Here is a 60,948-nt window from a genome sequence, read left to right on the forward strand (position 1 = left end):
AGGTGGGTCTAATTTTAAGTGTAGACCAGGCCTTAGAGCCAATTATTTGGTGTTTACCACCTCCAGCCAGTAAGACGTGGACACCTAGCATACTCCCGGGCCTGACTACACAGGGGTTCCTGGATCTCGGCACACAGCCTAAGATCACGGGAATCTCGGAGGGTGGGGCGGCAGTGAGGCTGGAATCCCCTGGCCTCACTTCAGTGCCCCAGCACAGTACGTTTTGCTGGAGCACTGAAAGCAGCGACCCCCTCTGGCTAAGCTTGGCTGAGGCTTTGGCTGGTGTCACCTGTTCTTGTGCAAGGACAAGAATTATGCACGCACTGGAAATCACAATAGAGCAGGAAGAAATACCATGTGCCAGATCCCTGTGCCTTTCTCTCCAAAGAAGGAAGCAGTCTGTTGCTCAAGTCTCAAACTGGCCAAATTGCAGCCCATTGTAATAGTACATGTGGGGGGAGGGGGGAGAGAGAGCTGTTTGTGTTAGTTAACCGGGGAGTTTCTGAATGAGGCCAGCAGGGAAAGGTGATTCCTGCCTCACACCATACATGGAGCTAGAGGGGAGCAGCCCGGAGGTGACTCACAATGGTATGACGGCAGGAGGCCCACAGGAAGGACATGCCAGCTGGGCACACCTGATATGTTGTGAGTGACTCTCTGCAGCATCATCCTCAGCGCAGGTTCCTGTGGGGTGACATTTACATGCACACGCAGTATCCGTCCAACTCAAAAGTCAGCCCAGGGGTTTTGGCATAAGTAACCCTCTGAGATGCCAGGTGCATCTGTGTGTAGCTAGCCTCACCCACTGCATGCACCACAACAACAATGCTGCTATTTATAGCATGCTCAGTGCTCACTCAATCAAAGCTAGCACAGGCATGGCTCCTTGAACAGGGATTCACGCCTCCAGCTGCAAGGGCCACAGCCACACAGGGCAGGGTCCATCCCCTCCATCCAGGGCCGGCTCCAGGATTTTCACCACCCCAAGAGGCAGAAAAAAAACCAACCAAACAACAAAGCCACGATCATGATCAGCGGCAGCTCCACCGCGCCGCTTTCTTCTTTGGCGGCACTATGGCAGCAGGTCCTTCCCTCCAAGAGGGACCGAGGGACCCGCCGCTGAATTGCTGCCAAAGAGCCCAACATGCTGCCCCTTCCCCTTGGCCACCACAAGCACCTGCTTGCTGAGCTGGTGCCTGGAGCCAGCCCTGCCTCCGTCAGCTCTGGCCCCCACCCCCTGCACCCAAAGTTGCTGTGGATGCCGTGTTTTATTGCTGCGCTGGGATCCAGCATGGCACACGGGGCCATGTGGTAACAATGATGTGGACCCCACCCCCGTCTCCTAGTCCCACCTCAGAACCCTGGACCGTGGCTGTTTCAGGCTCTTGCCAGAGGGAAAAAGGCTCAGGGCTAAATCCTGGCATCGATCTGCATAAGTCACAAATCAAACACTCATGCAGGCTTTTCCCAGTGCGTGCCCTCACGTCCATTTGCAGGGTGAAAGGATGCTGTCACTTAGCACAGAGTGAGCACTTGTCAGCCATCGCACTACCAGTGCTTTGGAAAGATGGGCCTTTTTCATTGTCAGGGAAACTGAGGCACTTAGAGGTGAAGTGAATTGCCCAGCACCTTGGGAGAGATCACACAACCTGCTTAAAAGAGGAAGAAACATATCCCAGGCTATGGGAGGTCTCTTGGGAGAGGCAGAGTGCTTTAGCAGATAGTGCACTGGACTGACTCTTGGGTGAATCATGGCACCTCTCTGTGCCTCAGTTTCCCATCTAACCCTTTGTCTGTCTTGTCTCTCCAGATTTTAAGCTCTTCGGGGATTACACGATATCTCTCACTGTCTGTTTGTTCAGCACCTAGCACAATGGGGCCCTGATTTCAGTTGGGGGCCTCTCCGTGTTACCACAATGCACATAACAACTAAGCCTTGAGTTGCGTTTGGTTTCAGAAGCCCCTGCTGCACATCAAGGACCCTGGGGAAGACGTCTCTGACAATGTTAGATGTCAAACCACCTGTAAATGCACTGAGGGGGCAGATTCTACCCTCAGCTGCATGCACCCATTGACAGCGGCGGAGGGCTCAGTGTGAGTTGATCACTGAGGTCATGCCCAAGAGCAGAATGTTGACCACAAACAAACTTGTTTTGCCAGCTGTGCCCCCTCCAATTACTGCCTTTATTTAAAGAGACGGAGCCAAGATTTCAGGCTGCGATTGGCTGGTTTTGGTTTTTGCTGCATTGTCTGACACGTGCGGAAGCTTAACTCACATTCCACCCCCATCTCGCCCCCTCACCCTGCTGGTTTTAATTTCCATTTGACTAACAACAACTTCTTTTTCCCATTTCTCATTTAGCACAAGTTTTTTGTTTCATTTACAGAGACATTGTCCCAATTACTGCAGGTCAGCCGGGGTACAGGAGTTTCGTTTTGCTTAAAAACTACAGTTCTTTGCTAAAATGAATACACATGGCATATCAGAGTGGTTACTGCTACAGCCAACACACAGAAGCCCCTAGCCTGCAATCGAATCCATGCAAGGCCCCATGGGTGGCCAGTGAACCTTGCCTTCAAGGAGGTTAGCCCCCAGCTCCATTCCTTCCATCCAAGGTCCTGTCCTCACCACCAGAGGAGCTCCGGCTGGCCCGCCCCAGCCACATCAGCCCGAGCACTGGCACTAGCCACCCCTGGCCCCGCAAGCCTCTGACCGCCAGCCTCAGCCCCAGGCTCCAGGCCACCAGCCCCCACTGGCTTCAGGGAAGAGGGTGAGTGAGGGCAGGGCTTGGGGTGGAGCATGGGCAGGACCCTGACCTCAGTTAGGGGGTGACTTAGCCTCCCCTGGCCTTTGATACCCACTGCCCATGCAAGGCCCCCACACCCCCACTCTGAACTCCTAGAGCTTCACATAGGTTTTCATAGATTCTAAGGCAAGAACCACCATTGTGATAATCCAGTCCAGTGGTTCTCAAACTTTTGTACTGGTGACTCCTTTCACACAGCAAGCCTCTGAGTGCGACCCCCCCCTTATAAATTAAAACCACTCTTTTATATATTGAACACCATTATAAATGCTGGAGGCAAAGCGGGGTTTGGGGTGGAGGCTGACAGCTCACAACCCCCCATGTAATAACCTCACAGCCCCCTGAGGGGGCCTGACCCCCAGTCTGAGAACCCCTGATCTAGTCTGACCTCCTGCACAACACAGGCCAGAGAAGTTCCCTACAATAATCCCTGCCCAGAGTGTATCTTTTAGGAAAACATCCAATCTTGATTTAAAAAATTGCAGTGCTGGAGAATCCACCATGACTTTTAGTAAACTGTTCCAATGGTTATTGACTCACTGTTAAAAATGTACACCTTATTGCGAGCCTGAATTTGTCTAGCTTCAACTTCCAGCCATCAGCTCATGTTAGACCTTTCTCTGCTAGACAGGGTGACCAGACGTCCCATTTTTAAAGGTACAGTCCCATATTTAAATCCTCCTGCAGCTGTCCCAAGTTTTTCTTCAAAATGAGCAAATTGTCCCCTATTGTCTATCTCCTCTCCCCCACATCAGTACTGGCAGGTCCTGCTGCTGGCCAGATCCCTGCTCGCCAGCCACCCGCCCACCAGTGGTCAGTGGGGGATCCAGTGGCAGATGATGGGGGTGGGTGTGCAAGGCTAGTAGCAGGGTGAAGCTGCAGCATGTGGGGCTGACCGCTTCCCCAGCTGGTCTGCCAGCACAGCCCCTGCTGGGTGCCAGCTCGGCTTTGCCCCTGTCCCATTTCCAGCCGGTACTGGCTGTGCACTGCGAGATGCGGTGGCTGGTGAGTGCAGGCAGGCACCAGGTGGCAGCTGGTTACATGTCACCTCTGCTGGTCACCCATCAGCCCTTTATGTGCTCCCCCCTCACTGTCCTTTCCCTGCTTTGCCCCTTCACCCCCTGCATATCTCCCTATCTCCTCCGTACCCCCCCGGCGGGCATGTCCCACTCCCAGTGCTGTGCAGAGAACCAGCCCCCACTGGAAGCACTCAGCTCACTGAACAGCCTGGCCTGCAGGCTCCTTCCTTCCCCCACTGCCTCTGGCTGGGCCAGTGCCCCAGGAAAGCCCAAGGTCCTCCGGCCTGGGGTGCTGGATAGGAGGAGCCGAGGCCTGCACGTGCCAAAGTCCTGCACAGCGCTGGCATGGGGAAGCATCTCTACCCCTCAGCTAAGCTCTGAAGTGGTGAGGGGGAAGCGATTTCCAGCCTGTTTGTCCCCCAACCCCACAGGCTCCATAGCAGGCCCCAGGTAGGGGCTCAGCACCCTCTTCACCTGGCCCCTAGGGCACAGGGCTGCTCTGTCCTCTAGGCACCCTCCCCTGCTGATCCACCTCTGTGGCCCCATTCTCTGAAGCCTCTGGTGCACAATGCATTCTTAGGGCTTAACCCCTTCCTATCCACACTGGAGGTAGGGAACAGGAGACAGCTGGGTTATGTCAGTGACCAGCAGCAGCCTAGAGGTGTTAGCTGCCTTTCGACACTATGCAGGCAGGAAGGGACAAGCTGCTTTCAGTCATGTGGGGAGGGGCGGAAAAGAGAGTTGAGCTCAGCAAACCCACAGGCCAGATCATCCCTCTCCTCCTCCACCCAGCTGGAAATAGCTCCCATCCCACACAGTGCCAAAAGGCTGCTGCTGGCCACATTCTGGTATGAACCCAGTGAAAACGTGACACCAGGAGTGGTGGGACCAGCCCAGGGGCCCAGCCAGACATGGAGGACGGAGAGTGCCAGGCAGGGAGGGTTAGGACTGTCAGTTATCCCCCACCCCATCTGAGAGAGGTGTACAAGACTGCATGTGCGTGTCACCTCTCCCCCTGTGGAGGGGGTGGAGTAGGGGAGTGTGTGTAACCTCTCCCTCCTGTGAATCCTGAAGCATTGAGAATAAGAAAGCAAATAAAAAGAATCCAACTACACATTTATTTTTAACAAGGGCTCAGTCAACTTAATGTTCATTTGAACATTTGTACTGCATAGTTTGGATTGATTACCATTGAACCTGCTTGAAGACGAGTCATTTTAGCAGATGTCCTGTACTCTGCACAGGGAAATATGGTCACCTTATCTGCTAGATGGAAGAGCCAATTATAAAATATTTGTTCCTCAAATAGATACTTATAGACTGTATCAAGTCACTCCTTAACCTTCTCCTTGTTAAGCTAAATAGACCAAGCTTCCTGAGTCTATCACTATAAGGCAGGTTTCCTAATCCTTTAACCAGTGTCATGGCTCTTCTCCAACCCCTCTCCAATTTATTAACATCCTTCCCAAATTGTGGGCCCCAGACCTGGACACAGGATTCCAGGAGCGGTTGCACCAGTGCCAACTACAGAGATGAAACTAATCTCTCTGCTCCAACTCCTCTTCAGGTATCCAAGGATCACGTTCGTTGTTGATTATCCACCACGGCTCCCAAACCTTTTTCTGAGTCCTTGCTTCCCAGGATAGAGCCCCTCCCCACACGTCCTGTAGGCACAGCTGACATTCTGTGTTCCTAGATGCATCTATTTACATTGAGCTGCATCAAAAACACACATGGTTTGCCTGTGTCCAGCTTGCCAAGCATGCCAGCTCGCTCCGTATCAGTGACCTGGCCTCTTCATTATTTACAAGGCTAAATTTTTGTCTTCAGATCCACTTCAGCACTTCCTAGGAGCACGGATAACCTAGCGTTCGCCTCCACCAGTTACCACATGTTCATGTACAACTCACCCTGTCTACATGCAGGAGTTAAAACAGGTTAGCTAACAGGTTTTCAACTGTGACTTTTATCCTAGTGTGGACAGGTCCCCCACACAGGCTCTGTTGAACACATTTATAATCATGTTTCTGGTGGACGTGTAAGGTAGGGCAGGGAGTGGGCAGCTATAATTAGATATGGCAGCAGTGTATGGATAGGTGGCATGTCATGCTCCAGCTGCTGCCGAGGGGCTCATTCCTGCAGAGCACTGAGCCCTCTGCCCCATCTCCAGCACAATACCATGTGTATATCTTTCAGCACAGGCAGTTATTTAGGTTTGCCTGTGTGCATAAAGTTCTGTCTAGGAACCTTGCTGGCTTGGGGTCTAAACGAGCAACGAATTAAGCAGTGAGGTTCTGGCTGGCTCAGGATAGGCTCTGGGGTATAGAGCTTTTCACCTGTGCATCACCTCTTCAGATCCAGGTCAGTGGTCCAAAGGCTATTCCTTGCTGGCGGCTATTTGGTGACGCACATGACAAAGTGCTGTTCTCAGCACTGCCCCTAGTGGACAGGTCTCCATCTTGCAACCTGAATTAACGGTGTCCTAACTTGCCCCTTGTTGGCAGTCCCAGCAATGGGGTGAGATCAGAGGAGCTCCTAGCCGCTCCAAAGGCACAGGTGGAGTGAGCTGGTGGGAAAAACATGCTCTGTGGATAGCAGCACACTTCACTCTGTGGGGCTGGCACCTTGTCCCAGCTCAGAATTCACTTTTGAACAAACGCTTCCCCTTTTCCATCACTGCCCCTGAATTCCAGTCGTGGATCTGCAGTGAGATAAACATCTCCCCCAGCTCCCAGCCCCTCTCTGTTCCTGGCTGCCCCCCTTGCAACGTAGTGTGACGGGGCGACTTCGTGGCTGTGCTCTGACTCAGGCAGGGCGCTGGTGTTTCGATTCCTTGGCTTTCTGGCTTCCCAGCAAAGCCATCTTAGCCACACTAACCAACAGCCAGGAAGAAATGTCGTATTGCTGAGAAGTAGAATTTACCCAGAATACCTATCATCTCCACCCCATTCCCCAATGCCCCTCCCCGGCTGTTTCTGCTAGGTCCAATGATGGTTAAGACTTCCCACATGTAGAATTGCAACCCAAGGACACCTCAATACACATAGCCACATGCCTGGATGATCTGCTGACTGCTTTGCTGAATCGGGGCCTCAGTTTCCTGCCCAGCAGCTCTCTTTCCACATGGCAGGACCCCTCCAGCTAAGAGGGGCTGTAATCATGACCACACTCATGCTTTGGTTAATGAAAAGTCACAGTTTTATTGAGATGCTTTTTTTGGGGGGGAAGGGAGGTTAAAAAAAATCACCCTCTACAACATGATGCAAAATTAACTTAGAAACATAATAAATAGGCCTTTTAATAGTCACATTATTATGATACTAAAGTGCTTTGAGAAAGAATTTAACAGGACCAGTGTATACGACGCAAGAAAGGGTTTACAAATATCAGAAAATGTAGTGCAGCAAAATATGCTCCATGGCTGAGTGGCCAACACCCAGCAAAATGACCAAGCATGTGACACCCACAACCTAAGGAGAATTCTCCTTATTTCACAGTTTATCCTTATCTCACTAGTTGAGCTGAAATGATCAGACACAATCAACTGTGGGGGGAGGGGGGGACCTCCAGTCTTCTCCTTTCATTAGGAGACTGGTCTCCGCCCATCCATCATGCACACATCATGGAGAGAGGAAGCCACAGAGCAGATTCTCTGCTAGGGTAAATCACAAGTCAGTGGAGTTACACCAGCTGAGGACCCAGCCCTTGTTTTCCTTCTAGCATCACTGAGAAGGCAAGACACTTTTGAATAATTTTGATGAGACAGACTTGGGTATCAAGGTCTACATTTTGTCCTCACCACAGCAGCTCCCAGCAACTTTAGAGGGACATGTGTGCATGTCAACAAGGCCAGAATTTGACACCAGAACTGGATTATTTCCAGGAAAGTCTCCTCATCCATCCATCACCACACTCATCCCCATGGTATCCAAGTACCTCTTGCACATCTTTCTCCTTTGCACGCAGCCCTGCTTAAAGCCAGCTCACGCTCATGAGAGCTACATGTGGGTATTGCTGTCTAATCTGTCCACAGGCAGGGTCACTAGTGCTGGTTCCTGATCCTTTTTTCTAGTGTATCAACTCAATACAAAAAGGTTAAGCAAGTAGAAGTCAATATAAGGTATAAAAAAATTTTTGTAACCAAACCTCTGAATAGAGATAGATGCAAAACCACCCCCAGTTTGGAGGCTATTTTCTATGCTGGGACTGTTCAGACATAGCTTTCAGCTTTGTGGCTAGCTCCTCTCATGTGCAAGGCTCAACAAGATGCCAGAGCAATTTGCCCCCTGACCTCGAGAGAAGTGCAGATCCAGAACTTAATAGGACTCAGGTCTAGCACTAGCGTACCTGCTCACACTAAGAACAATCACAAATGATTGTAACATCCAGGTGACCAGCCACTTATATACCCAGATGATCAACTAACACACTCACATAGAGGTGCTCAGCTACTGGATTTTACACACACAAGTGATCTGCTTTCACACTCAGAGATATTTACATGCACACACACGTACTTGACGGAAATGCATTTCTCCCACACTCCTGGGAGGGGTCAGAGAAACGTCTCCTTTTTTGGTGAGCAATACTCCAGCACCCTGGAGTTCCATAGTGCTTTAGAGTAACTGTGGTGTAGATATTTGGGCTCTGGATGGAGCCTGGGCTCCAGGATCCTGCGAAGGGGGACAGTCAAAGATCTCAAGGTCTACACCACAAACAAACAGCCCCTTAGCCCAAGCCCCGCAAGCGGTAGTCAGCTGGCACCAGCCAGCGGCCGGTGTCTGATGGCAGTGTGTAGCTATACCCTTAAAGAGGAGAGGAATCTGCTGGAGACAAGCCAGGAGACTTGCCTGGGCAGGTTGGGAGTGGACTAGATAACGGTTTCCAAAAATGGAACAACAAGAATATTAGACAAGACCAACAAGCCATCAAGATGTGCGGTTCCGGGATCCCCTCAGCCTTGATCCTCACCACATGCCCAGAGTCTACGGGCACCCAGGACAACTGCATGAATAAATACAGCTCATCCTCTGTATGTGTGCACCTCTCCTGACTCATCCCCTCTGGTGCAGCCCGACTGAATCTTGTCCCTGCTTAGTTGCACTCTCCCTGCCTCACAGGCCGCTGCTGTCCATAGGCGCTGATGCCTTCTGGCGCTGGTGGGTGCTCAACCCTGCTCTGCTCCCAGCCCTGCCCCAACTCCACCCCTATTCCACCCCCATTCCAAATCAGCCCCATGTTACTCTTTGGTGGCATTAGCTTCAGTCTCATCCTGCCCCATCTCTTTGGTGGCCTCAGCTCCTGTGCTGCATGGAATCAGGAGAGGGATCTGGGCTGATTTCATCCTCTCCATTCAGTGTCCCTAAAACACAATCTGGCATGAAGCTGCCATGATGGAATCGATGGGCACGGACATGTGGGGGATGGAATCGGTCTGCTTCAAGTGGAAGGGATGCCACTTACGAAGCTGAGAGGGGGCCAAGGTGCACAGAGATGAATGTCCAGAGAGCAGCCACTGGGATGGGGCAATCCCTTCCTTGCTCAAGTGCTGGTAAGAAGCTGAAGAAGATCAACAGTAGTCCGAATGGTGAGTCATGGCCCACTCCTTTCACTGGAACAGCCGGGCAAGAGCTATCATCTGCAGGAAGCCCAACCAGAAGGAGGGGGAGGTGGCCACAGCCTGGCTTCTCTGCATCAAAGTCTGGGAGGGCGCAGGCTGCTTCAGCAGCCATTCCTTCACGAGGGTTTGGGAGAAGCCGTTCTCCTCTGAGATGCAGGTGTAACGCCCGTAGTGGTCGTGGGTCATGTTCTTGATGAAGTGGATGCAGGGCCTGTGGGTGGAGCTGCAGTTCTGGATGCGGCTGCCATTGTGGTGCCACATGTAGGTGGCAGCGTGGGATTCGGTGGGGCAGTGCAGGAAGTAGCGGGAGAAGAGCGCCACAGTGACGTTCCGGTAGCTCTCCGGGCTGTCCACTGGCAAGAGAAGGGAAAAGAGATGGTTGTCCCCAAAACATGGTCCAACATGAAACCAACATTTCCCCCTTACTCATGAGGGGAGGGGGGAAAGAAGGTCTCAGCCCACCCACCTATTCTGCATGTCCACCCAACCTGAATACACAAGACTGATCTGAGGGGAACATTCCATGGACTTCAAGGGGCTTTGCAAGGCCAGTGTTTGGAGGCCCCCTCTTGCCTTTTTAAAAGGCCCCAGACCACACCCAGGCAGATTTTAGAGGAGAAAAAGACCCCCCTCTGTCCAACCCCAGCATCCCCCTGAAATAAGTCAGGGCCAGTTGGGTGCCTGCAGAGTTCCCATCGCTATCAGTGGAGCAGGAGACATGCACGCAGGAAGGGAATGTGGAACCTGGGTTTACAGCAGCTGTGAGGAACCATTGCTGAGAACAGCGGGATGAAGGGTTACTATGGATGGTGGGGGCTGTACATAGGGTGGTCTGACTCCAGCTTCCTTTGACTTCAGGTATTTTATAGTGGTTAGTTTGGCTGTGCCCCACTTTCCTGGGCAGGAGTGCATCAGACCTGTGTGTCATAGATTCTATACTGCTAATAGCGATTTTCTAGTTCAAGTGGCAAGGGCCCGTGCTTTCAGAACAGGAGGAGCTGAGCTCTAGTCCTGAGGAAGTTGAGTGGCCTCACTTGGCACTGTGCTTCGTGCCATGAAATGCTAGGGGCTTTGAATCCATTACTTATTTAACTACAAAGCGGTATTAACACAACCCTGCACATAACAGGAGTGAGAGATTCAGTCCTTCTCACCTGACTACAGGTACTAGCTGCTTAGTAGCTTCAGCTCCCTTCCCACAGAGGGGAGAGCAGTTTGCGCATAACAGCGCTTACTCTTAGCCACTAAGGGTCTGTCTTCACTCCAATGTTAGCCGGGCGGGGGGCGGGAATCAGTACTCCTGGGTTAACCTAACACCAGATGTGAGCAGCCACTGCAAAGCCTTGCCCATGTTAATGCATCCTCACTGGTGCTGTGCTCCCCCATGGGTTGCTAGGACTTCTGGGGTCCATTCCAGGATTCCTAGCATTGCAGTGAGCTAAGCCTCTCTGATTCTTCCCCGTGAGTTGTGGGAGTCTGTCTTGCTGGGCACAAGGTGGATGTGGGGAAGGCAGTGAAGAACTACCAACTCGCAGGTGCATCCTCGCTGCAAAGCGGGCAGGTTACCAACGCCAGTGAAAGCAGCACCCAAGCACTAGCCTGCACCCCCTGCCGAGCCAGCTAGCCTGGGTGCAAAGCACTGCTAAACCCAGAAAGAGGGTTTTGCATGTGGATGGGAGGGAGGTTGGGGCAACACCCAGGAAAGAGCCTGAGTCAACTCTGCAGTGAAGGCAGATCCTACAAGGTACAATCCTCCCAAGGGAGGTAAAAGAGTGCATTAGAAACCTTTTCCTAAGACATTAATTACCTACCCTACCCGTGCCCCAACTGCCCGACTTTTCCCAAGAGCAAGTGGCTCTAGAAATCAAAGAGCAGCGCTGATCGTTAAAAGTACCTTCCTGCTGTTTGAAGACCGAACGGGGACATATTTCCAGTGAGGACTCCAGGGTCACATTCTGTAGCATTGTCCTGAATAGAAGGGAAATTGGAACAACCATTAACAGAGAAATAAGGGTCACTAAGTTGTTTATATTGGATTTCTTTCCTGGCCTTTGAAGATTTCTCTCCTGGGGATCAGAGTTGGTCCTATTCCTTCCTGGCCCACCAAGTGACTGGGTGAAGGGAGAGAGAGACATTGTACCATGCCCAGTAATCTCCTCCACACACATTCACTCTGCACCAGTCTTTTAGGGCCTGTCTACATTACAAAAACAACACTAATCCCTGGCTCTTATCTAGTGCATTTTATCAGTAGATCTCAAAATGCTTTATCAATGGAGATCAGGATCATTATCCCCATTCTGCAGATGGGGAAACTGAGGTAGAGCAGGGAAGTGACTTGTCCCAGGTCACCCCACAAGCCAGAGGCAGAGCCAGGAATAGAACCCTTGTTTCCAAAGTCTCAATCCAGTGCTGTGGCTGCTAGGCCATGCTGACTCCACTGTGTACACAGGACTGTGACTAAATCACCTTCTTGTCTGCGAGGACAGGTAAAGCAGGTTATAACCATGTTGGAGAGCCAGGTGCCAGCCTGGGTAAAGCCATTAGTAATACTTAGTTCTGTTTGCATTGGTAGATCTCAACAGATCAGGCTGTGATACTTTTCCACTCCCCTTGCACTCTTCCATGGGAGAAACTACACCCAGTAACACCTGGGCAGGTAAGTGCTCTCCATGTACACAAGGATCTCAACTGCTTGTGGAGCAATGGCCCAGAGCATGAGCTGGGGTCAGTTGGTGCAGCTCCATTAACTTAGATATTGCTATATTGTTTTATGTCGGTGGAGGGTCTGGGCCCATGTGAACACGGGTCTCACAGGCTGACGCAGAGGTAGGTAGGTATTATCCCGTTCTCATTGCTGGGCACTGCTGCATTCCACCCCAGAAGTGGGTGCATTTAAAACAAGGAGTGAAAGCTCCATCTAGGCTCAGGATTAGCCAGGATCGTGGCCAATGGATAGAGTGCTTTCCAGAGGAAAAGCTAGCATGGCTAGGTCAGCTTCCATGCTGCAGTCACAGGGTGTGATTGCAGCTCATGCAGATACACCCAAGCTAGCATTAATCCAGAGCAGGGAAGCTGCAGCAGGGCGAGCTCTCTCATAGCCTGTCCAAACCCACCCAGTACCCTGGGGAGCTCCTCGTGGAGCAAGCCAGAGCTCAAGCTTGCACTGCTGCAGCCTTGCTGTTCTGGGACCCAAGCTAGCTGGATTGTAATTCGAGGTTGGCTGTTTGAGCGGCAATCCTACCAGGTGATTGCAGTCTGGATAGGCTTAATGCCTGTGCTGGGCAAAGCAAGGGGGTGTTCAGGGTCAAGGTGTGATTATTGTCACCAGCACTGACACCAGAAACAAGCAATAAAACAGTGAGCAAAGGGAGACGTACAGGTTAGTTTTAACGGAGACACATTTCCCATCTGCCCATCCGCAATAAGGATCCTTTGCCATGACGCAGCTCTCGCAGCTCCCGTGATACACTTCGCACATGTCCATGGGCACCTGGACCACCTCGGTCGGCGAGCTCACATAGAGCTTTGCCTGCATGGGGAAAACAAGGCAGAGCTATTACTGCAGCAGCAGTTCCTCACACCAGGCGCCTTCCCAAACCCCTTCTAGTCACAGAATACTCTTCATTCCAAAGGCTCTCAAAGCTCTCAGTGGGCTAATATGTGCACAACCAAGGAGCACTACCATTGCAATGCAGCCATCTCTGGGGTGGAACAGCAGACAGCACGGCGATGCTACGCAACAAGCAGGGAAGTGAAGAAGAACGTAACATCCCACCAGAACTGCAAGAGGAAGCTGAAATTGCAGCTACCCAGGTTGGGATTTGGAAACTGGGCCCTGGGATTAACACCCAGCTTGGAAGGCAGCGCCGCCACCAGCAGCAGCGCAGAAGGAATGGTGGTATGGTATGGGAGTGTGTTGTCAATTCTGTGGGGGGGGGGGGGAGGGAGGGGAGTTGTCAGCAGGGGTCCCAACAAAAAAAGCCTGAGAACCCCTGACTTCGAGAAATGTCCTTCAGTCCTATGGGAAGCTGGTGGCAGCTTCAAGATACAGACAACCAAGCCCTGATAGGAAAACCAGGCTGTTTCCAAGTCTGGTGCCCAGATTCTGCTGCTTGTATCACTGCAAGTGGACTGCAGCCTCCCAGAGATCTCCTCTCCGCTGTGGGGGGATGGGAGGAGGCCAATGCAGAGCAACAGAGGAAGGAACTCACCCTTCTATGATCCAGGGTCATGGCCAGGATGGGAGCTGGCTGTTGGAAGGGCTGGATCTCTAGGACGTTCAGGACGCCATGTGGCATCTCCACCATTTTGTGGATATACCCTTTGTCTGCAAGGGACAGGAGAACACAGGTCAGCCCACAAAGCAGGGAGACTTGGAAAAATAGGAGGATGGTGCCAGGGCTACGCAGGGAGTGGGGGAGAGAAAAAGCAGGGTGAAGATCAATGGCCCTGGGTCTAAAAGCAGAACCTGCCCTTTTCTGCAGCGCCTCAGGCTGCATGGGAAGACAATGCCCTCTTTGCGAAGTTTGGCATGAATTAGTCACAGGAACCAGCAGCCCACTGGAGCTTCCCGCAAGGGGCTGATTCCAGGGCCCTGACCGCTGCTGCTACAGATGGCAAAACAATGGCGGCCTTTTCGGAAAGGGCTCGGCAGGGCAAAAGCACCATCGGGAATAGGGCCAACAAAGGCTGGTCCTGTCACTGAGTGTGCTCAGCTCCATACCCTGCAGCCCCTGGGAGCTGTGAGACGTGGCAACGGGGAGCCAGACTGGGAGAGGAGGCCCTGCTGCTAAGAGCAGGAAGGTGTGACTGTCCCTGTAACACCACGGAAAGGAAAATAAACCCAACCCAGATCTTTCTCCATCTCGAGGAATGTGACTAGACCACAAGTCTGGCCTCTCTTCCTCCTGCTCATGAATCACATCATACTGGGGGGAAAAGGAGGAGTACACACCCTCCTGTCCTTTTCTGCGTGGATGCAGACCTCCCTGTTCAACGTCGCAGGTGGCCGGAGAGTTGCATGCCCTCGGATCCTGCCACTACAGCACCTGCATGACCCTGGAGAGTACAGCCCACTGAAACTGAGGGTATGGCTACATTTACAGCTGTACAGCGCTGGGAGTTACAGCTGTCTTAGTACAGCTGTGTAGGGAAAGCGCTGCAGTGTGGCCACACTGACAGCTACCAGCGCTGCAGTGTGGCCACATTTGCAGCTCTGTTGGGAGTGGTGCATTATGGGCAGCTATCCCAGCGTTCAAGTGGCTGCAATGTGCTTTTCAAAAGAGGGGGGTGGGGTAGAGTGTGACAGGGAGTGTGGGGGAGACATAGAGAGTGGATTTTTGGAGCTGACACTGTGCCAGCTCCCCGCCTTGCAAGTTCTAAGGACTGGAAGATACACAGCACCAACCTTCAATCATTTTAAAAGTTTCGATCCCTTCCCCCAGCCCTCTCTTATTCACTAAATGCAAATAGCCTTCAGACCAGATAAGCAGCTGCTTCAAAACGGACTCTCCCCTCCCCCGCCCGCCGTGTTGCTTCTCTCCTCAAACAAACACTAACATTCCAAAGGAATCCCCCTGCCTGCCTCTGCTCGAGCAAACGAGCTATTTGTTTTTTAGGGTATGGCTACACTTGGAGATGTGCAGCGCTGGGAGTTACAGCTGTGTTCGTACAGCTGTGTAGGGAAAGCGCTGCAGTGTGGCCACACTGACAGCTACCAGCGCTGCAGTGTGGCCACATTTGCAGCATTTGCAGCACTGTTGGGAGTGGTGCATTGTGCGCAGCTATCCCAGTGTGCAAGTGATTGCAACGTGCTTTTCAAAAGAGGGGGGTGGGGTGGAGTGTGACAGGGAGCGTGGGAGGGAGAGAGAGAGAGAGAGAGAGAGAGAGAGAGAGAGAGAGAGAGAGTGGATATTTGGAGCTGACACTGTTCTCAGCTCCCTGACTTGCAAGTTCTAAGGACTGGAAGATACACAGTGCCTACCTTCAATCATTTTAAAAGTTTTGACCTTTCCCCCACCTGTCTCTTATTCACTAAATGCAAATTATGCACTCCTAAATAGTCTTTAGACTATATAAGCAGCTGCTCAATACTACCCCTCCTCTCTCTCCTCAAGCAAACAGCTGTGAACATTCCAAAGCAATAGCCCTGCCTCCGCTCGCTCGCTGGAGCAATGAGCAGTTGTGTTTGTTTTTTAGCTAAGTAGCTACGGGGAGATCGGAGTTCAGCCATTCTTCTGGTTTGTTGTGGACAGGAATTCTGGGATACCTCGTAATACCCTGGAGGCCAATAACAGCGCTTTTGGTGGCTACACTTGATGACCAGCGCTGCATCACCAGCGCTGGAATCACTACACCCCAAGCAAACCAGGTGTACAGCCAGCACTGCAACCAGGGAGTTGCAGAGCTGGTCGTGCTTTGCAAGTGTGGACACAGAGTCAGTTGCAGCGTTGTAACCCCATCACCAGCGCTGCAACTCTCCAGTATAGCCATGCCCTTAGATAAGCAGCTCCGGGAGCCCGGAGTTCACAACAAAACAGCAGAGTGGCTGAGAAGGCATTCTGGGATACCTCCGAATACCTCGGAGGCCAATTACAGCGCTTTTGGTGGCCACTCTTGCGGAGCAGCGCTGCATCACCAGCGCTGCAATCCTTATACCGCAGGCAGAGCAGGAGTACAGCCAGCACTGCAGCCAGGGAGATGCAGCGCTGTATGTGCCTTGCAAGTGTGGATGGTGAGTAAGTTACAGCGCTGTAAACCCACCACCAGCGCTGCAACTCTCCAGTGTAGCCATGGCCTGACAGTGCTGCAGTGGGGCCTGGCAGGGCTCACAAACGCTGCCAGCAACCAGTCCGCCTGGGAGGGCACTGTTGTCAGAGGGAGGAATACCAGGCTCTATGGGGTCACTGTGCAATTGGGGAGGGGTGCTGGGAAGGGAGCGCCACCTCCAAAGCTAGTGATCTTCCAGCCCTGCTTCTGTCTCTTGTCCTCATGCCCGAGCCCATTGATGCTTCTAGGCAGGGACAGAGGGGTTGGGGCAGATAGCACAAAGGCACTGCCAACACCACCATTTAAAATCAAGAGTCAGGGGAGCCCCGAAAATAAACAGACAAAACTGTGGGTTCTTCAATGGGCCTTCTGCTGCTGGGTCCCCTTTCGAGCTCTTCTCTGCAATCAGGAGGGCTAGAAACTTTACATGTGCATTTCAGCTTTTCTTTTTAAAACAATGATCACTGGACTCCAGGAGCTGGGGCTTTAAAGAAAACCCCAAGCATTAAGACTAGCAAGAGCAGGCAATGATGCAGAGAGGATTCAGGAGAAGCAGTGATACTGGAAGCATGGGGAGGAGACAGCTCAGTCCTGAGCGCATGATGATGCAGAATCAGACATTCTATCTATTCACCTAGTTTCGGTACTGTGATATTGGGGGCCGCACAAGTATCTGAATGACTCACATTCCTTTATGTATTATCCTCACAGCACCCCATGAGGCAGGGATCTGCTATCATCCCCACTGTACAGATGGGTAACCGAGGCACAGAGACACTAAGGCCCAGATTTCAAAAGTAGCTAGGCACCATCCTTCCTATCCTGCTGGGCACTGATCTATCAAGTACAACAGTTTGCAGCAAACCCCTCTAATAGGGAACTGGGAGGACTCTGGAGTCAGACATAGTTCTCTGCATTCAGCTCAGGGCACTGGCTAGATCAGAAAGTCGGGTCTGTGGTGAGCAAAGATCCAGCCACGTCTGCCAACGTGCATCTGATCAGGGCACTTACAAAGTGAAACTAAACCACCAACCAATAACTTTTCAAAGGGTTTGGGGTGGTTTTTTGTGGCTGGAAAGTTCCCATGGTGCTCAAATGATAGAACAGCAGGTGGAAACTGGGGAGAGGGAGTGAGTGCTGGCTAGAGGTTTCTATGGAAATCCTGAGGGAACGGAAAGCACGAGAGGGAAATACGGGGATACGAGTGTTCATAGAAATGGCCATATGTTTCAGAGTTAGGAAGCCAAAGCTCATGTTCTGTGTCCTGAGACTTTTCTCAACCCTTGAGATTCTGATGAATCTAGACGTGTTTTACATCCTCCCGACTGGAAAGTGGTTGGAAGCCACTAAACTGAGCTGCGTGGAAAACCGTTTTCTCATCCCTCCAGTATTTTCAAGGCTTTGAACATTTTTCCCCATCTCAGGAGAGGGACAAAAAGTTGAAATCTCAAAAACATTTGCAAACCAAAACCAACATTGAGCCCATGTCAACCTTGGCCTTAAACCTTTTTTTTTTTTTGCTCCACTAAGCTTAAACTTCTAAATCAAACAGGACCACAGGAAATGGGTGAATGGGGTTTTGGTATCGCAAACGTCAAAATGAAACATCTCAACACTTGTGAAAGTTTTTTTTCTTCCCCCAAAGATTAGTCAAAGGGGAGATTCATCAAAACCAACCCTGTTTCGCAAACATTTTCCATTTGGAAGCATTGGCGGGTTTTGACAGAAAAAAAAAGTTCCCAATCAGCCCTGCGGGTGGATGCTCTGCTGGTGGGCAGGGCAGGGCAGGGAGACAGCCTTGCCTAGCCCACCTTCCCTGCTGGGAACCTCCGCTCCTCCCCCCACTGGCCTCTGGGAAGTGCCCACCTCTCCCCTCTGCCATGCCCTGTCCCCAGGGAGGAAGCAGACCAGATTGTGACAGCAAGAGGGCAGGAGCTCAGAAGTGGCTCAGTGGGGGGAAGGCAGGCCAGCACTTGGAGGACATGGACATGGATACACACACACAGAGGAGATGGGTATTCTGAGCTGCTGCACCTCGGTATAGTCACCTTTGCACAGCCCCAGTATTCAAAGGGCGGGGGATGGGAGAGGGTTTGGATCTGGGCCTTTGCTTGGGGAAAAGGTTCTTAGGTCACCCTATGCCAGGCTGCCCAACCCTAGCTCTGTACCGAAAGCCCCAAACAATAAGCAGCAGGAAGGGTCTATGCCTGCCACCCACTGCCAGCTTCCCCAGAACCAGAAGATGGGCATTTGCAGTGCTTCATTTGTAATGAAAGAGGTGCCGGGGCTCAAGCAATTTTTTTTTTCTAAACTTTCATAGCTGATGTGGCAAGCCCAGAAGTACCGGGGCTCTGAACTGCCAAGTCTAGAGGAACCGGGGCTCAGCCCTGGCTGCCCTTTGACAAGTCAGCACCTACCACAAAGCAATGTTACAGCTACCACAGAGCACCAGAGCAGTGGGTATTAAATAGATCACTCACTCTCACACACACACCCCTTTTCCAGCCTGTGCTAATCACGGAAAGAGGCTCCACTAGGGCCTGATCTTCAGCTGGTATAAAGTGAGTCTAGTTCCACTGAAGCCAATGATGGAAGGAATCAAATGGAGCTACATCCCTTTACACCGGCTGAGCACGTGGCATGTGATTGCTATTTAGTAAAGGGCCATGTTTCAACAAGTAAAACCCAAGGCGCTGCACTTAGTCACGACAAACTATGAAATACAGATGCTTCCAGCTCAGGGCCTTCTATATCAGGGTGTGCTGTAAAGAACAGCCTAGAGGTAGGGATGTGTATGTGTGTACACCCATACCGATTCCACCCTGTAGATGGAATCGGAACTGTTTACCTGTGTGTCAATGCCCTATACTGCTAACAGCTCAGAGATTCTCCTTAATGCTTTAGGAGCAAACTGCTATGCGTTCTATTCCTGCAGTTACTGGAAATTTCCCAGTGGCCATGGGGTGTAGTGCAGGGACAAATATAGAGTCCCTAGATGGCCATGGATTAGCTCCAGTCCAGTGCTCCAGAAGGGGCTGCCCTGCCTGGGTCCTGAGGGTAAAAGGCGGAGAAAAATGGTCAGTACCTGTCACCAAATAGAGGACGTTGTAGGTGTGCCCGTCTCTCGCCTGGATGTGGTGCACCCCGATTTCCTGGTAGCGATTCTTGTTGTGGAATAGGGGTCTATTCCTTGGGGCAACAGGCTGCACTCTTTCCTCCACCTCCGGGTGGAGGTCAGCTATTTTGAAAGTCTCAGGAGGGGTATGATTTCCGTCCCAAGGGCACTGAGCCAAGAGAAAAAAAACCACCACCACATTATCAGGGCCATCCAGATCCACAGGGACACAAAGACATGGGGAATTAGCAGGGGAGATGGCTCATCCAAGGGAGCCCCGGGACAAGGAAGCTGGTTACCAGGGGTGTGCTCAGGCACCTGTGCTCTGCTGTGTCAGCAGAAAAGCCTCTGGGGAGAATCCCGCAGCACAACTGTGGCATAAAGCAGCCACAGGCCACCCTTGATGCCTGGTGCATGCCTGGGGGGCAGGCTCTGGAGGAAGTGGGGCTATAGCACAAAGTGCTAAGGCAATTCTAGGCAGCACTGCAGCCTGCTCAGGGTGGGGTGCCTAAATTTTGGCCCCCGGCACAGCTCAGACACAGGAAGGGCTTAAACCACCATGCCACCTGCTGGGCTGGAAGGTTTGTCTCCAAGAGGCACAAGCAGCCCATATTTCAGAGGTTGTCCCTGGTTCCCACCAGGGAGGCATTAGCTAACTGAGGAGAGGGAACGTGGTTTCTGCAGTGGCTGCAATCCCAAATGCTCCAGAGATGTCAGTCACACACACTCAGTGTCTCCCCGACCCCTGTGCGGACATGCTAACAGCCTGAGGCATAGGAGAGCCAATCAGCCCTATCTTCTCATGCATTGGTCATAATCTTATCCAGCCCTGTTATATCACAGAATATCAGGGTTGGAAGGGACCTCAAGAGGTCACTTACACCAATCCCCTGCTCAAAGCAAGACCAATCCCCAGATTTTTACCCCAGTTCCCTAAATGGCCCCCTCAAGGATTGAACTCACAACCCTGGGTTTAGCAGGCCAATGCTCAAACCACTGAACTATTCCTCCCCCCCATACGTTAAGGACTAAAATGTGCCACTGTCACCTGGCCAGGAATTTAGATTGTAAACTTGTTGGGGCAGGGACATCTCAGCGGACGCACCCTAAAAGTGTGGGGGGCCCCACAGGTATCCAAGCACCCCCCTGAGGTGCTTTCCCTTCACTACTCATTTCCCCTCTTCCCCGCCCCTCCCCCCAGAGGCCCTGCCTCCCGCTTACTCCTCTCTGCCCCCTTCTCCTTCTGTTGCTCGCCCTTAGTCAGAAGTGAGAGGGCCTAGCCCTCCTACTTTTAAAAGTGGGGGCGGGAGCATGGCCTCCTGGCCCTCCCTGTTCTGGTACCCCTGGTACAGCACCTAGCATCATGGGCTCCTGGGCCCACACTGGCACCCCAGGCACCATGTGACTAGAACTCATCAGTTACCTCCATTTTACAGGGGGAGAAGCAGGAGCGGCACAGAGAGATGAGGGGACTTGCCCAAGGAAAAGTTGGGAATACAAGTCAGATCTTCCGCCTCCCGGGGCTTTAAGCATCAGACCACCCACCCAGAAGGCTGGCTGTCGCTCACCTGTCCAGGACGGATGTGGGGCATGTCCTTAGTGTAGCCTTTGAGTTTCGATGTTCGGAACACAGTGTCAATGTCACCGATGGTGTAGATGCAAACGGCAGAGTACCCCCTACAAGCAACGGAACAGAGGATCAGGGCCTGGCCACCATTCTGCTACTGCTCAAATTCTTAGCCATTGTTTCTCCCAAGTGGGGGAGGGGAGGGAGCGGGAACGTTTATTACATAACCATCGATAGGGACACTTCTAACTATATCCCAGACATGTCTCAGCCAATGAGAATGGAGGGATAAAGCAGCAGATCAAAGTCATGTGACAGTGGAATAGGAGTCATATGGGCCAGGATATACTAGCCAGGACATCCTAAATCTGAAAATGTGACTCAGGCAAAACTCCCACTGAAATTAACAGGGAGGGTGCCAGGGCTGTGCTTAATACAGAGATGCTGAAGTCTCTTTCTTCCCCAAGGGAAGATTGTCTATCTTAGGTACTTCTATGGCCCCGTTCCTGGAACCTCACCATCTTTAATGGATTTATCCTCACAACCCCCCTGGGAAGCAGGGCAGTGCTTTATCTTCATTGTACAGTTGGGAAACTGAGGTACAGAGAAACTAAGTATCTTGTGCAAGATCACATGCGAAGTCGGCACAAAGCAAGTGAGTCTGCATTGAGGAGGAGGGAGGTCAGGGCTCCTGCAGGGGGAGAACTGCAGAGTGAAGCTGCAAGGAAAGGTGGTCTCCTGCAATGGTCCCCCAGGACAGGACATGTCCTCAGGAAGGAGGGGCTGAGCCCAGCTTAAGCCTGGGTGAACGATTGTGTTTGAAAAACGCTTAATAAAAACCCAGGCCCTTGCAAGGGTTGTGACTGAAAGAGACTGAGGAGTTTGTTGAAGGAGCCCTGGTGAAGAGGGAAACAGGGACAGGGCACAGCAGAGGTGTCCCTAGCCCTGAAGGGGCACTTGGGGGGCAGCCAACTCCGTTACACAATGGGATCACATTGTGATGTGGCAGCAAATGCAATACCACTGGCATCTTCTCAGCATGCTGCTACCTCAGCATCCAATGATACTGCTGTCAATACAACAGCCTCTCCTGACGGACCAGCAGGTTTGGAAAATAAATGCTTTAATTGCCTTGTGCGCTCAAAAATTGGGAGAGTGCTGCCAATTTCAGGACATGCAAACACAAGCATCGCCAGGGTCACTCTCCTGGATCTCACAGAGAAACCAGATTTTCAAGAAGTGTTTGCTCAGCACCTAGCCCAGTGGGACCTTGATCTCTGAGAAGAGCCTTTAGCCACCCCCATAATACTTTTCTCTTTCTCGCCCCCTCGCCCTCCCATCTCTGCTCCAATGTTCTGGACATCTCAGTGGGGTCTCAAATCAGCAGCATTAAGCACCATAATGAGAAACAGCAGGGGGAGAGTGCAAAGCAAGATTCCTTGAGCAGGGATTGATGGAGGAAGCGCCATACAGGAGCACGTTAACCCTGGAGCTAATAGTTTGTCACAGAGCTGACACTTGGCCTCCTCACCTCTGTACCCCTGGGAAGATGTGCCCCTGAAAGTCTTGACTCATGCTGGGAGAAAGCAAGAGAAACAGACAGGATGGAAAGGAGCATCAGACACCCAAGGGCTAGGCATCTCACTGAGAGGGCTCACCTCAGGATTACAGAAAAACAAAATAGCCCACAACATAAATACTACAGGGAGTGAAGGGAAACACTATCAAGGTTAGGACCCAGAGTGGGTCAAGTTACTTGGGTTAGGTTAAGACATGGAGACCGTCCTCGCTTCACTCAGAACTGGCCCTAGTAGGGGCAGCCAGCCCTTTTTATCTGGCTTGCTGGGCCCTGATTGGCCTTTGCCTGCTCCCACCCCTTCTAGGCACCAGTGGATCATCTCTCTCTGGTTCTGCCTGCAGCTGATCATAGGAGGCCTCTCTAGGCAGCCCCTAGCTGTCCGAACTCACTGCTCTTCCCTCCCAGCAAAGCACCTTTTGAAGGCGGAGTGCACCAAGGTGTTGGGGTCGCCAACAGGGAGCAGTGAATGCCTGGTACACCGCATCACAGGGCCCCAATCCTGCAAGGCATTGGGGCCTTGATGGGGATGAAGGTGCTCAGCACCTCCCAGGGTTGGGCCCACAAGCTGCCTTCTCTGATGGTGTGAGGAATAAAGCCACTGGTGGCAAACAGGAGCAGAGGAGCTTGTGCTTTCTGTCTCATGCCTTTCCCTCTCAACTATGAGGGAGCTGAGGTGAGTGGACCAGCTATCTAGCAGTCAGCTCCTGAGGTGCCTTTGAACACCCCTCCCCTTGGCTCTGAGGCGGTGACCTGTGTGGGCAGAGATACTCACCAGCTGTTGGAGAAGAGTCCATACACTCTGGTTTCCCTCCAGTTCTTGTCTGACGGGACAAAGAAGACATCTTGCAGCAAGTTGAAGTTGCTCTTGGTGGCTGGGTCGACGCAGACCAGTGTGGCCTTCAGGAAGGTGGTCCACTTGGAAGCAGAGAGGGAGCTGGTGCCCCCTTTGTCTCCCTGGGGGACACAGCAGAGCCTCAGAGCCCATCCCAGAGGAGGTGGATGCAGAAGGGAATCTCTGGCACACTCCCAGCCCCTTGAATGGCTCTCCATTATCTATCGTACTTACATGGCCCCCCCAATCACCACAGCATGTGAGCACTTCACTATCTTTAATGTGTTTATCCTCACAATACCCCTGTGGGGTAGGGCAGAGCTGCTATCCCCATTGTGCAGAGGGAGAAAACAAAGGCACTGAGAGACTTGCCCAAGATCACACAGGAAGTCTGTGGCAGAGCCATGTCCTGATCCCTGGTTTGCATCTGGGACCACCAGACCATCCTTTCAGCTTGCTCCCTTCCAGGACTTCACTTCTAGGCGGGTCAGAAATCAGGGGGTGGTAACAAGCAAAAAAAATGACCTATGGCAACCAGGTTCTCTCTTCACCTCCAGCACTGCTTTGTAATGCCCACAGCAATCTCCTCACCACATGGCCACACCAGCTCCCCGGAGCAGGGGAACTCATGGAAGCAATGTATTGGCTCCCATGCTCTCTCTAACCCACCCTGCCTGCTCTGTACCTTGCACAGCTGTGCCACTCTGGAGACTTTTAACGGGGCCTCGGGACTCCTGTCCGGATTGTCTTCTCGAAAGAAATAGTAGATCTTGTCATCATGGCGCTCATCTTGCTTGATGACAGTGGCTTTCACAAACTCTGGGTCTGGAATGGAGGAGGAAGAGCCGTGAGAATGGGACAGACAAGCAGACATGTCCTAAGAATCTCTCCTAATACATGGGCACCTGTGACAACCATTGCCAGGGATTGAACCAGGGACCTCTAGGACTTAAACAAGTGAACGTCTGCAGCTGGAGCTGAAGAGCCATGCTTCAAAGCCAGGAACTGAAACCAGTTCAGCTCAAAGAGAGACCACCCCTGACACACTCATCAGTGGCTTTCCCCTGTTCCAATACCCTGGTTTTAGGCTCTGGATCTTGCCTTTTGCAGCTTCCTTGAAATGTCAAGGCTTTGGAGTCCAGCTCAGTCGAGTCCCTAGGCTGGTTAGCATGGAAGGAAACCCGTTCCATGGAGACAACGGAGTGCATAGGGGAAATGCCACGGCATGGAAAAGGAGGCCCAGCGGGCTTTGCAGTTGTTTGTGTTTAATTAGGGAAGACCGGAAGGCTGGTAATGATGCAAGAGCCCTATAAATACACCTCCCTGGCTCCATGATGTCAGCTGGAGGGGAGCGCTGAGGCTCATTACTTCATGTCCCCCAGCATGGAAGAGCCTGATTACGTGATGCCTTGGGAGCATCTGCTTTGTTTGCTTCTGCTGGCTCTGTGTCTGCACTTGACTTGCTGCCATTTCTGGCCCTCATCTGTGAGGGGGATAAAATCCCCTTGCCAGGTGGAAACCCCTGACTCTTCCCTCTGCCAATCCACCAGCCGGGGATGAGGGGGCGGGGGAGGGGATGCTTTCCAGGTTTGGATTCGTTACCAGGCCCCTGGCTGGAGCTATAGGAGGAGCAGCTTTTGGGCTCCACCAGGTGCCCATTTATGGCCAGATGGGCAACTGAAGCTCTCTGCTCTGTTGCCATGGACAGGCAGTGACTGCAGCTGGCAGGCCAATTAAACAGCTGCATTTCCTTCCGGCTTCAGACATGGGAGGCTGCCTCCGCTTTTTCAGTTCTTTTTACACAGCTACTTCTGTTTCCCCCCCCACCTGCCCCCTACTCACGCTGGAGGAACGGTTCCTCTGCAGCCACTGCCCAAAGCATTTTGCACAGCACTGGCATTTAGTCCCCATCATTACAGGGATAACTTCCCCAGTCCAGCTAGAGCAGGGGTGCTGGGAGTTGCTGTTTCCCTGTTTGCCAGCAATGGCCAGGATCGAACAACAGGTGGAAGTTGTTTATCACTCTAAGGACACCTTATTGTTCAGGGCTGCAAAGAGCAGGCCAGGAAATGCTTTGATTTCCTCTGCTCCAGTGTACAGCAGCCTCCCCACAGCTACCTAAGGAGACTGCCTTGCCTGCCACAGTCCCACCCCTGGCATGCTGCTGCTGCACTGAAGGACTTGTCCCCAAGCCACTTCCTGACCCTAGGCAACTCCAGAGCAGCAGATAGGACTACAGCAGGGGGCAGAGGATGCAGGATGGCTTGTGGAGAGAACTAGGTGGAGACACCCTTACATCCCAAGATCATTGTCCTGCTGGGCTTCGCCTGGCAGGTACCGCTAGTCCCAGGGGCTCTCTGCCATACTCACTCTGCATCACTGTGTCGCTGGTGTAGAGCTCCCCAGTCCCTCGGACCTGGCGAAAGCGGGGTATCTTCCCATTGTGCTGGTGCAAGCTGATGGTAGAATAGATGGCTTCACCTGCAAGATGGGAAGGATCGTTTGCAGCTGACTGGTTTTCAGTTCTGCCAGTACTCGCCTGGGGAGTATTTTTCCCTCAAGGGATCTAGTACAGGTGAAAGGAGCCGGGGTGATGACCCTGGAGGGCGGAGTCCCCTCAGATCTGATGAGCAGGCCTGGCCTAGGTCATGGTAGTGCCAGCTTAGCCTGCATCAGCCCTGGACTAGCAAAGAGCTCATTCTCCAAAGCCCACTCATGCCGTGGCTTCTGCGCCAGGCCAAGCCCTGCCAGTTGGGGTGGGGGGCTGGCTTTGGATATAGACACTTGTCCCCTGCGGGCCAGAATCAGCAGCATTACTGCTTAGCTAAGGAAATAAATAATTCAACAAAGCCATGTGAGCAGCTCTGGTTTCCCAGGGGCAGAAGAGCAGGGGAAGGTTTCAGGGGAGAATGGCATTCACAGCAGCCTTGGACCGGGCATGAGGATGAGCTCCCCACTCCACTGCCTTCTCCCCTAGGCATAGGGCTCAGTGCTGAGAGGTAGATGTGGGGGATGGGAGAAAATCAAGGGCCCCAAGATGAAGTGGAATTTAATCTGGTGCCTGGAAGCCAATCACAAGGGCTAAGCCTCTGTACGCCTGCCTGGGTGAGGAGGATGAGGCCGGGTCTCCTGCAAGAGGGCAAGAGAACTCACCGGCCTCCCTTCTTTGGGCAAGTGGATGAGGCGTTGGCAATGCCAAACTGCCCAGCAGCTTGGGCACTGGAGTGACAGGGGAGGGTTTGCAGGGTTACTGCCCATCACCATGGACTCTGACCAACCCTGGCAGGACAGTCCCAGGTTCCCTCCTCACCCTGCTCCAGAGATAGGCTCTAGCCCAGCCCTGAGGTGGCTCACCATCTCCTGAGGGGATCCCACCTCCCTCACTGCTGGGCTTCTTCAGCTGCTCTGATGCTAGAATTAATGGGACTGACCCTGCACTGGAGGCCCAGGACATCACCCAGTTCCTGGTTGGAAAGCAGTGCTCACTTCATGCTCATTCCACCTTGAGCTTCTCTCCAGCACGGAGATCTAAGGCCTGTCCTCTGACCAGCACCAGGCCAATTTACAGACCAGCGATGGTACGGCATGAAGACAGCACCGTTCCCCCAAAGCCTCTTCCCCAGGATCACAATCACTTAAACAAGGCAAAGCCGAAGACCCTGGGCAAGCCGCCCAACTGGTGGAAATCAGCGTGGCTCTACTGACTTCAGTGTTACACCACTGGGGACCTGGCCCTGTGGTGCTACGGGCTGAAGAACAGACACAAGCATTTGGACTTACCATCAACAAGGACTAGGGAGTTCTGGTTACGCACAAAAGGAGCCAAGCCCTGTGCAGCCACTTCAGATTTATTCCGATCGGCCTGGAGAGGGCAGAGGGAACAATTAAGAGTCATTGTTGGTAGGAGGGGTTCTGGCACCTTGTTGATTGCGTTACTCTGCTGGGAGAATACAACATCTGTTCCAAGTCCCCTCTGGGGCAAGAGATTACCTACCCCCCAGCATCTGGACTTGGCATGTGCTCTGGCTGCAAGGTGTCTCATGCAGAGCTAGACTGGGTTGATGCACCAGGAAGTTCAGGAAAGATGTTTCCTGTGAGTTAAGGCTGAGGGTGAGGGGGGTCAGGTCACATGCTCCAAGAACAACTCTGGCATCAAAAGCTAACCTGGAGGAACATTTACAGACAAGCGCATTGACTTGGCTGGTGTTCTCCTGCATTCCCCTTTGCTGTTACTCACTCGAGATGCATGATCCTGCCTGTCCTCTGCCACAGACTGGGTTTCCCAAGCAGGAGCAGAGAATGGGTTCTGTCATGGACTATTAAACTCAGCTTCCACATAGGCTTTCCCCACATAGGCTTCAAAGCACTTTGCAAAGGAAGGGGAGTGTGATCATCATCTGCATTTGACAGATAGGGAAACCGAGGTACAGACAGGCAGAGCAATTTACTCTGGTCACAGTGCAGGTGCGTGGGGACAGAACCCCAGGTCCGATGGAGAAAACACTGAACTAAGCATCAGGTGACCCAGGTTCTAGACCTGCTCACCTGCAGGCTGAGCGACCAACTCCCTGGCTTACCAAGTTCCAGCAGGTCGGCTTGCAGGCATTTGTCCCACAGATCAACAGCGCGTCGTGGTACTTGCCAATGAAAGTCAGGTAGTTCTTCTCCTCCTCCTGGAAAAGAAAAAGGGGTGCAAGAGCCACAGTAGATGGTTTAGTGACTCCCAGCTGCTCCAAGCCCAACCTTAGAAGCCCTGATAGCACCACTAAGCTGGAGGAGATACCAGGATTTTTCTGGGTATTAAAGCCAGGAGGGACCGTTCCCCGCTGTATCAGGAGGACAGCCTAGATGATCACAACACAGGCCAGAGAATTTTACTCATGAAGGGGACAGTAGGATTGGCAAGCCCTCCAGAGCTCCAGTGTGGGACCCTAGCCACCCCCACCCTGTAGCACAGAACTGACTCCATCTCCTAATTATACATTCCCCACATTAATGGAATTTGGTGACTTCATGTCTCCTGTTCATCCCCGTCCTGCCAGAACTTCCCACTCTGACCCCCAGTTCTTCTGACCCATGTTCCCCCTGACTTAAGCCTACATCCTCCACCCCTGTAAGTTAGGGTGACCAGATGTCCCAATTTTATAGGGACAGTCCCAATATTTGGGGCTTCTTCTTATTATAGTCACCTATTACCCTCCTCCCCGTCCGGATAATTCACATTTGCTATCTGGTCTCCCTACTCTAAGTGCCCATAAAGGTTATTTCTACACTGGGTGGCTTAGGAGTCCTACCGCTGAATGGAAAAGGCACACTAACAGAGTGGAGGTGAGAGTTACAAGGGCTCCTCTGGGCTATCTGGAAAACTCCTGATATTTCTCAGAGACTAAATCCACCTAGTGAGATCTCCAGACTTACTGGTTTTTGGCAGGCTCCTGAATCCTGTTCTGGGAAGTCCTCCTAGAGAAAAGGAACAAGCGCGGGTTAGTTCCTGCCCTTGCTAAACAACTGTCTGGAAGTGAATGACAAATGCTGGCAAAGTTCGGTGAACTCGTGTGCCACCCACGGACTCAGCTGGCCTGGAAGACGGGAGTGGCTGCATGGCTGGGTCAACACCGATAGTCGGCACTTTCCAGATGGTTCCCATGTGGAAGCTGTGGGTTGGGAGCACTTGGGAGACTGGGCCGGTTCAGGGCTGGGTCTGGGAGTTTGGGATAAATGGAGATAGGAGCAGGGCTGCAGGTGGGCAGAGGGCACAGCTGGGGGAACTAGTAGTGGGCTCAGGTCAGGATGATGTCAGAGGGCTGTCAGGAAGGACTCAGGTCTCTTGCTGGGGGAAGTGAGTAGGCATCAGTGGCTGGTTGGAGGAGGAAGTGGTAAGAGGGATTGGGGTTTTCAGAGGGTTAACCAGACTGTCCATTTGTATGACAGCAAGAAGGGTGGTGTCTGTGCCTGGCCCCACAGGGGTTAACTTGCCTGGGGGGAGTGGAAGTGCATGGAGACAACTGGAGAAGACATCTCCCATGCTCCCACTGCCCAGTCCATGGTATAATTCGGAGCCCAAACCCCATTGGTCTCCATCATCAGTGATGTCACTGGTTAGTCTATGTGACATCAGAATCACTAATGCTGAGGTCAAACACTGGCTGGTCAGATCCCTGGATAGATTGTGCAGGGTGGTTATCCAGAGGGATTAAAGCATGGGGCTGGGTGTTGAGACACTGGCCTTCTCTTCCCAGCTTTGCCCTTAACCTACTGGAGGAGGTTGTGCAAGTCACTAACCTGCCCTGTGCCTCTGTTTCCCTAGCTATGCAATGGGGAAAACGTGGCTGAACGATTATACAGTAAGCTTGGATGGCTAAGCCATGCACATCTGTAAAGCCTCCTTACCACGTGGCTACTGGAGCTTTCAAAGTCGAAGTAATAGAGCTTTCCCTCCGCTCCCACCAAGAGAGAAGAATTCCCCTCTTCATGGTAGAGAGTTATGAGATTCTCGTGCTTCTCCAGCAGAAAGCGGCTCTCCCCTAGGAAACACAACAAAAAAGAGACTAATCAGGAGTGTCCATGAATCCAGCAGGATCGTTGTCAGATTACCAGCCACCCTGCCCCACTGAGGAACAGGGAGTACACACACTGATTTACACCTCTCAGCTAGTTACTCTCTTGCCACATGGTAAACCCAGCTGCAGAGACACACCCAGATCAAAGAGACAGTCACCAGGTGCAATAATCAGCCCATCCGCCAGGTGTGGCGTTACTATCTAGTCTGATACTCGGTGCCTTTCAGGAGGTGGCCCAAATGCCCATTGCACACCCACATGTGCCACTCTGCACTGTGGGGTGGAATCACTTGCCCTCACTCGTGCACCAGCACAAGGCTGGAGGGCTCTCCTCAGCGTCCTCCTAGCAAGTGAAACTGCAGACACGGCGCACTTTGGAGGGAGTGTGTGCCAGTGATTAGAGCAGCCTCACATATTTACTAGCCCCGGCCTAAAAGCTCCTACTCATGTGGTACAATGAGACAGGTGTCTGGCCTGTGAGAATTAAAATAAATGACTTTCCCTCAGTCAAGGACAGCCAGGCCAGGTGGGGGCAGAGCAGGCATCTGGAAATCGGGGCTCCTGGCTTCTAGTCCTGCTTTTCTGTGCCCTCCCCCATTGTACCAGAGCCCCACAGCATATTGAAACAGAGTAACTGCTACAGCCATGAGCTGGGGCCCTGTGTGGGGTGTGCAGCACATAGAGACACTGTACTGTGGAGCAATTCACGCTGCGGGTGGGGCGGGGGTTAATTCGGGTCAGATAAAAGCATCTGAGTTGCTGAGGGCTTAACTCAGCTGTGCCCGCTGGGAGCTAGAGGCCTGACGATAACCAGCCACGTCTCCACTTTTGCCTAGCAAAGGTGGGCAGTGCCCATCTCCTGGCACTGATCACACTGGCGTGGTTCAGCCTCCAGCACAGAGGGCCCTGAGCCAAACCCCTGCAAGCCGCAGCCCCGATCTTCGAGGGCACACAGAATCCAGCCCCCACCCCCCGATCCACAAAGTTTTGCAACTGGCCTCTAGCACAGGCCAAACTCCCAGATCCAGCCACCCCAAGATTGGGGTGGAGGACGGGGAGACAATCCAGATCCAAATGCAGGGGCTCAAGTCTCTCTACCTACCACACCAACAGCCACCCTCACTCCCACTAGCACACTGGTGTCTGTCAGCTGATGTTTCTCACTTCCAGCTCAGCATAAACAAAGAAGAGAGCTAGAGAAGGCAGAGACAGACACAGGAAGGGCAGGGAGGATCCTGATGCCCTTGCAGAGCCTGATGGAAGGGAGGGGTCAGGATTATTTGATATAGGAGAGCAGCAGATCAGAGTGGCTAGTCACTGAGGCCATGGCTACACTAGAGAGTTGCAGCGCGGGTGAAGGGGTTACAGCGCTGCAACTTAGGATGTGGCCACACTTGCAAAGCACGGCCAGCGCTGCAACTCCCTGGTTGCAGCGCTGGCTGTACACCCAGTCGTGCCACGGGTGTAGCGATTCCAGCACTGGTGATCCAGCGCTGGTCAGCAAGTGTGGACCCCACCAGCGCTTTTATTGACCTCCGGGGTATAAGGAGGTATCCCAGAATTCCTGTCCACAACAAACCGGAAGAAAGGGGGAGCTCGGAGTTCAGCCAAACTGCTTATTTAAAAAACAAACACAGCTCCTGTTTGCTGAGCGAGCGGAGGCAGGCAGGGGAATTACTTTGGAATGTTCATAGCTGTTTGCTTGAAGAGAGAAACAGCACGCTCACACGGCAGAAGGGGAGGGGGAAGTCCATGTTGAGCAGATGCTTATCTGGTCTGACGGGTATTTAGGAGTGCATAATTTGCATTTAGTGAATGAGAGAGGGGTGGGGGAAGGGGTCAGAACTTTTAAAATGATTGAAGGTAGGCACTGTGTGTCTTCCAGTCCTTAGAACTTGCAAGGCAGGGAGCTGAGAACAGTGTCAGCTCCAAAAATCCATTCTCTCTCTGTCTCCCCCACGCTCCCTGTCACATTCCACCCCACCCCCCTCTTTTGAAAAGCACGTTGCAGCCACTTGAATGCTGGGATAGCTGCCCACAATGCACCACTCCCAACAGCGCTGCAAATGCTGCAAATGTGGCCACACTGCAGCGCTGGTAGCTGTCAGTGTGGCCACACTGCAGCGCTGGCCCTATACAGCTGTACGAACACAGCTGTAACTACCAGCGCTGCAGAACTGTAAGCGTAGCCATGGCCTTGACTCCAAAGCAGCTGGGTTATTGCTCTTCTTCCCAGGCACCGCTAATTGCTAAGTGCGCAGTGCATCTGACCCTTCTGTGTACAGAGCAGGAAAGAGGATTACACAGCTGCTGAGAAACTGGGGAAGGAACAGATGAGATTACAAAACTGCAACCCTCCCAGGCAGATGGAAACAACATGGCCAGACAGCTGCAGATTAGCCTCCTCTCTGTCCGTCCTCCCACAGGGCCAGAGTTGGTTCTTGGCTCTTAATCATATACTGCTCCCCCTACAGCAGCTCCCCGCAACCTCAGAGTGCCAGGTAAACAAATTAACCAAGCCTCACAAACCTAGAAACTAGGACACGCCGCTTTGCACATAGAGAAACTCAGGCAGACCAAGCAGTGACAGGACCTTCCCCGCAGCAAGTCAGTGGCAGAGGTAGGAACAGTCCCCGCTCTGCTGACTTACAGGCGCCATGCTCTAACCACTAGCCCGCACTGTTTCATTTTGCTGTGCTCCCACGGCTCTTTCCCATCCAAGATCTAATAGGTCAGAGGCAGCATGGGCTGGGTCAGGCCCCTGACACTGCTGAGTTCTATTGCTGACACCACCAGTGGCCAGGCACATGCTGTCCAGCACTGCTGAGCCAACACTACCTCTGAAAAATCAGACTGTTGTTCCATGGCCTGAGGGGAGCCCCTCCTGCTCCCTGTGCCTCATAAGGGTAATAAAAACTCACTCAATAAAATGGGGTTTACGAAGTGTAGTGAACTTATCAAGCCCAGTCCCAGGGGTGAGGATGATTGCTATTTATTCTTTGCTGACGCAGCAGTGCGCCAAGGGTCATTAGTGTAACGGCTGAGCTGCTGCAAAGAGCCCTTCCCTGGAGAGGCTGTAGTGCGACTGCGCTGGTTACAAGATGGGGAATCCTCATTGCCAAGTCAACCTGCGATGATCACCCATCCTGGGATTCGTTAGGTTCTGCTCCAGCTGGGCTGAGTTTAGAGGGAAGCTCTGGGCTGCTTCCTCTCCCGGGGGCAAGGGCCCTCTCCTGTTGATTCTCATGTCACAGCTGGGTTCTCTAGCAGAGTTCTCCTCCCACATCTCCCTTTGGTGCCTGACCCTTCATGCCCAGAGCCACAACCGGAGCAGAGAGGCCTGCGAACTCAGCCTCCAAGTGGGGGTGATGTCCCTGGGCAGCGTAGCTGCATCTGTGCCCCCTAGGGGGTGTCTATAATATAGTCTAAAACAGGGGCATGCGCTAGTCAAATCCCTCCACCACAGCCACATCACTGCACGCTGACTCGGATTGCGAACTGCAGGCTGGACACAAGACTTAGTGGGGAGCTAAACGGCAGCCTTGATGAAGAACATAAAGCCCCTGGCCGCCATCAGAAGTGGTATTCCCCACCAGCACACAAGGATTAACAACGAGTGCACTGCACAACTTGTACCCCACCCCGAGTTGCAGCACGTTGTTACAGGCCAGAGCCTTCCTTGGCTGGCCAGGTGAACTGTTCTGCTTGCTAGTGAGAAATCTCTCTCTGCTCTCCGCTCTTCTTCCTCTATTGCAGCGTAGCCGCTCCTTTCCGCTCTGAGCTTCCTCCCAGCGGTGCCCTGCCACTAGCAGCGGACAGGAGGATCCTACTTTTTCCTAGACTGGGGGCTGGGGCCGTATCACCATCTTCTCTATTAAGAGCCAGGCACACTTAAGTTGCTGTGTCCAAACTACTCGGAGATCTGTCATGGTCCTGACTGTCTCTTACCCTGGCCATCTCAGTGTCCTGTCTACGCTTGGGCCTGTGTCTCTTTAGCTAGGTTCGGGGCTAGAATCCCAGCTTAGACAAAGCCCAATGTGTGCGGCCGTGTGGGAAGTCTGCACTGATGGTGCCTGTGCTTTGCCCGACAGAGGGTCTACCGACACCACGAGAGCTGCGTATGGGCTAGCCTGCCTCGCTCAGTGAAGACAGCTGAGAGAGAGTGCGGCCTGGTGGAGACTCTGGGTACATACTCGGCTTGCTAGCCCACGCTGCGCTGCTGTCTTCACTGCTAGTATTACCCATGTAATCTGGCTCAGGTGGCTAGCCTGGGCCCAGACGTCACTGTGGAGACAGATTGGCTGTTGGGTCTTACACCAGCAGGATGTTCACTTTCAGCCCAAGCGAGCCCATTCTTTGCTGCTAAGAAGAATCAATCATCGGTGCGCATTGAGCCTCGAGTACAGAAGGAGGGGACAGGGGAGAGTCTGCAGCCCACATGAGCCAAGGGGAAAAAAGGCCCTCCAGCAAGGAAATAAATCCCTGGCACGTGCCTCTTGATTGACAGAGTCAATGCGCAGTGTGGGCAAAGGGCAGGCTGCACAGGACCAAGCTTCCTGCCAGGCGCCTTCAGCCACTGCACAGGCTGCCAGCCTGTCCAGCACAACTACAGTACTCAACAAAACAGAGGGCGCCTTGATTGTTCTGGGGGCTGCATTGTCTTCTCTGTGCTTCCTCCTCAAAAGCAGCAGCACTTGGGATTCCAGCTTTGTGAGCTTCCTCCCAGCAGTGCCTGATCAATGCCACTCAGGAATCGAGCAGAGTGATCACCTCTCTGGTATGACCATGTTAGTGTTGGCCAAGACTCCAGCAGTGGCTTGTCAGTGCCAGATCCCAGCAGTGTGAGCTTCCCCATATCACTGCCCATTTGAGTGTGGGCCCCGCTCCACTGTAAACCCCGTATTGGACCCAACACATCTCCTACTGAGGCAGCGTTGTTCCTTCAGGTCACTACATGCTGTGCCATGATGCTGCGACAAGACCTGGACAGGTCACCCCTCCTCCCTGCAAACAGAAGTCTCACCTCACCCTGCAGGCTAAGCATGCAGGAGGCAGGACAGAACCATGAGAACGTGTGCACTATCCCTGAATATCCACAGCAGCCTGTATCACCGTGCCCCAGCCCCCTAATTCTGCATCTTCACCAGACGGGTTAAATTCCTCCTGCTCAGCCATTTGTACCGCCCCGTCAGCTTCTAGCGCAACTCTCTGTGGCTGTGCTGATCACCGCTTACTGTCAGCCAGTTTGGTCAACTGCAAGTCAGTTCTAGGAAGCTCACTGCCCACCACATCCAGATGGAAAATGCAGCAAACCTCGAGCATGCGGTGTTGTGCAAGTCAATTGCAATCACAAAAGGGGTTGAGGGAAGAGGTCCGGGCAGCTCTGGTATAGTGCTAGAAAGTACCATCCTTTCACAGCTTGGGAGGGAACGGTTCATGAGGCTGCCTGCACACAATGCTCGTACAAATGCAACCTGCTTGCTGACATGACCCGGTTGGGATCTCCTCCAAAATTTGCCCTCTGAAATCCCACAATGCTCCTTGCCCGAGCACCGCCTGTCTCGTGACCTGGGTGGCTTTGCAGGCCAAGTTGCTTCTTGGCTGATCCCTCTTTTGCAGATTCAACAACTTGGGCATGTTCAAAGCGTTGGGTCCACGTTCACTGCTGAATCTTCACCAGACTGAATACAGATAGAGACATTGAAGCACAGGGAGGTGAAGTGATTTGCCCAAGGTCACCCAGTGACTCAGTGGTGGAGCCTGGATTAGCACCCAGAACTCCCGACTCCTGACCAGTGCTGGGTAACTACTGCGCAAAGGTGCGTCCATGTCTTTCTTAAAGTGTAGTGCCCATAATAGCGACCTCAACTGGCTATATCAAGGTAATACACTACGTGTGCCTTGGCTCCCCTAGGGTTTTCCATCACCATAGCTACGGCCATGTAAAATCCACTCCCCTTTTTGCAGGGAAGACAGAGCCTATGTGCCTGGATAAATAAAAAAAGAGGAACCTGCTCATCTTATGCTACCAGCATACCCTAGCTCTTACTTGGGGGTCTAGTGACCTTTTTCCTCTTGTGTAACATTCATCTTTGTCCTACGTTCAACAGCTGACCTAGGGGAATACATGCTGCCTTCAGACTTCCATTTTCCTTATGCAGCACAAGGCTGCTCACTTCATTTCTGCTGACCTCAATTTGGCTTTTTGCAGTGTGGGTGTTTCGGGGACTGGGTTTAGTTGAGCTCAGCCATACTCCACAGCTCTGCTCAGACCCAAGCTTCCACAAAAGCTAATGACTTGTTTCCCCTTTGAGCAGTTACAATGAAAACAATCATTTTGCTGGCGCCAGAACAGTAGTAGTTTTTCTTTCTGCCAGATGCTTCAAAAGGGACAAACCCAAAATACACGGGCTTGCCAAGAGCCATAAGTGCTTGACTTGCAGCTTTGTTTGGACTCATCTACTAAACAGGGTTGAACCTGTCTGGTGCTTGAATAGGAGAACTCCAAGAAGATCCCAGGTCCTGGTACTCTTCTCTCTGAATTGGCACTATCCCCAGTGCACCCAGGAGTGCAGTGCTGGAAGTGCTGCCATTTGACGGATTCCCCGTGTGACTTGGGCATTGATTTCAATGGAAATCAGGAGCCTCAATACATTTAAGGATTTGGGTGTGCCTCAGTTTCCCCCTCTGCACAATGGGGCTAGTAGTTCTGCCCTGCCTCACAGGGGTGTTGTGAAGAGACCACATGCCACAGTAATGGGGGCCGTATAAATAGACTAGATTTAAAGCCTAAGGCTTGCTCACAGATGGCCATTTAAAGATCTTGTGGCGCTTTTGGGCAAAAAGGGGTGCTACCCCCAATATCCTGGCCAAATTCCAACTTGATAAGCTGCAGTCTGTATTCCTGTTGGGGTTCCATTTTAATTCTAGCTGTGAGAATTTACTGTCATGCTACAGCTACCATGATCCACTCCCAGAGATGGCTGCAGGTCAGAGGTAGGTGGGTTGATCCCCACTCATGCAGTCTCTAAACACCCTGGGATCCTTCTGGGTGAAAGGTGCTAGGTTGTTCTTTGATTGAGAGACCCAAATCCTCCCCAAGTCATGCTCTGCTTTTCCATGCACAGCCCTGGATTGGCATTTTCAGAATCTGGTAGGGGAATCACCCCATGTGTGTTCTTGATCTCATTTCGGTAGAGTGGGGAAATAAATAGCAGTTCCCAGGAGAAGACTGACCCCTCAAAGGAGACAATGCCACGAAGAAGGCAGCTCCTCACCCACCCTCCAAATTCCCATCCACTCTGAGATTTTCTCTGACATTTTATCTGGTTCACACAAAGCCCCAGCCAGCTGAAGAATCAATGGAGCAATTGTCATTTTAGATGCTAACCCGAGTGGGAGAATGCATACAAGAAAGGAAAGCTCTGTGCTTTGCAGGGAAAGCAGCTAAATCAGTTGCTGGCAGATACCATGACCTGAGCACAACAAAAGAATAGGGGGGTGAGGGAGAGAGAAAGAACGATAATGGGGGTAATGGAGAAGCAGATAAGGAAAAAGAAGGTGCTCCCATAGGAAAACGCCTCCCATAATTAACTAACAAGAAGCAACCCATCCAAAGAGCAAATACCACTTCTCCCAACTGCTAAGGGAACTTGCAAACATGGTCAATTGCACAGGAAGGGAACCAAGAAACAGACTAGCTTCCATCAACCTGGGGCTGTTCATGTTAGTTAGCTAAGCTGAAGGGCACCACAGCGGATCTTCAGTCTCAGTCAGCTGTCCTTGCACATAACTTAGTAGGAATAAGCACATGATTGTTCTTTTAGCTACGGGGAAGTGAGGAGGTGACTGGCCTCCTGGTCCAAATGGCCCAACCTTAGCGGGGAGTTGCCTTGATCTGCTCCGTCCAGGCACAGAGGAACGTAGGATTGGCCCAACTAGACCAGATCACTGGTCCATCCAGTCTGGTATCCTGCCTCCAGCACGGACCACAACCTGCTCCTTCACAGGCAGATGAGCCCCTTTCACACCACGCCCCCATACTGCACACGGCCAATTGTAAAATGCTCCAGCCAGATTTGGGGATGGGGAGATTTATTTTCTGACTCCCCACCCCCCGCCTCCCCAAATGTAACCAATTTATGCTCCGAAGCCAGAGCCAACGTGGTCTAGTAGTGGGTTAGGTCTGCCGATCTCATGAGCGTAGGCGTTCAGAGTAACCAAGTTCTACGGCAGGCTCACAGGTGGTTTGAGCAAATCACTCCTCCCTTCTGTACATCAGGGTCCTTAAAAGAGGGATATTAGCTACCTGCCCCCTGGATTTCAGGACGACGAAGTGGCTGTGTGTAGAGGGTGTCGATGCTCCTAAATGCAAAGGCTTTAATATTAGTCTCGGCTACAAATATCACCAGACATTAGTACAAGTATTAGTGAGTCGTTAATTCATTGGTGCTTTAAGAGCCTCAGTTGGAAATTCTTATTATGGCTCAGATACAGTCGGTTGGCAGGACTTCCCAGTCCTCGATTTTTGTTCTCTCTTTTTAAAAATAAAAAGAACCATCAACATCCTGGAAACCCCTTCAAAGGGGAGCAGTGCAGAGGGGCTCATTTAGAGAAAGATCTCAGTAGGGGGAATCTCTTTTCGTTCCAGTAAAACCACACACAGAGGTCAGCTGCTCTATTTATCCAGCTCCCATTGCAGTCGTATCGGACATGTCACAACACAGGCTGTACTATTATCCCCATTGCATTGACGGAGAATTGAGGCAGAGTGAGACTCAATGATGGGCCCAGGGTCACACAGCAAGGGTGCTGCACTAACCACTGATCCATCCTTCCTGCCCAGCATGCACATGGGTCTATGGACGACGATAGCAGGGAATTTGCTCTGGCACAAGGCTGTGTTCCGCTTGTGTTATACTGCGGACAAGTGACCCAGGGAGATGTCAACTCACTGCTGTCATCAGTGGTGTAGCTACTGCCAGGCAGGGTGAGCTAGGGCAGCAAGCTAGGAGCAGCAGCCAGTGATCAAAGGAGAAGGGAGACAAGTGATGTTTTCATGTGTTCGGTCACAGGTTTCCCGATGAGTGGGAGACTGGCTCAAGGACTGACTGGATATGGCTCTCTGCTCAAAGCAGCTCACTCAGTCACTGGCCAGGGGCCCAGAGATCTCTGCTCAGCTGGACCTGGTCCTGCTACTGTGTCCACCCAATTGTGTGCTAAGTTCCAACCAGACCCAACTGACAGCACAAGCCACACTCAGGACGTGATCCAAAGGCAATGGGCCTGCACAGGTGGCATGGATGATCTGGCCTGCGGACCCCATATTGCCCAGCTTGGTTCTCAGATTCCAGGAGTCTGTAGAGCTGGCAGGTAAAAAAAAAAAAAGTCTCCTCTTTACTTGTGACCTGATCTGGTATGATCAGGGGTCACTGAGAGGCAACAGGGACAAGCTCCCCCCCATGCTGTTCTGACAGTGTCACTGGTTGGTGTAAACCTGACCTTTCTGTGGAGCTGGCCTCGCGACAAGAGAATGGATTCACCCCTCCCCAGGGGCCAGAACAGGCCATGATCTGGTTGGTGGAGGCTGGGGGCACGGGAAGTCTCCCAACACAGGAACTGGGTCTCAAGGCCCAAACAGACGGGATGTGGGGGGGAAGGGAGGGGAAGAACTGGAAATGGGAGGGGGCAGGCTGGTGTCACAGCCCAATGGCAGCAGGGGATGGGCTGCAGTAATTTTGGCCTTTGGAATAGACCAGGAGAGGGAGGGGGCAGAATGGCTTAAAGCCACCATGGTCCCACCCCACTGGGCTGGGTCTGTGTGTGCAGCAATGCAGCGCACCATCGCCCCTCCCACATTTCCTTTTAGCCCGGGGCAGTCGGAAAGGTTAATGTCAGTCTCCCTCAGACTTCAAGGGACCATCATGATCATCTAGTCTAAGCTCCTGAATATTGTAGCCACAGATTTTCCACACACCTCCTCCTGTAATAGACCCTTAACCTCTGGCTGAGTGACTGAAGGCCTCAAATTACGGTTTAAAGGTCAAGTTACAGAAACTCCACCACTGACAGGAGTTTAAACTTGCAAGTGGCTCATGCCCCATGCTGCAGAGGAAGGCAAAAAAACCCATGGTCTCTGCCAATCTGATCTGAGGGGAAATTCCTTCCTGACCTCAAATGTTGCGATCAGTTAGACTGTCATGAGACTAGGCTCTCACAATGACTTAAACCTCGGGCCAGGTTGAGCAAACCAGTTTGTGTGGTCGCTGGCTTCTTCACTTCAGAAAGTGAAGCTGGCTTATCTGTGTCTTGTGGTCCCGTCATTTCTCTGAGAGAAGCCCCTGGGACCGGTCTTCCTCTTGCTTCTCTTCTCAGCCTCTTGGGCCTTCCCACGCTCCCCCAACTCCTGGTAGAAATGGGCCATGGAGCTAGTTTGGGAACCAAATGGTCCCCGAAGGATTTTGGTTGGGTTCCATCTCTCTGGTCAGGGATTGACTTGGGGTCCTCTTGAGCTAAAGAGCCAAACCCTCAGTGGGCTGGACATGGGAAACCTGTCACACTCCAGCCTGTGGCTGCATCTCCCTGCCAGCATCAGTTCATACTCTGGTGAGAGAGCCAGTAACTCTGCACCCATGGAGTCAGCGCCTATGACTCAGAGCATGGGGTTGCATCCCCATCCATCCTGGCTAATGGCCATTGATGGACCTATCCTCCATGAACTTTTTTGGAACCCTGTTATAGTTTTGGCCTTCGCATCATCCCCTAGCAATGAGTTCCACAGGTTGACTGTGCATTGTGTGAAGAAATATTTCCTTTTGTTTGTTTTAAACCTGCTGCCTATTAATTTCATTGGGTGACCTCTAGTTCTTGAGTTATGCGAAGGAATAAATGAATAAGGAAATGTTACATTCTCTACACCAGTCAACATTATATAGACCTCTATCATAGCCCCACTTAAGTCCCTTTTCCAAGCTGAAAAGTCCCAGTCTTTTTAATCTCTCCCCATATGGAAACTGTTACATACCCCTGATCATTCATGTCTAAAAAGCGATCAGTCCTCATGCTTCTGCTTCAGGATGCTAGCTATGCAGCGACTGTCTGGGGTGGGAGGACTCTTCCATCAAAGGCATGTTGCTGCAAAATTCTCCCTAGCAGGAATTGCTATACCATCCTCTGAAACTGGCTAGTGGGCTAGATGGACCACCAGTCATGGCAAATCTCATGCCCCTCCTGTGTAACCATACAGCTGAGCAGAGGGGCAATTCCATTTTGGGGAGGATGTCAGTATTTTGAAATCTGGTTTATTCCGACTCTATATTACAACAAAACATTTCGAAACCCTCCGCAAAAGGGAAGGAGCTGTGCAACCTGCAAGTCCTCGACCCCAACGCAATCTGCTCGATGGGCTGCCCCCAAGCAATGGGCCCTAGAAGCCTGGGAACTGATGGAAACCTGCCTGGCAGGCAGTGAATGTGCTGGTGTTCCGTCAGAACTGCATTAAAATCAGACGGTCTCTGTAAAAAGGGTCAAATTTGCCAAATCAGAACAAAAAAAGGTTTCAGTGGGATTTTTGCGACCTGTTCTTAGAATTGTTCTGACTGGAGAGAGTTGAGTTTAGAATTAAGCCATATACAGAGCAGCATCATTTATAAGAACACAGGAAATGACTCACTAGAACAAGCCAATGGGCCCTGAATTCTGGTACCTTGTCGGATAGGGGCTAATACTGAATATTTCAGAATACGCAACAATGACCCAGTGCCCTGATGATGCCCCTAATTGTGCCATACTATACTATCCTTCTTGACTCCAGCTGGGAAACCAGCTTGGAAGTATGAGCATCAATAACCCTGGTAATACTCGACCTTCCACACTCAAGGGATGCACAGCAACGCGTCTCCATGGGGTGCAGTGAGTGTATTGCAGAGGCATCAGCCATTACTGGCCTGATTTTCAAAGCTGCCAAGCAAACCCGAGTGGGGGTCACAAGCGCTCATCCCCTTTGAGAATCAGGCCACATGCAGTCTGCTTGGTTTTAATTAGTCCATATTTCTATTCCAGTAGTTCCCAGAGGCCACCTAATCAAGGTCAGGGTCCTGTTATGCTAGCGACTGGATAGCAGAATTCACATACAGCCCTGGATCTTAGCGAATCAGTTTCAATGGAGGAACAGAACGGTGGCCTGGGATGCCAGTTTAAGTAATATCACCCCAGCTGTTATAGAAAGGGCATCAGGACCTTTTGCTTCCATCTAGACAGCCATTGTCAGAGGCAGGGAGATGAAACTCACCACAAGGCATGACAGCTTTACCATAGTGTGACCCACCTAGCGTCATGAGGTGGGTGCACTGTGTGCCACTTTGAGTCCTATCATGGGATGTCAGACCCTGCAGGGAGAGTGCTCCCACCTAAGCCTCAATCTCTTTCTGTTCTGCTCCCTCACAAGCACATTTACTGCGTCCTGTAGTGCCTGGCTTTATTCTTTCCGGCACTAAATGAAAGATGAGGGCAGGAAGGAAGGAAACACTTCAGGACAAATCGGAGGCACTTCACATCTTGGCTTCAGATTTCTGGATAAGAATCCCAGGGAAAGTGCTGTCCTGGGGGGTCTAAAGCCCACATAAATCAATGGGGATGGAGGGCGAAACTATGGCAGGCTTCTGAGCTCTCACCAACTCATCTAGTGCTGGGGATTTTTTAAAAATAAAAATAATAATAAAATAATAATAATAATAATCCCAAGGAAAAGAGACAGCTAGCGACAGAGCAGGGATTTGGGAATTCTGTGGGAGTCCCCACTGTGGCAGAAACCCTCATAAATTTCCACCAAGACAGACGGATCAGAGCCTTACATCCCTTCCATGGTGCCAAGTCACACATGGCTAAGCCCCTGCACCAGGAATGAGGTCAGAGGTACCAAGTACATCCTGCATTGCATGGTTGGAGACAGCATTTTAGTAAGACTATTGCTGGTGTATAAACAGAGTGGAGCTGCGGACAGGGCTGTCCCATCCGGACTCAACCCACTTCAATTGGAAGGGCTCAGTATAGCCAAGGTACGGGCAGGGGAAGCAGCCTTGGGATTCTGGCCAGCACAGCCCATCTGCTGACCTGTCCCTTGAACTTTAACAGGAAATGAAGTACGAGCCTGTTTTAGACATCCTCAAACAAGGAAATGCAGCAGTTCAGCTGGTGCCTGTCGATGACGTGCAGAGCAGGCTCTTTCCTGCTGCTGTTTCCCTATTTTCCCCTACAAAGTAAATCTGAGAGATAGCTACAATTTACAGGTGCACACCCCATTTATTGGAAATTTACAAGGGTTCCTGCCACAGTGGGGACCCCACAGAATTCCCAATCCCCACTCGGTTGTGATCAGACTCATTTTAAAAAATTTGTTTTGAAGAAATAATTCCTAGGGTTATTTTAAAAATTCCTTGACTCTAGATGAGTTGTCAGTGCTCAGAAGCCCACCACAGGTTTGTCCTCCATCCCCTCCAGTTTATGAGGGCTTTAGAGCCACAGGACAGTACTTTCCCTGGGATTCTTATCCAGAAGCATGAAGCCAAGGTGTGACGTCCTGGGACACCCCAATCTTGCCAGTGAAGGTGGGTGGGGTCTTCCCCTTTACAGCCATCTCATTTGGAAATTCAGTTCATCGTTGCTTTTGCTCTTGACTTCCATACTTACCCGAGTACTTCCTAATCTGTAATGCATTGTCAAAAACACCCCTGGGACTGGGAGGCCAGGCTCGGCTATTATCCCCACTGTATAGATGGGGAAAAAGTCCTGGAGTGGCTCCATGACTTGCTGAAGGTCACACAGGGTGGCTGTGGCAGAGCAGGGAGTTGAGCAAGTGCTCTAACCACTGAACAATCCTCCCTCTCCTTAGCTCCTCTCTGCTGTTCTTATTTCTCTCTAACTGAATTGGAGCAAATTAAGGCTGGGGTTTGCAAAGGAGCAGGGAGGAGCCCAACCCCCCAGCAAATGTCCATAGAGCTTACAGCAATATAGCCTAAATACCCCCAGAGGACACCTGCCACCAGAAGATCTCAAAGCACCTTCCAGCAGTGAGTAAGAATTCTTAACCCTTCTTCTCCAGAGGGGGAAACGCAGGCACAGGGTGGTGAAGGTGACTTGTCCAAGGTCCATCACTGATTCAGTGCCAGAGCCGAGACCAGACCCCAGCTGGCCTGAGCCCCAGCTACGTGCTCCAAGCACCAGGCCATATTGACTCTCTGCTGTGGCCAAGCATGTGGGGACTATAGATCAGTAAAGCTTGGGCCCCATACACAAAATGAACATGTACTGAGTGCTGGGCATGGCTGCCACCTTGTTTCTCATCTATTGCTGAAGGGGGGTTAGTAGATAGTGCAGCAGGGGCTCAGATTTATCCTTCTTGCTCTTCACTGCTCAGATTCTTTGCCGCTGCCTGTTGATCATGAGGCTCTTCCTGGAAATAATAACAGTGGCACCTGCCTTTATCCTCCCTGTCTGGGAGTCTAAATACAAGAGGAGCTGGTGACTAGCTGTGGGGACGTTTATTTCTGCCAACTTCTGTCTGCGATTTTTAAAAGCTGTCAGCGCCCCATCCTCCTAGACAGATGCAGAGCAGAAGGGGAGAGGATCAGACCAGATGGCTGCTCCTTTACCCGAGAGAGTCAGTGAAACTTGTGGCATATGAACAGCATTGGCTGATGAGAGTCTTAGACATAACAATGTGCTGCCAATACTGTAACTGGAGGCTCCCACAGGAGCATTTCACAGAAGTGTCCCAGGGTGGGTGTGCAGCTGGGATGAGGGTACATCTCTGAGCCCCAAGGAGGAACCCTCCGTAGCAGGGTTGGTTAGTGATACCTAGAGAGGTGGGACCCCAGCAGAGGTGAGGGGGGGAGAGAGATCCAGCCCAACCCCTCCTTCAGCCTGGTGATGGCATTTTTAACTCAGGGCCTCTCTGTGGAATCAATGACCTTGCCATGGCAAATCAGTCATTTGAATTTAGGAAAGATGTTGACACATTTGAGAGAGCACAGAGGAGAGCCACAGAAAGGATCAAGGGTTTAGAAAACCTGACTTAGGAGGGAAAAGTTTAAAAAGCAGAGCATGTTTAGTCCTGGGAAAAGAGACTCAGGGGATACCTGATAATCTTCACGTATGCTGCACGCTGCTACAAAAAGGACAGTGCTCAATTGTTCTCCGTGTCCACTGAAGGTAGCACAAGGAGCAATGGGTTGAATCTGCAGCAAGATTTAGGTTAGAAAACTTTCTAACTCTAAGGTGGTTAAGCTCGGGAACAGGCTCCCAAGGGAGGTTGTGGAATCCCCGTCAGTAGAGGTTTTTAAGAACAGGTCGGACAAGCACCTGTCAGGGTTAGTCTAGGTTTGCTTGGCCCTGCCCTAGTGCAGGGAGCTGGACTCGGTGACCTCTACAGCCCCATCTTTCAATCTCACTAGGATTTACATAGCGCTTTCATCCCCAAAGCACTTCATGGACTATGGCTGAAAGGTTCAAAGCTGCCCAAATCCCAAGGGGTTTCAGTGAGATTTGGGGACCTAACTTTGAGACTCTTTTGGCAAGCCCAGGCTGCAGACACAGCTGCTCTGAAACACTGTCACTTCTGAGCCAGAGGGCAGCAGCCAGAGGCAGACAGTGAGAAAACCACTGGTCTAAACAGACGCCAGGCACAAGGAAAATGAAAGGGGGTAAAAGGGGCTTCTCATAAGCATGCAGCATTTTATTGTCTGATCTACCCAAGGATCCTTGTTCCTCCAAAAAGGGCTGGGGCGGGCGAATTGTACCCACGCAGACCAGACGGGACCTCAGCTTTGAAGGTCTTACGCCAGACTCCAGTAAACTGCCTGGAATGGAAGAGCCGAGAGGACCTTGGCCTCATCCAGATTTGAAGAGTTGGTGTTAAAGAGACTTATTTTTATCCTAGACGACCGATTTCTGAACCTCTCGGCAGTGTGGGCAGGGGAGCCAGAGTTCAGCCAGAGGTTGTGAGGAGAAGATGATAGCATGCCAGGCGCATTGCAGAGTAACAGCTCCCTGCACCGAGGCAGGGCCAAGAAAACCTAGAGCAGCCTTGACAGGAGATTGTCCAACTTGTTCTTAAAAACCTCCACTGATGGGGATTTCACAACCTCCCTTGGGAGCCTGTTCCTGAGCTTAACCACCTTAGAGCTAGAAAGAAGGAATGTGGGGTCACATGTCCGTCCCCGCCCCTGATTCCTCGGTCACATGATGAGGCCGAGCCCTGTCTCTGCCAAGCAAGCTGTGCGGGGCAGGGAGAGGCAGGAAGGGAGGAACAGCTGGGAGCTGCTCGCAGGTGCCACTGCTTTCCCGGAATGGGATGCTGGGCATGACTTGAGCTGTTCTGGGATAGTGGCCCCCCACGGTCAGCAGGCCCTGGTCATCTATGGTTTAATCACTAGGACGCTGGGTTACAATCTAAACAGACAAGCCAGACACCAGGGAGGTGCCAGAGGTAAAAGTTCCTTGTTAGCACACAGCAGTTTAGTCTCATCTACCTGCCCACACACCGCCAGCGTCCCACGAAAGCTCCCAAGTGAGCCTCTCTTTGCCAAACAGCTGTTCTCTTACACTTGGAGCAAATGCCAGAGGGGATGCAGCTGGTCCCATTCAATGTCACTGTCTCTTTGCTGGAGGTAGAGGGCGAGGAGACAAGAGTGGCACATTGTTATTCCCACCTCTATCCCCATGGTGCTGGCAGCACCTGGCATGAGCTGGGTGCTCTGTGCTATCGGAGGCTGTAGCATCACCCCAGCTCGAATTCTAGAGTCAGCCCCAGAGACCTAGTGGCAGCAGGGTGAGCCTCGATCCCTCTCGGTGTGCATTTTTAAATGGAATTGTACAGTGAGGAGGATGGAACCTGGCTTGACAACTGGAGAACAAATGAGCTTTAAAGAGCCCAGATTCCTGGGATGCAATTCTGTAATGTGTCTCCAACCGGTGCAGCAGAGATAGCCTAACTCAGCAAATAGAGTAGAGGAAAGGCTGCTTAAAGCAGGCTGCATTCATTCAGTGCCTGCTCCTGACTGCTGCATGGGTGCAGATGTGGTCACAAGAGGGAGAACACTTCCCCTGGGTCGATTTCCAGCTCTGACACTGATTCACAGCATGAACTTGGGCAAGTCACTTTCCCTCAGTTTCCCCATCCGCATCAAGGTGAAGATGAAAGGCCTAGAGTCCTCTGAAAGGCTGAGCACAAATAAATGCTCATCAAGCACTTGGAGAGCCTCGGCCAAAGACAGACCATCGAGGGTACCAGCTGTATGAAGAATTACACTAAGGTGGAATACGTACATTTCAAGAACTCGGCTCTTCTATTCTGAAGGACTCAAAGGCCATGGAACCTTCCACCTCTAAGGTGGAGGCTCCTTTCCCACCCAGGTCTGTAGGATGTTGCCAGCTGACTGCACCTATATCAGGTGAGCAGCTGAGTCTCAGTCTCTGCCCCTGGTGGGACAGGGGTCCACACCACAGAGCCATCCCTCCCCCCACCACTTGTCCCCTTTTGAACCTAGGTCTGAAGAGGCCCTAGATCCTGTGCTGCCCGTCTCACTCCTGGTCAGCACCCAGGCACGTGGGTGTGAGCTACTTTCTCCCTGCACCTGATCTGGGGATAAAGAGCTCTTTGTGCACTGCCCACCCCACCCCCACTGCTTTCCACCCAGCCTCTTGCACTTTACAAACAAAAAGCAACAGGGAAATTTGACATGAGGAAGAAGCTCAGTTAGGAGAAGAGACTTTCTGTTCTCCAAAAAGCATGCGGGTGACAAGGAACAATTTGGAGAAGTTCATACCTCCTGCAGAGGGACCTTCTGGTTGATTAGCCGTGGGCACCACCCACATCTTTATAGGCTCCCTGCTCACCATACTAGGTACTTCCCGCCTCCCCATCACTGCAACAATGAGTTATTTCAGTACCCAACTTCCACTGAAATCAATGGGATTTAGATACAACTACCCTTGGAGATCTGGACCTGATTACTTGGTGGGCCCCATTCCTTCACTAGGGTTAGGAAAAGCAATTCAAACTCCAGAGAATTCAGTCTTTCATCCAAATTGCTCCACCAATGACCCACCCTCACCGCTGAGGCACAGATAGTCACTGTTTATTTACATTCTTTCCTTCCCCGCCCGGGCCAAGTCATAGTGGGAACACTGCTTAGCTGAAACTTAAACCAGGGGTGTGTCACCAAAATTAAATTATCGTACAAGCTGGCAAACCTTCATGACTTCCTATTCTCACACTGAGTCATTCAGTATTCCCTTAGGTTAAGGAAATGCTTTCTGGGGATAATGATCCAGATGTCCCCTGTAAAAAGCTTTGAGATCCACAGATCTCAAATGCTAGATGAGAGAGAGGGATTATCATCATTTTCATTCCCACCATGCATAATTAGACTGTGGAACTCACTGCCACAGGAAGTTGTTGAGGCCAAGAATTTAACTTCCAAAGGAGTGATTTATATGGATAGCAAGAAAAGCCAGAGCCATTGTAATTATGGACAATGATAATTTTGAAAGGAATATTAAACTTCAGGGCTTCAGTCATTCCTGACGCAGTAGAGATCAAAATGAGCCCTAACGTGGGGGCAGGTGATCCACATCTGCTACTGTGCGACTCTTGCACCTTCCTCTGAAGCATCTGGTGCTGCCACTATCAGCAGGAGGATACTGGGCTCATAGACCATGGGTCTGATACAGTCAGGAAATCTATGTTCCTACTGCTATTGGAGATTCTTCCGTCGTTCAGGTGAGCTGGTGCTTTTGGAGCAGGAGGATCTGTGTTCTAGTCCTGCTGAGCCATGAAGTGAACTGGGGTCAGTTGCAGAGGTCAAGCTACTGACAGGACTGACCTTGGGCTAGGCAGCGTACGGAGCCAGGGCTAGCTGAATGGATGGGATGCATTTTGAAATGGACGCTGATTTCTAAATCCTGTATGCCAAGTAAAGCAGCCTGAACTTTACATTGTTTATTCCGACCCTATTTGTTTTCTTCGCATTCCTATAGCAGGAGGGGACAGAAACCACTTGCTCTGTTTGGTTTTAAAATGTTTTGCACTGAGACTTAATTACACCAATGTCACCCCCAGAGAAGATGACCACAGAGCAAATCTGCACCACTCAGAATGGGGCTTTCTACTGGAAACGCTGATGCTGGTAACTCCATCCCAGGTGCCTTTCTTCCCAGGGGAAACAGGGCTTCAGTTATTAGAAAACAAAGCTGCCTTCAGCAGCGGAAACACCATGTGGCTTCCTTGCTTTGATTCTTCCTCCGCTGTCTCATTTTTTTTGTGAATCAGCCCCAGTGAGAATGGAAAGGTTCCCCACAAACCATGGCACCCATGGTCTGGAGGGCCAGGCTAAGGGATTTCTGGGAAAGAAGAAAAGATCAGGGTGAAGTGGCAGTAACCACACATTACACCCACACAGGGACCAAGTGCCAAGTGGTGACGGCTGCATTGGCATAGCCTGTCAGCTGCAGGGGGAGAGGATGAGGAGCAGGGAGCCTAGTACCAAACACTCCCATGCGGCTGATCCAGCTCCCTTCAGATGAAGAAGGGTGGATACAGCAGCCATGGGCCAAGAAGGTAACTCCCTACAGAAGCAGATGCTGGCACAATACAGATACTGCTGTGGGCACCTACTCAGCTAGGGGTAGAGCACCCCCCCCCACACTCCAGCCCACCCCACCTCCCGGAATGCTTATGGCTGGTCAGTCATACACAGCTTTTGGGTCTCAGGGACACTCCTCCCAACAGGCCTTGCTGCAGCCCCTGCAAAGGATCTGAAGACTGGGGTTGGAAGACAAAAGATGAGCAGGCTGAGAGGAAGGTCTGTCAGATCCATCTTCAGCAAGGACCCCAATGGACAGATTCTCAACCTGGGGGTCCCCCTCCCATGCATATGCCACCATTATAAACTTCGTAAACGCCTTATTCTCATCTGCCTCACATTGAGCAGCATCCCATAGCGTAACAAGCTGGACTGAGACTGGGAAAGTCTCGTACTGCCTACATAGCACTCAGCATATAGAAGATGGATTGGAGGGAGGGATGGTAACAGGTGCTGTGTTCTTAGACCTACCAGTGGCATACGATACAGTCAGCCACCAAAACCTGCTTGCCAGAGTCTACGACATGATGGCCGACTACCATGCAGGGTGGCTGATCCGATCTCTCCTGGAGAAGAGAGTTTCACGTAGAACTGTGAAAGAAACAGAGCTGCTGGAGACAAGGGAATGGCCTCCCACAGGGCAGTGTGCAAGCACCATTCCTCTTCACCCTATATGCCAATGACCAGCCCATGCAGATCAATACGAGGAGCTTCACATATGCCGATGATCTATGCAGGACGTCCTAGGAGAAGGACTTCGCCACTGTCAAGAACAGACTCACAGGTGTCCGGAGCAACCTCTCAGCTTATTACAGTTAGAACCAACTTTACGTCAGCCTGACCAAGACACACGACAGCCTTTCACCTATGCCATCCAGAAGCCAAGCAGAAATTAATCACCACCTGGGATGGAATCCAACAGCGCCAGAACCAGTGGGCCCAGTGGCCATGCCCCCCCTACTTTTTAACATGGGTAGAGTTTGGAGGAAGGGGGAAGCACTGCCTCTCCCCTCAAACCGCAAGCCTTGGGCGGGCACAGAGCAGCGCTGGAAGGGGCTGTGCTTCACAGCAGGGGAGCTGATCTCAGCATTGCTCCGTGCCTGCCTAAGGCTTGTGGTTTGTGGGGGGCGGAATGCTCCTAAACTATACCCATGTTAAAAAGGAGGGACACAGGGGTCATAAACAGGTGTCAGTGGCCACACCCACCCCACCCTGATTGCTAACTTGGAGTCAGAGTCCTGGCTAGATGTGGGTAGGGTCCCAGTGCAGTGCCAGCTATCATGCTCCTGTACTAGCTATGGACTGTTCACAGCGCTTCCTTCTGAGCGAGATACACACCAGATGGGCTCATCCCATCCTTCACTGCCCTGCCAGGTATTGAGGTTAGCTTTAGTAAGGGGTATTTTACACACAGTGCCACCTAGTGGTGGAACAGTATCCCATGGAAAAGCCTAACTACTGCTGCTGTAATGTAGCATATTGGGCCAGCTCCGTTTTTCCTCTTGGTCTCTTACTTTGCAGCCCTACCACACTGTAAAGCTGTGTCTGATCTGACAAGCCAGGGCTCAGCATGGGATGATCCAAATGTACCTTTTCCAAAGCGCGGGCCAGCGTTTAGTTCTAACTGTGCAAGCAAAGAAAGTTACAAGCCTGAACACACTCCCTTCTGCATTGGCAAAGGGAGGACTGCCCGAACTCTCTGCAACTCTGAGCACTGAGGGGCTATTTTGCAAAGCTACAGAACTCCACAGCTCCCTTTCTTCCTTCATCTGCACTAGAAGAAGTGCAATGCACCAGAACAGACCCACGCGCCACCCTGTCTAGCTTCTGCTCCGACAATGGCTAATGCCAGACGCTTTGGAGGAAGGTGAAAAATCCTTGCAATTAGAAATGAGTCCAAGCTTTGGCATTTGGAACAGGTTCTGGACTCAGTTCCCCTTGAGACCACAACTGAGAAGGAGGAAACACCCAACTGGGTCCCAATACCCATGTTTACAAACAGACATGACCTAGCTACATATATACCGCTCCTATGTCAGGATCTGGTGGCTAATCTGCACTAGAGACAGCCAAGCCCATTAGATATCCCTTTAAATAGCATAGGAGCCATCCAACAATTCCTACACTGTAAGTCCCATCTCTCTTTACAACATGTCTTACTAGATAAGACTATCCCATGGTAGAGGGAATTGCTTCCCCACTTCAGCTGGCAGGCAGTTCATGCCCTGAAACAGTATGTATCGAGGACTGTGTTGGAATTGCAAGCTATTGCTTTAAGAATGGCCAGGGTTGGCGGGTCTGGCCAGCCTTGCAGGCTAAGGGACTATCTGAAAGTATATGATCAGAGTCAGTATTGGAAAAGGCCATCTTAAAGCAAGGCGGGCTGAGTTCTGCCTCTCTGCCTTGGGGAGCAGCCTATTTTCATGCTCTCTGGTTTTGGATTCTTGCTTGTTATTCTGAGTTCTAAGAAATAAAGTCATGCTACACTGCCAACTTCCAGCCAGAGTATTTATGCTGTTTTACAAATAATTTCTGTGTGTGCGCGCGCGCTATAAGCACTATAGCAACAGGATTGTGCCAAAACTGGTGATAAATTTGCAGCCCGATATTGCACTGTTATTCTGGCTGCTCCATTTCAGGCAGTTTCACGGCCCACCATTTTCCACGTTATTGGACAAAACAGCTTTTCTCCACACCAAAATCATGCCACGTTTGGAATCTCAAAGCCAGCTTTGGCAAGAAAGGGGCCCATTTCCACCCTGAAATGGGGTGATCGCTCTGAAAGAGGGACAGTAAGCCAGTGAGCGGCTAACCCAGTCAGGGAAGGCTTCATTAAACCCAAAGATTCCAAACAAGAACAGATCAGCTCAGAACACTGGGTCCCTATTCCCCCGCTCCTCCATCAGGAGTCTGGTCCCTGAAAAAAAATCATGAGATTAGCATAAAAATCTCAAGAGTTGAAACAATAGGAAGTGTCAGGACCTGTTTCCCTTGCCTTCTGAGCCTGGTCTGGGGCCATATTCTAAGGCTTTTTGCCAAAACCAAGAGGGCTAGAAAGTTTAACTGAGCGTCTCAGCTTTCGTTTAGTCAGTGGCCTGCAGGAGCAGAGGTGATATTCTATATTCTATGATGTTTTAAGGAAAAGCGCCAAATAGCGCCAGACTCATTATGAGAGTCCACAGAGTGACTGATTTGCAACAGCCAAAGCATTTCTCTCATCCAAGAGCTGTCCCCGCTGCCATGCCAGCCCCAGCTGGAGGAGGTTAGAGCCGTGAATGATGTGATATACATAGAGAATCGCAGGACCCCAGAGCACTTCCCAGTCCTTTCACCATAAAGCAAGGGCAGCTGCAATGGAAGTGCTGGCCTCCTGGCAATGTGCCTCCGTCTTAACCCGGAGGGGCCAAGCTCTCGGAGTGAATTCAGTCAGGATCCCAGTTCTCTGCTGGTGTTAACAGGCTCAGCGCCATTGGAATCAGTGCCACTCCAGCCAGTTACGGCAGCAGTGAATGCATTCGTTGCTCTCCAGCCCCTCCAGGTGTAAGGAGCAAATCTAGCTGTGTGGACACTGCGGCTCCTGCAGAGACATGCCTTAGCCACCCGAGCTCAAGCCTTGGGGGTCAGATGGGCTTGAGTGGCTAGCACAAGTCTACTCAGGCTGGGAAGTTCACTCACACCTGCAGCGTAGACACACCCATAAAATCCTGGGTCATTTTTGTTGAGTCCCAGTTGTGGCTGTGGGTTTGGGGATACTGATCCGAGTTACGCCTGAAGCAGGCCAGGCACTTCCCAGACACAAGATAAGCCAGTTCCTGCTCCAAACAGCTTATCACTGAAGTGTCTAGAATGCAGGCGGGGTGGGGCTAGGGCAGGGGCGGCTCTAGGAATTCTGCCACCCTAAGCACTGCAGGCAGGCTGCCTTCCTCGGCTTGCCTGAAGAGGGTCCGCTGGTCCCGCAGCTTCGGCGGACCTCCCGCAGGCAGGTCCGCTGAAGCTGCGGGACCAGCGGACCCTCCGCAGGCAAGTCGAGGAAGGCAGCCTGCCTGCCGCCCTTGCGGCGCCAGCAGAGCGCCCCCCGCGGCTTGCCACCCCAAGCACCCGCTTGGTGTGCTGGGGCCTGGAGCTGCCCCTGGGGAAGGGATCAACACAAAAATAATTTCCCAGCCTCCTTTCCCCCAGGCCAGACAGCCAAGAGGAGCAACAGCTTTGGGTCACTACCCACCTGAGCTGGAATTGAATTCCTGACCAAAGGCACCAGACTCCCTAGCTAATCCTCTCTGCTATCCAATCTGCACCCCGGCACTACTGGGTAAGAAAGATGTGGGTGACAGGGAGCCAGACTTACACAGCAAACAGCAGATTTCTTAAAATTAGACATTGTCACTGGATTCCCAGCTATTCAGAGAAATCCTGGACAGGATCCAATAAAGAAGGGGTGGGCAAACTTTTCAGCCTGAGGGCCACATCAGGGAATACAATTTGTATGGTGGGCTATGCGTGCTCATGAAATTGGGGTTGGGCTGCAGGGGGGGGGGTGCGGACTCTGGAGTGGGGCTGGGGATGAGGAGTTTGGGGTATAGGAGGATGCTCTGGGCTGAGACCGAGGAGTTCGGAGGGCAGGAGGGGGATCAGGGCTGGGGTAGGGGTGCAGGTTCTGGCTGGGGGTGTGGGCTCTGGGGTGGGGCTGAGAGGTTTGGGGTCAAGGAGGGGGTTCCGGGCTGGGATCAAGGGGTTTGGAGAGCGAGAGGAAAATCAGGGCTGGGGCAGGGGGTTGGGGCATGGGGAGAGGCTCAGGGGTGCAGGCTCCAAGGGGTGCTTACCTCAAGCGGCTCCCGGAAGCAGTGGCATGTCCCTTCTCCAGCTCCTATGCATGGAGCAGCCCCCGACCCTGCTAGCGCCAGACCAGGGCCATGCAGCTGCTTCTGGGAGCCACATGGTGTGGCCCCAACCCTGTGCCCCGGCCAGAGTTCCAGAGCAGGGCCGAACCGCATGGTGCAGCTCACAGGCCAGCTTAAAACAGCCTGCCCCTGCAATAAAGCAAGAGGGACGTGCCCTGTCTAAGCCCTGTGGCAGAAGCCATCTCAAAGCATGTATTTGCTATCAAGTTTCCCAGCAGTAATTACCAAATGCGCTCCTTGGCAACAGCATCTCCCCGCATCCCGTGCCGGGAAGCCCAGCTTGGGGCACATGTACGTTACAAAGGTTCTGACCGAGAGGGTAAATAACTGCGTAACAAGCAGCAGGGGAATATGGCCAAAGAGAAACAGGTGCCATAGAAACCTGATCACTTCAGCCTGCTCTTTCTCCTAGGATACGCTCCTTTGGAAAGAGGAGTTTGCCCCTCACGTTTAGCCAAGAGGCTGGCAATCTGACTCTTTTCCCCTAACAGGAAGATTCAATGGAAATTCTCCTCCTCCCTAAAGCTCACTCATTTCCCAGCCACGGATTCTATGTCTCCATCTCCTCCTTGTACCATTTGCCTGCATTATTGGCCAGACAAAGAGATAATAGTGGCACCTTTCTCCTGGATCGCCTTTGTCTGACTCCCCCACATGCTGTGGATATCAGAGGCCTTAATATTCCCCACGCTCTCCAAATGCCCCTGAACAGCTGCTTCTGAGCCGCACTAATCACAAACTGCACACGGTTGAAGAATAACAGAGGGTTCATAATAAGCTAGGCCATAGCTGGGTGCAAACATGCTCTCAACAAAGAAGCTCCAGGAGACTATACAGAGAAGCTGTTGGTCACAGACTGACAAGACATTTTCAGCACAGCTGTCTGCTCGGTTCAGACAAATAGCGTATAAATCAGGGACACAGCAGTGCTTTCTGTTAATGCCTTTGTACATGGCGTTAATCAAGGAGTTTGTGGGGGGAGAGAAACTATCAGTAAAGGCTATTCTGTTCTATGCATTTACATGTGCTCCACAAACACTGTATACACTTCCTCATCTGTAACCTCACCTCACTTCTAACAGCTGTGCCCCTCCATTTCTGCTCAAGGAGAATGCAGTACTAAATGTTTAGCAAGAGCCAAATTGGCACAGAGACAGCAGGGTAAGTAACTGTAATGAATAGAAAGATAACTGTTTTACAAGACACGTGTTTGGCATTTCAGCTTCTCAGTATCTGTGCAATTCCAGGGAGAGCTGTTACCGTGTCTCTCCAGGAACTGGGCATATCAGCAGCCTTAATTATATTTGTGCAGTTTGGAAAGGGGATGAAATAAAAAAATGTAAAGGTCTCCTCAAGAAAGAGAAAGATCAGCTGTAAAAATTAAGAAACTGATTAAGGAGGAGAAAGATTTTAACACATGATAAAGTTGCCAGTTAATATCTTTTCATGTATGACAGCATCAATCTTCCTTGAAGAGGCAAAAAATGAATCAAGACTAATCCCACCAAAGTGACTTTATACAGAGAGAAGATATAGATTGTTACACCGACAGGGCTGTTCTCAGCATCTCTCTTGTAAATGGCACACACTATTTATACATTTCAAGGTTGCCAGCTCTGCCTGTCTGGGAGTACAAGGATCTGTCGGGCAGTTGCTCTCTGGGACTTACCTTTTGGAGCTGTAATAATTCTAGGATTCACCCTTGAGTCCCCGGCTGTCAGGAGAAACAGGTGGCTGGTCCATAGAGCGAAGAGATAGGCAGCATATGAGTTCAGACCCATTTCCACAGCTGTCCAAAGAGCTCAGCAGCTTACTTCTGGAAGAACAGTAGATCATACCCTTGCAATGCAAACCTTTGAAAGTGGGTGTGTCTAGAGTGGTTACTCACACTAGCCAATCAGAGTGCAAGCAGGAATAATGGGGCAGGGCAGCAAGGGGGGGAACAGTTACCCCAGCTAGGGATAAGGGTTTATCAAAGTTTGGAAATGTACCAAATCAGCTACTGTGGAATAAGAGTCCACACAAGGAGTTATGGCAGGATTTCTGGTCTGGAATTCTTGTGGAATAAGAATTCCAGACTAGCTATTTTACTCCATTTCCAAGGGAAGACAAACCCTAACTCACCATCCAAACCCTTTATGAAGGGAGGTGGGGGCAGTATGATATCACTGACTGAATCCAGAACACCTGCTCCTTGTAGATGAAACAGGGAGTAGCGACTGCCCCACAGCAGATCCAATGGTCAATCTCTTCTAGTGCTATACAGCTGTTCTTGGGGAATGTTGTGCTCTGCAAGCTGGAGGTGCCAGGGAGGGGTCACTTTGTGCATGTGGAAATGGATGGGGCAAATCCTCAGGGTTAGAGAGATACTATAGCCCCCTGCTTGCTTCTGCGGCATTGCAACCTCAAGTGTTCAAGAATCATGAGTGCCTAAAACCCATGAGCTTCTAAATAGAATACATTGGGGGTAATTTTTTTCTTGGCTTTCTAGCCTTTGAGGGCCACCTTTACAAGCTTTCTTCTGCCATAATGAGGGATAGAAACTTACTTTAAAAAAAAAAGAAAGATGAGATTCTGGTGTATTCCCCTAACTCTGGTGTGCAGGGCTTTTTACTCCAACTATCGACAGGGTCATGGTAAGAATCACAAAAGTTGGCTATTGTCTACCAGATGAGAGACAGTATAGCCTAGGGGGTAGAGCACTAGTCTAGGACTCAGAACTGGATTGTATTCCTGGCTCTGCCACTGGCCTGCTGTGTGACCTTGGGCGAGTCACTTTGCCTCTCTGTGGCTCAGTTTCCCTGTCTCTAAAACAGGCCTAGACTTGAGCCAACTGGCAGTGTATGTACTTACCTAAACCAAGAAACCAATGGAATATAGCCCTACTTAACCTTGACATTAGAAAAAGAGATGATGACATTAAAATCCCTCCTGTACTTCCAATTTGATACATCTTTCTTCCCCTCCAGTCCTATAATGTTGTGCCGTGTTGCTGTTCACTTATAAACAGCTATTATGTTCCACATCAGAAATGGTGGCATTTTTGTACTGGGTTCATTGATCCCTCTGCACACTGGGCCCAATTTTAATTTACTGCTCTGGCAGTGTGAGCATAAAAGTGAGTGTAAATGTAATTCATGCCCACTTTAAGGCCCCTTTACATTATCAAGGCTGTGTGAAAGTACACGAAAGTCAGGTCTGTCATTTATAAATCATCAGCGTGGTATATATACACGCCACTCCCTTTTTAGCCCCAGCAGCTGTTGATGATGATATGAGACTAAAAAATTTTTTGCACTTAAAATTTGGGCTGTACACACAAAAGATACATTATACCCTTGAAAGCTTGATGTATTATTATTTCCTTTATAGTTTATGTCCTGAATGATCTTAGCTCTGGTTTTGTGCTGTGTGTTTATACAATTAGTGTATTATTTTTACAACATTGCAAAAGTCAGGACTATCTGAATGTGATTAGCATTATATAAATTATATTAATAAAAATATGAAGACATTGGTCAGCATTGTGACTTATTGGTGCAATGGGTAAATCATGGTAAATTCAATTAGCATTATATAAATTATATTAATTAAAATATGAAGACATTGGTCAGCATTGTGACTTATTGGTGCAGTGGGTAAATCATGGTAAATTCAATTACCAGAACATAGCATTTTCTAAAAAAAATGGCATTTCATGTAAACTAATATTCTAAAAGGGAGATTGAGTTAGCAGTCCTGAAGATACCATTATGGTCCCCTGAACTACCAGCTGGAAGGTATTTATTTACATATGCTATCTAATCGGTTAACTCTGCACCAACTCTCAGCATTCTTGATACATATAACTCCGGCCATGACAATTTTTAGTCAATGATGAGCTCGGATTCTCTCTCAGTTTGTAATAAAAATAAACACAATCTATAGTTTGCATTAGCTGCATCCATGCATTTGATATCCAAGTGTTTTTATCCTGGCATTAAGAATGTGGCTCTGGACCACAGAATTTAGCTCCAAACTCTCCCAAGCAAGGGCGGCTCCAGGCACCAGTGCAGTCGGTTGCCTGCAGGAGGTCCGCCGGTCCCGCAGCTTCGGCAGCAATTCGGTACGCCAAAGGCGCGGGATTGGCAGATCACCCGCAGAAATGTCACCAAATCCTGACCAGCGGACCACCCACAGGCGCACCACCAAAGGCCGCCGGACTGCCGTGCTTGCGGAGGCAAAAAACAGAGCCGCTCCTGCTCCCAAGGGGTCTTGTTTCAGGGCCTATTCAAGTCAGTTGCACTTAGTATAACAGGGAAAAATACTCTTCATTAAATCTATTTTAATTTCTGAGTTTATTCTGAAGCATACGGAAGACAGACAATCATTTTATAAATAGCTTGAACTTCAGCCCAGCCCTCTAGCCAGTCACTGTCAAAACGCTTCCTCCAGACAGTTCCTCTTATTTCTAGGCGGCTGTTTACATACATTTCCCTGTGTGATGGTTCTTAGATCATGAGTGCGGTATGTGGGCATTAGCTCCCTAACATTAGCAGCCTTTCAGCCACTGGAGCACTCTCCATCAGCCCCGTCTTTGCCTTACAGTTAACAAGAGGTGCGCCCCAGGCCCTGAGGCCCTCTGAATCATCCCCCTCTGATATCCAGCCCCTGACATGGACTACTCACAGAAATCTCAGATCCTCTGCCCCCAAAAGAGCAATGTCCCCCTAAAAGAGCAATGTTTACCAGTTCTACCTTAAATCACTGCTCCCGTATAACGAAAGATGGCTGATTTAAGTAGGAAATAGAGATTCTACTAGAAACAAGAGGAAATGGTGGAGACAAATGGTTACTATACAAAACAATCAAAAAGCACAAACTAGGGCCTAACTTATTGCTAGTTACCTGTCCTGTCTAATAAAGAAGGTTTTCCCCTAGGGAGATCAGATAGCAAGCGTGAATATCAGGCCAGGTTTTTTCCTGGGGTGCGGGGGTGTGTGTGGAGATTTGGGTAATAGTTGTGTATAGAAAACAAAGCGGGTCCTGATAGTATCGGGTCACCCTATTTCCCCCCACCCCCAAAGGTCAGTCCATTGTAGAGCTGGCAATCAAAGGACAGCAAAGAAAATGTAATTCATACAGTTGAAGAAAAATAACTTGTAAACACACAGAGAGCAGAAGGGAAATAGGCCAACCCTCACGAGAAAAATGATCTTCACGTGTTTTGTAATTACATTTCACATCTGGGGGTAAAATCCAAGCTTTATTGTTCAGATTTTAGGATTCATTTGAGCAGCGAGGCTGGGTGATTTGGCTGTGCTAGGGTTCCCCCCTCTCACAGCAATAAAACGTGCCGGGGAGGGGGGAGAGGAGATTTTCATAGACACAAATGGACTCGTTCCCCTCTGTGCCTCTGAAAATCTGATTAGCATTATGAGTTCTGAGAGGCGATGATGCCTATTCTGGGTAATAAATCCCTGGTAAGTAATCTGGATCTCTGTATGCAGTAGAGGTGCCCCACCTTTGTTTTATATTCCTCACTCCTGTCAGAGTTTAAGCTCTGGCTGTAAGAGTGGAGGGCCCTGCTGAGTGATTCTGTTCCTGAACTGCATGCATATAGTCTAAGCAGAGAGTTAGGGTATTATCCTATGCTCCCCACTCATGCAAAATCCCCATTAGGTTAACAGGAGCTTTGGATGATTGGGTCTTTAATTGATTATTTATGACCACAGCCTGAGTTAGCGCAGCCTTCTGTCTTGCGGCTCGGCAAGCATGTGAGTTATTAAAGGGATGGGGTCAGAGGCCCAGATACCGCAAGCTGGGAGTTCGTTCCATGCTCACATCTACAGTATACAAGGCAGAGTAGCAAGGCCCCTATTCAGCAAAGCTCATAAGCACATGCTTCAGTGGGACTTTCAACGCAAGCTCAGAGTTAAGCATGTACTTAAGTGCTTTATTGAATCAGGGCCAGAAACGGCACTCGAGATGGGAAAGCGGCTCATCCCAAACCCCTTGATGCTAATGGGAATCTTTCCAATGACTTCAGCAAGTTTTGGATCAGGCCTGAAATGAGAGGAATGTGAGTAGCAGCTGAAACAAGGAGAGAAAAGTTGAGCAGCATGAGGGAACAGTGGGATTCTGGGTTGTTTCACGCCTCCAGCAGCTCACAAGGACAGAATACAGGTGCCAGCCAGGAAGTTGTTATGTTGAGTGCTGAGGATCACAACAAGTTCAGCATTATAGGGTCTCACTGCCAGCTTGAGCTGGGAGTTGAATTCTGTTTTGGGTTTAATGCTGATAGCTTCCCCAACTGAGGAGGCATTTTAAAACACAACATGCCATTTGCAGCACTGGTCTTTGAAGACTAAAGAAATGTTGGTGCTTGGATTCTACCATATAATCAGGGAAAGAATGACATTGTTATTTTTACAGCACCCGGGCTAGAACAGTACAAAAGGACTTGTGCTCTGCCCCAAAGAGCTAAGACTCATTTATACAGGAATTGCAGTTAAAGTTTAGCTACCACCAATATTCTTTGTGACATACTTACAGTCTCAC

At 51.1% G+C, this 60,948-nt stretch overlaps 1 protein-coding gene across 1 annotated transcript; it reads right to left on the bottom strand.

The window, feature by feature from the left end:
* Positions 1-8,635: 8,635 nt before the first annotated feature.
* Positions 8,636-56,242, bottom strand: SEMA7A (semaphorin 7A (John Milton Hagen blood group)). Its single transcript, XM_050966795.1, has 14 exons — positions 56,078-56,242; positions 29,701-29,834; positions 28,729-28,770; positions 27,888-27,983; positions 27,091-27,172; positions 25,681-25,791; positions 23,996-24,135; positions 23,251-23,432; positions 20,901-21,009; positions 19,303-19,501; positions 13,661-13,776; positions 12,827-12,978; positions 11,341-11,414; positions 8,636-9,799 (listed from the first exon to the last, which is right to left on the bottom strand). The coding sequence occupies exons 1-14, from the start codon at positions 56,187-56,189 to the stop codon at positions 9,435-9,437; spliced, it is 1,914 nt and encodes a 637-aa protein (XP_050822752.1). The 5' UTR covers positions 56,190-56,242; the 3' UTR covers positions 8,636-9,434.
* Positions 56,243-60,948: the final 4,706 nt, after the last annotated feature.

Source organism: Gopherus flavomarginatus, chromosome 9 (genome assembly GCF_025201925.1).
Source record: "Gopherus flavomarginatus isolate rGopFla2 chromosome 9, rGopFla2.mat.asm, whole genome shotgun sequence".
NCBI classification, from domain to species: Eukaryota; Metazoa; Chordata; order Testudines; family Testudinidae; genus Gopherus; species Gopherus flavomarginatus.

Bases quoted from the DNA above. Each gene is read 5' to 3' on its own strand.
- SEMA7A (XM_050966795.1), bottom strand. From the start codon at position 56,189: ATGGGTCTGAACTCATATGCTGCCTATCTCTTCGCTCTATGGACCAGC. The intron at 24,136-25,680 runs GTGAGTATGGCA...CCTCCATTCCAG, and splicing joins CAGCGACACAGTGATGCAGA to ACCCAGAGTTTGTGAAAGCC. The intron at 13,777-19,302 runs GTACTGACCATT...TGTCCCTTGCAG, and splicing joins CGTCCTCTATTTGGTGACAG to ACAAAGGGTATATCCACAAA.